Source organism: Electrophorus electricus, chromosome 17 (genome assembly GCF_013358815.1).
Source record: "Electrophorus electricus isolate fEleEle1 chromosome 17, fEleEle1.pri, whole genome shotgun sequence".
In the NCBI taxonomy this organism is placed as follows: Eukaryota; Metazoa; Chordata; class Actinopteri; order Gymnotiformes; family Gymnotidae; genus Electrophorus; species Electrophorus electricus.
This window is the reverse complement of record NC_049551.1, coordinates 13,524,080-13,594,006: the sequence shown is the minus strand read 5'-3', so window position 1 is coordinate 13,594,006 and position 69,927 is coordinate 13,524,080. Positions and strand designations below refer to the sequence as shown.

Below are 69,927 nucleotides of genomic sequence, written 5' to 3'. Positions count from 1 at the left end.
CACAAACACACTCACATGCACATCCACACACAAACACACATTCACAAACACACACCCACAAGCACATACACACAAGCACGTATGCCCGAGCAAACACACACGCACACATGCACACACACACACACACACACACACACACACACACACACTCACACATACACACACACACACACTGATGCTATGGTTATCTTACTGCACAGCTCTCCCTGCAGTGGAGAACCTTGTAACTGTTCTTGTGTGATTATTACATTGGTTACCATGGCGACCATTCTGCAAAACTATTGAATGCCAATGGAAGACCTTTGAAGAAAAAGCAAGCCTGCATCCCTCCTTGCATGCCAATAGACACCATTTAAATCATAATCATCTATTCTTTATCCTTTCAGACGCAGAAAAAAAAACTCCTCTTTGAACAAGGAAGTAATTGGTTTCCCATAATCCGCTTTCTTTTGACATTGCCTACATTTAATTACAGAGTTTGTAGGAGTAAGGGATCCCTTTGTGTGCCGTATTCACAAGCTTTAGTGGACTTCAGGATTCAGTTGAAAGTGGGAAAAATAGTTTCGATTGAAAGTGCCAATTTATGTCGCAGAAAGTGCGTTACCGACCATTAAGCATGAGTTTTAATAGAGCACTATTTGTTCACACTGATTAAATGAAAAACTTTGTGGATGTGTGTGTGTGTGTGTGTGTGTGTGTGTGTGTGTGTGTGTTTGTGTGTGTGTGCGCGCATGTGTGCGCATGTGTGTGTGTGTGCATGCGTGTTTCCAGTTTTAACTCTGAAGATGTTTCTGCACAGTGATACTGAAATAGGTGTGATGGATAAACGAACAAAAGACCATATTTTACTCAACCTATCTGACAGAGACTAGAGCCTGTTGAGTGGAGTCCTGCCACAATACCTGGCTCCCAGCCTAATTATGGAACCTGCAATGTTGAATCAGGTGTGTTTGAGCAGCCCAGTAAACTTCCCAGTCAGTAGTGCTGTCCAGTGTCAGATTGGGTAATTCAGATGCAGATTGGATTGTCCACAGGCAGACTGGGTCATATGGGGCAGATTAGATCATCCAGGGGCAGACTGGGTCATCCCAGGGTAGACCTCTCCTTCCAGCTCCAGCTGTTTTGTAGCGCACACACCGCAGCAGAGGCTCAAACTCCTTGGCCAGCCCAGGCAAGCTGCAGAAACTCTCCCCCCTAAAGATGTAAACCCACAATTCCCCACCTCCAGCCCCACTGCAGCAAGGCAGGCCTACAAGCAGCGAGCGTCTCGTTCTGCGCCCGGTGAAAAACAAGCTGTGTACAAAAAAAAACCAAACAAACAAACAAACAAAAAAAAACAAGGCCAGAACAATCTGTCTGTCAATCACCCAACATGGGGCCGTGTTTGAGGAGGCTTGAGCACAGACAATCGACTGTGGTCCCCAGTGGGTGCAAGAGCCAGCAGAGCATCTAATATGGATTATTGTGCTTTGTCAGTTAGAGAGGGCATGGTGCGGGCAGTGGTCAGTGAGAGCGGTCTTGCTCTGTGTCTGAACTCGAAAGAGGCCCTTGACCCAGGCCTGCTGAGCAATAAAAGGGCCCGGGCCCAGAGCTTGTGTGATGGCATGGAGGTCAGGGCAGCTAGCCTGAGGGAGTCGACCACGTGCCGACGATCTGGCTTTTCCTCTAGGCAAGCGGCATTTACAGCGTTTGACTCATGGTCTGCCTGATTCCCCCAAAGCCTGCACGCACACACACACACACACACACACACATCTAACTCCATCCAGACCATCACCTATTCTCCCTTATGTAAATGAATGGCAGGTTACATGGATTCCAGTATGTGTGTGCGTGTGTGTCTGAGTGTGCATGACACTTGTGTGCTTGCCTGTGTAAGTGTGTGCGTGTGTGTGTGTGTGTGTGTGTGTGTCCTCCATCTGCTGAGGAAGCGTGGGATCTCACAGTAATGAGATGCGTCTCGGCTCTGTGCGTTGGCTTTACCCATCTGCCCACTCACGGCATGGGTCACTTTGGAGCTCGGCACAGGTACAAACACCTACATTCAGGTCTCCTCACACAACTGCTCCATCTGCTCACAGCACTTCTCCAAACCAGCCACTCTGAAGGCCTTCCCTTCACATTCAACAAAAACATTCTATTTAACATAATTTCTCAAACATATAAATTATGTTATTTACAACAAGGTTCTTATCACCAATAATGATTTCAATAAAACATAATATGTCTAGGTTCCTTAGTAATTTAATTTCACTCTAGTTTGGGTTAGTGTTCATAGACTTATATCAAAATCGTCTAATTGCTAGGGCTTTTGCCAAGGTACTATTCTTCATTCATGTCTGCATTACAACTATAAACTATAGTGCATTGTATCTTAATTGCTGCATGTACTTACGTATAATTTATCCAATTCATTTGCCAGCTATTTTTGAACCATAAAATCCATATGTTTTCTAGAGTTAAACACTAGTGCATGGTAAACAAAAGCATGGTGAATAGTAAAATACAAGGAAGGCATCCAGTGTCTAACTTAAATTTAACCTCTTGAACCACTGCAAAAACTCTGCACAGAATCCTTCCAGGGACTTTATTAAATCTGACTTATTGTTGAATCCACCACACTAATCCGTGTGAATAATATGAGGGCAAATCTACTTATAACAGTATTTAATTAAGTTATATTCACAGTCTTTGTAATCATCAATTCATATTATTTACATTTTAAAAAATGGTACTTTACTGCTTCGCTTTGAAAAACATCAATTGTATTGTTCTGAGTATTCACTATCTATTGTGACAGAAAACATATAGATCTCATTATATCGCCTTCAGATGTATGGTCCTCATTATATCACATTCAGATGTATGGTTCTCATTATATCACATCTGGATATATGGTTCTCATTATATCACATCTGGATGTATGGTTCTCGTTATATCACATCCAGGAAGGCAAGTCTCATTAGCAACATTACAAGGTAATGATGAATTACACTCCAGGCACTTTCATTATATTTTCATTTCTGCTCCATCCTAACATATGATTATGATTTAGCAACTGCATTAAATGTATATTTTCCATTGCTTAGGACTGTGGAAGCACTTCTGTGTTTTGTATAAGCATCCTTTGTTCTTATCTGTCAGCAAATAAAGCACAAAGCAAGATGATCCACTGTTCAACTGCAAACGGTTTCCACTAAACATGCTTAGAAAGGCAGTGGGAGAGTACCGCTGCTCCGGAATTTTTTACCCGTGCATTTTCAAACGCGCACCATTGCAATGAGCACCCCAGGATGGGGCTTCGCATATCTGTGAGGTGGAACTGAGCAGGTGCGAGAGACAGCTCTGTGCGTTGTGCGGGTGAGGTTGCTTAATTGGCATGATGCACCGCCGAAATGTGTACGGTTGTCTAGGAGGACCAGCATGTGTGAGGTAGTGCGCAGTGTGGCGGGGGACCTCGTAGCCTGCTGCAGACTTCACCCCAAGCTCATATCAAACAACAAATATTTCCGTGTACCCTGTTTCATTTTTTCCCCCACCTCAAGTGCATGTAGTCTTTAAAAAATAATTTCTTTTAGTCTTTCTTCTTCTTCATCCTTGGAGGCAAGGAAAAGGCAAACCGGTGTAAGCGGAAGAGGAGAAAGGTTTGTCAGAAACAAAGGCAGGTAAAACCGGGTGCCGTGGAGAAGAGGAGACTCAAAGACCCTCTGTTTCACTGTTTATAGTGGATACTGCTAATACCCAAGGATATTGAATCTGACCATTTGAATCTTAAGAGACTGTATGCCTGAAAACCACATGAACAGGTGCAGTACAGCGTGGTTGCAGTACTACTAAAAACACATTTCTGTGGAAGTCTGGCGAGGTTTCTTCACTGACTCAAAGAGGTCAGCCCTGTATTGTGTTCAGAAACACAATGGGAGCATCAAAAATAGTCTTCGTTGTGTTTTCTGAGACTCTTCCTATTCAGGTGGAAAAAAAACAAAACAAAAAAACAAACAAAAAAAAACATATATATTCCATTATTAGTTCTTTGTAGAGGTATAAAACCTCTAGCTTTCACAAGGAAAAGAATGAAAACATTATCTGTCTATAACACTGAATATGCTTTAGCTGGTAACCAACAGCCTTCTCAACATTTACCAGAAGGCATTAGGCATTTCTTTGTTGGAATGAACAGGCATATTTGCACTTGCACTTGTACACTGGCAGTGTATTATTCTCTTTAAGGATACTGTAGTTTAATTTAGCCTTAACCTTAACCTTTTCCTCAAAATGCCTTGGAATCTGCATAGGCCTCTTTGTCAGTGCCTGAGTGATGGATACACCTGTAAAACTGTCATGTGAAGACAACTGTCAGATTGAATGTTTATGCTCTCAGCAATCTCTATGTGCTATCACTCAGCAGTAAGCGTTCCTGTTGGCTAGACCTCTACATCCTCTTTCTTACTAATAAAGGCAATTATTCCAAGCACACCACCGAGGTCTGTAGCTCATTGAATGATATACTACATATTGGTTTTCTTCACCCAACCATTAGGTTTCCAGATAGGTTCTCTATTTTTCAACCCATACCTTATTAGATTTGTTGTTTCCCATCATTTACAATAGAGTCAATAAAACCCAGTAGAATGCATGGTTTACAGGTTTTTTTCTCTTGGTAGAACATCTAAAGACTTGTGACTATACTGTGAGTCTTTATTGTGAGTTCCTATGGGAACTCACAATATAGTCACGTATCACAGTGTAGTCCACTGTGATACGTGACTATATTGTGAGTTCCCATAGGTGACTACACTGTGATACGCAACTATACTGCGAGTCTTTATACGTGACCACACTGTGATACCTGACTATACTATTAGGTTTTTAAACTGTCGTGCCACCTCAAGGCAGAGCATGGCGGATAACGTTGACATTTACCAAGCTCGGAAAGCTAAAAGATGGTGACCTTAAGCACAGCACACCTGCACCGATGGTTCTGCGCAACCAGTCCACGAGGAAGTGGTGGGGGCATGTGCCCATTTGCATGACATTTGCAAAGGAGCTGCGCTCATCGCTTATTATGTTGCAGTGAATCATTTTTTTCAACCAATGAGGTAATTTTCCTTATTTGGAGAGTGAATCAGCTAGAAAGCGATACTGGAGCGGAAAAGATGAGAAACCGCTCCTCTAGTCAGTTGAAAAGAGAGTGAAGTCGCTGAATTTAATTAGCGTGAAGCAGCCGGAACACTTCCAAACCTAGCCGTGCCGGCTGCTACATTTAAATAGGTCCTGCTGCAGAAACTAATGCAGTCTGCTGCAGCAATGGTGACAGCTCTCTCAATCAGACTGGCTCTTCACTGGGAATGCAGTAGAGCACCAGCAAGGCACAGCACACAAATGTGGAAATGCATGTCGTACTGCAGGATTAGGAAATCACTTAGGAAATACGTTTTTCCAAGCGGGCGTTTTTGACGGCGCCTCAGAAGCTGCCAGTTTCGGCTGCAGACGACCCAACGAGGCGTTCGGAGTTGGGATTTAAACCCACATGACAGCGTCGAGAGGAGCGCACAGCCATCCCAGTAGAAACATGGCGACCTCTCCAGCACTGTGGCGGAAGTGGCAAATCCACACCCCAGCCACCAGAATGCTGGAGGAGATTCGGTCACGTCTGAAAACGGATTATTAAGGGAAGCTTGAACAAGGTCAAAGACTTAGGGAAGAACACAGAGCGAGTTTAAGTTTAACTTCCACTTCATCCGCGAGCCCCAGAAAGACCTGTGAAATAGGCGAGGCTGAAGCTGGTAAAAGCCTCCCCGCCGGCAAACCAGACTCTCCTTTTGATGTTAGTTCCTTTAAAGCTGTTTCTTTAGCTGGGGATTAACGCATGGAGAGCTGAGCTTAGCATGCTCGGGCTAATAAAGATGACAGATCGAATGCAGGTGCTCTCTCTCACGCAGCCGCTCAGGAGCCGAGACTGCGACGCCCCCCTCATTGTGCCAGCCCGCTTTTCCTTTAACGTGCTAAAGAAAAACGCAGCGTGGCGCTCTGAAAGGGAACGAGATGTTTGGGATCTGGGGCGTTATCACCATGGAGAACATTCTCAGAAACAGCTGCTTCACGCTGTCTCCCACGAAGAGCTTTATTCGGAATCTGGCCAATGAGACTCCATACATTGGACCCAGATTTTGACAGTTATGAAGTGTGTCCATTACAACCCATAAACGACCATTACGGTTAATGATTAGCTTCTACGGCTGCACTAGCTCCAGGGAACGTTACGGCTAATGATTGCATGGCACCTTGCATGCAAAACTGATGCCACGATTCATCTGCACAGTGAACACCTCCAAGATTGATTGGTAATTCCCAAGAACAATCACCCTTCTGAATGCTTAAAATAATTCCACCCTGCTTTTATGGAGAGTCTGTACTGGAAGCAGACAAACAAATCAAAGCATTCCCTCCCTCTGTGATCAATTATCATTTATCTTTAATGGGTTGATCTGACAGACACCAGCGAAGCTCTAATGAACACCCTAATTACCAGTGGTCCTTGTTTTCGTATTGAGGCTACTCCTGTATTGCAACTCTATTCAGAAGTGTTATATAATAATAATTCCTTGCCCGGAGGAATGTTACAATGGCCAAAAGAAACCATATCCTTGAAAACAGCAAGGCCCTTAAAACTATATATTCCCATTAATACCCACTGGTAATTTCCACACACAGCGCCATTGACCATTCAACAAAATTTCAGAGTATAAGGAAAATAGCGCATGCTGTGTATTGTAGGTTTGCCCTACACACATTCTTGACATTTAAACCGCAAGCTTCTTTTGCTTTTTGTTCCAGACTCGGATGCTACATTTTTTGGGACAAGACTGTGAGCCAGTAGAAACAAAAATGCTGAGGTCACAACTCTCGGTACAGCCCCGCACATTCACACAGCATTAGGGTGGAGCAAAGCAGCTACCTCTCTCCCAGAAACAGCACCTGCCCTGGCCAAAATTCCTCAGGGAGCGGTAGCGAAACAAACACTGAGGCAGGCACTTTCTGGGTGGAAATCTCCTGAATGGCATGGACGGCTTACAGCAAAGGCCATGAGGAAGGCTGTTTGTGCATGTGGCCTGTGGATGGGCTTGACTTTCGGAGATCCTCTGCACTCTTCTCACTTAGACATAAGAGAAGGGTTCAAAGGTACTGTAGACCCAAGGTAAGCAGCACACAAATTGATAACAACCAAAAAGTGTCAGTTTAAAGGGAGAGACTAAATCAACTAAAGACCCCGGGGCCCTAGTCATTAAAATCTGACTGAAGAGAGAACCCAGCAGTTGCACTAAAAAGCCCTAATCTTAACATTGCATTTTAGGTATTCGCTAAGAATTTTATTTTATTTTATTTTATTTATTTTTTTATTTTTTTGCAAGGGAATTATATTATTTTAAAGACTATAGTGCCATTGCTGTCCGTTGCATCATGAGCTGCTAATTTCCGAAAAACAAAAACAAGAGCGGGAACCGGGTTACCCGCCGATGTCATCAGTCGGAGGCGGAGTGAAGGCCGTCAGCGAGAAAGTCGCAGGGCCAGATGTGGAGCCCTCTGTTACTGAGATGTGTCATCAGATGCGTTCTTTCATTCGCCGAGCCTGCCTGCAATACCGGGTTCATCCTGCAGGTGTCGACATATTGGAGTGTTCAAGATGAAAACCACCATCACTGTTACAAAGCAGCGTAATGCAGCTTCATTCATTTGTTGCTATGTCTCTCAGGCGCTGGCCAGGCACGCATGGACACCTGACTGATAAAACATAGTGTGCGCAGTTGACTAGACTGATGGTTTGCGATATTAACATTACAAATATATTTCGACATTTTACGCAAGGAGAGACTTCTAATACATCTTACTTACCTGACAAATCAATACTCCACATGTGGTGGAGCCCAATGCACAGAGTTATCATTCAAAGCTCAGTTATATGGGCTTGGCTGTGCATCAGGTCTGTGGCTGCCACATCATTTGCTGTGAAGCTCTGCATACAGCGCACCTGTGTGTATCCGGTTAGCGTGAAGGACGCGCAACCGCAGCCTGTGGGTGAAAGCGGCATTCAACACTCGCCGACCCCCTCCTCCCTTGTGCTAAGGGCAGGACAGCAAAAGCAAATGAGAATTTCAACAAACACAGAAGCTAATAACACACCCAGCCCATTGACTGCGATGTTGAAACAGTGCAGCAGGCGCACACCAGATTTTGTCTTGCTGTCAGATCAGTGCCACGACCATCATTGCTGACAGTGCTTATAAACAATGAACTCAGTCAACAAGTGACACATTTTTGTTGTCGAATTGAATATTTATTGACAATTTCTATACTTTATACTGAGTTATCATTTTATTAGGCCCACCCACTCCAGAGCTGCACTTAATAGGCCACTACGCAGGTTATAGTCAGCTGGTAGTTGTAATCCAGAGCTCTTGGCACCACGCTGCCACTCTGGTGTTAGTTGAGTGGTTGCACTGGATCCCTGTACCCTGTACCGTGCATTCATGAATGCTCAGGTGTTAGCTGGATTCTTTTAATGTACATTTATTTTGTAAATGAGCTCTTAAATACTACACACGCAATGCTTTTGAATCGATTATAACTGCTAAATATATGTTATATACACATTCACAAAATCACCAGACCTCACCTGCCTTCTTTCAGGAAAATCAGACATGAAAGGGGACATGGACATATGGTACAAAGAATGTGTGGAGAACAAAAAAAAGTTAGCAGCAATTAGCTTATGAGTACTATAGAACTGACTGAAAATGCCTGGAAACCAGTAGGTGCAGACATAGTGTGTCATAGCTGTGCTGAATAAAATGTATTATAAAAGTCAGGCTATATGTTCACCAGCCTGTTTATTTATTTAGAAACACCAACCTTGTGGATATATGCGGTTAGAAACTATAGCCCATCTGATGCCATTCACAGTTTGTGTTGCACCATCCTCTAACTATCATTGGTCGATTTCTCATCACTGGGCTGTTATTGGCTGGAAATTTCCAGGCGGTGGACTGCATCTCAGCAGTAACGTGTGTCCCTAAACTCCAGTAACACCACTGTGCCTGATAAATTTACACCACTTCAACACTTGCAACCTTGTCTTGTCTACCAGGCATCATGCTAAATATGTTCTGCCACTTGGGCTAATTCTCAAATATCCATTCAACAAGTTGCCTGTGTTCAAAAACTGACCGGTAATGAAAAGGATAGGGGCAAATGACAAACCGGGCAGGCCGACAAACCTATGTGAAAAATGAAACTCTAAAACAGGTGTGCCTAATAAAGTAACCAGTGAGAGTAGGTGTAAGTCAGTTGTTTCTAATAAAGTGGCCAACAAGAGGACATACTGATGTAATGACAGGTAACTTTGGGAGGCTAAAGTCAGTAGCTGAATGCTGTGAACCTTGCAGCCCTTGATTCTTCTCTGCATACAATCATCATATAGAAGAGGCGTGCTGGTCTTGGGCATTTGGCAGTCTGTCAGTCATGGTTGTATAATAATGTGGGTATCTGAAGTGGGTTCAGTTGATGTCAGAAGTTTCGATTCTATTTTATACGCATCACTAATGACCCTCCCACTTCAATTACGCTCAGCCTTATACAGAATCTCACCCATTACCCCCACCCTATCGTCCCTGTATGACAAGGGAACAGTGCCACAGTGCCCCCATATGGTCACACATGTACTGCACACACGTACACATGCACACGCACGCACACACACACGTTCACATGTTCTCTTGTTTGCATGCCAAAACAGTTCCTCTCAAGCCCAGTGTCGGCGCGTACTGTTTACCCTGAGCGACTCATTCCTTACTCTGACGCAATACAACAAGAAGTGGTGCCACCAATGAAGTTTTAACTCAGTGTAATTCTTAGTATATTATAATTAGCTCCATCAATTGTGGTACTATATATTTGTCATCAATCATGCCAATGAATTCAGAGTACTTGTTATTAATTCCACATGCTTTAATCACCAAATCAGATTTTTTTAAAAGCAATATTAGCTCACAACTCAAAATAAAAGGTTCCGTATGGAATCATTTTTCTCAGCCTGTACATCCAGCATGGCTTGAGAAGACCACTCATGCACGGCCTCTCATTATTCTGCTGTGTTATGGAGGTAAATGAGCTACATCTGAAAATGTCAAATGCAAAGGAAATTATATGATGCTACAGTTTCTCCTAATAATCTGTTGTGTAAGGTTCTTTCATTCGTGGTTGATTGCGTATTACTGCATATTTTAGCCACGGTTTGATGCCAATTGTTCCACAAATTTTGATATAAAAAACAAACAAAAACAAAAAACACATTAAGTGTTCTGGCTGTGTTCCATGAAGTGAAATACATGTGAAAGCGTGCAGAGGAAAAAAATGATAAAGAAAAAAAACATAAAAGCAATTATGAGGGTGATCAATTAAATTGAACCATCAGGAAGTGAGCTTTCTCTTGAGGAAATGTTTGTTCTGGATCAAACAAATCAGGAGAATGTAGACACAAAAAAAGCTTGTGAAAAGTGATGGCATTTACTCAGATAAAGCAGTGCAAAGGTATGAGCTTATGGAGGTAAGGATGCTCATTCCTGGAGGAGTAGGGCTCTGTGTGTGTGTGTGTGTGTGTGTGTGTGTGTGTGCGCGCGTGCATGTGTGTGTGTGTGTGCGCGTGCATGTGTGTGTGTGTGTGTGCATGCATGCGTGTGCGTGTGCGTGTGTGTGTGTGTGTGTGTGCATGTGTGTGTGTGCGTGTGTGTATGCTTGTTCACTCACTGCTGTATTTGACGGGGATGATAGACAGGAAAAATCTGTGACAGCATTTGGAACTGTATACATGGAAAGAATAACTGGTGGTTAGTCACTTTGCTCATGTGGCAAAAGTGACTGTGTGCAAGAGAGACGCAGAGAGCCAGTATGCAGTGAAACTGGGTGGCAAAGCACAGTTCCCACTCCCAGCTCCACAATGGAACAGCACCACGTGCTACCACAACATGTAGTGCTAAGAGGGCTCAGAGTGGTAACAAAGCATGACACAGGGGCAAGAGACACACAGCAGCATGTGATGGAAACTCAGCAAGACACACAAACAATATTTCATCTGAGAAGAACAGATGCTTCTAGATGCCATTTAACTCTTTATATACAGCTTTCAACACAAGCCTGGCACATTTGTAGAATACATTAAAACGGAGAGTTAAACTACAGTTGAACATAAAATGGACAGTTAAACTATTAATTAGTGGATGGTTGGATGGACGGATGGACGGATGGAAATTAAAATTAATTTAAATTATACCAAATTAAATCTGTCTAACAATAATTTATTTCTAAATGAATATGGCTCTATCATAACCACTTACTAAATTATGTTTCAGGTTCAGATGGAGCTAAGTGCATGAGTAGGCAGAATCTGCATCCACTGCTGCATGAGGCATCGTGTCCACTTTCTGAGTAAAACTGAGGTCTTCTTCAAAACTGTCTCAGTTATCTCAAACAGTGGGAGAGCCAAGATGGCAAACCACAAAGCAATTTCACGTTCTATCTTTCTTTCTCCTTCCCTCTCTATCTCTCTCTCCATCTTTTGCTATCTGTCTCTCCCGCTTTTATAGACAGCGAATCGCACAAACTCAGTGAGCTCCTTTGTGTTTTAAATTGCCAGTTTAATATTAAACTATTAATTTGCCATAATAATGTACTCCTCAGAAAAGACAGTCTCATCAAGAAATGTGGTGCTTATGATGAAATACTAATACATTAATGATATCAAAGCATGAATAATTGATTCACATCTGACCTGCCATGAAAGAGCTGTAGAAGTGCCAGTGGAGAAGAGTGTGATTAGTACAGATCCCTCTGGCCTTGAATGTGTGCCTGTATGTATGTGGGGAGAAAGGGGGGGGGGGAGAGGGGGAGGGATAGAAAGACAGAGGGAGAGTGAGCGTGAGAGAGAGGGAGGGACAGACAGAAGGAGCAGGACTGAGCAGGTGTGTAGGTGAGTGTATGTATGCAGAATGTGTGTGTGTGTGTGTTTGTGTGTGTGTGTGTGTGTGCGTGTATGTGTGTGCGTGGGTGTGTGTGTTTGTGTGTGCGTGCGTGTGTGCGTGTGCGTGTGTGTGTGCGTGTGCGCGTGTGTTTGCGTGTGTTTGTGCGTGTGTGTGTGCGTGTGTGTGCTTGTGCGTGTGTGTGTGTGTGTGTGTGCACATGTCTGCTCACTTCAGACATGCAGTGGGGCTGAATGCATTGATTCAGCTGTCCTCTTCCAGTGAGTCTAGTTCGGAGTAGGATGACAGAGGAAAGTCTGGGCAGAACTGAACAGGCTGTGCTGCAAATGTTCACACTGTCACCTTTACAATTACACCCAATCATCATAAGTGTGCAACATTGATCTGGAATGCACACCCCTCTTCCTCGCCCCGCCCCCCAAAAGTCACAGCTCATTTGCTTCTTTAGGTCAGCGACAGAAAGGGGCCTATTATCACCGCTTGCTCTCACAATGCCAACCATACTGCTCGTGTTCTGCTTTGGTGTAAACCACTCTTATTTCAGGCTTTTAATTTACACATGCATGAGTGAGTGAGGGTGTGTGTGGGTTTTTGTTTTTTTGTTTTTGTGTGTGTGTGTGTGTGAGTGTGGGCTCGTCTATGCGTATGCATATGTGTGAGTGCTTATATTACACACAGGTACAGCAAATGGTTTGATATAATGACATTTTTTGTTTATGAACTAAAAGTAACAAGGTTCATTTCGACTATGTGCAGTTCGAGAGCTATTCAAGGCCCTGTCTGTACTCACAGTGTACTGGAGCTAAACACTGTCTGTGTTGAACACTAATGACCCATGTTTTAACCATAAGTATTACACTAAATGTTACACTAACATTTTCATTCCATGACCAACATATCTTCAATTACACCGAAAAACCCTGAGGTACTTAAACTCCTAACTACTTGAACTGGCACAGCCTAATGAGAATAGAACGTAAAATGATCGTAAAGGGTGTTATGGAGGGCTCTGCGGCGTTAGACACATCAAAACCGCCATCTCTCGTGAATCCATTCGGGATTCAGCAGATGTTTTAGATGGCACCAGTCACATGAGGAGAGATGTTTCCCGGAGAACCATTTGGGTATGAGCAATTATTCCTCAATATGTGCGTCAAGTACAACCTGATTTCGCTCACACAGATGTTCCTAGTGCAGGCTGCCGTGTAATAACAGCATCTGGAAAATTCCAACTCGCTGGGCACCATAATGGCTTATTCATTGGAAAAGGCTTCGTGTCAACCCGCCTAGCCACTCCTGAATCTATCCATTCTTTAGTGAATGATATGACGTACAAAGGTCGATGCTATAAGCGCGGTCTACGGTGTTTTTCATCATGCGCTGTTTGCTGCACAGAAGCAGGGCCGAGAGCAAAGTGCCTGTCTCTCCCAGTATCGGATGAACCTCGCAACTCCGCGCTCGGCTCTGTGCGTGAGACACAGTCCCGGCTCTCCGTTATGTTCGCGGTTCGCGAGCGCTTTTCATGTAACCAGAACGGCTGCAGCTTCACTGGAAACTTGAGAGCACTTCCCCAGAGTACTTCTCAGCATAGCTTAAGTATTGAAGGGATGGTACGCACATGGTGCTGGAGTTTTGCCAGCACATCAGCTCTTCATGCACACACAAACCTGTTGTTTATTTCGGAGCTTTTAAGCGAAGCAACCGCCAGCATAGTTACTGAAAAACAAACTTTTCATCCTCTCGGTTCTAGAATTTTTTTTCGCTCAGTCTCTCTTCTCATCCCCTCTCCTCTCCCCTCCCTTACCCCTTCTCTTAAACACGATGCATTGTGACATTTGGCTTCTAAAGGAGATTTATGAAGTTATCCAAACGCTTCTAGTGTTTAAAAGTTTGGATCCTACAAGCAAAATACTTAGTGTAGCTTTCCATAATGGGCTATGAAGGCTGGAGTCGGTACAGGGAGTCTGAACTCTAATCGCCTTTATGTGTCATCAGCGCTTGTCGACAGCTCCCCATCTGTCACAAAAAGATACATCAGTGAAAGTGGGTTTGAGGGAGAGAGAGAGAGAGAGAGAGAGAGAGAGAGAGAGAGAGAGAGAGAGAGAGAGAGAGAGAGAGAGAGAGAGACTAAGCCCTTAAATAAATTTTGCTTAGTCTGTGATATTCTCATTCTTGCTTCAACATGTCGCTGTGGGAGCTGATTTTTGAGCATTTCAAAAAACATGTGTATTTTTATCCTTGCTGGTCCCATTTCATAAACCACTGTGTTTGCTTGATTCCTGGGATACATTATACACGAGATGTCCTCAAATCTACATTATTTGAAATTACCTCTGTTTTTCCCCCCACCTTGGCAATTTATTGTCATTAGACATGTTATACATGGAGGCCAATGCAATTCGTATCATCTGCTCAGTTTTCCATTATGTTTTCTCAGCGGGTATTTACAAAGCATGTAATTGTAGCCCCTAGAGATGCAGCTATAATGCACAGTTTATGCAATCCCCATGTCACAGACAGAGCAAACCAGTGGTATAAAAATCTTTATGCATTGTCACCTGCAGACGCAAGGGGATGTTGTACCGAATAGATCTGAAGAGGTTCATTCAGGATGTTATCTCGATCCAATTCAGTTCAAATCAGCTCACTTATAGCTGTGTGGTGTCTTTACAACAGACATTGTGACAGCTCAGCTTTATGGAAATGTGGGTCTAGGCCTACACATGCACTGTATTTACACACTCAAATAGAGCATTTTCTTCTTCTGCATAGATGTGAAAAAGTTCACTGGTTAAGCAAACCGTGTGGATTTTTATATGGGGACCTAATGATCTGAATGGGTTTAGCTGCGCTGTTTGGAGTATGTAGGGCTCAGCCCGGGAGAATAAGGTCCAAAGCTGTCCCATGGCAAAGCCCCTAGAGTCCAACACAGATATGTGGGCAGTGATTAGAGAGTTACAATCCACAGTCCAGCATCTGGTAGCCATGAGATCAGATGAATCAGCAAACAAGAGCCAAGTGAACTACTAGAACCTGAGCCTAATCATGGACCAGGCCCTGGAGTACAAATGAATCAGGCCTTGGAGGATCAATGGATCAGGATTTGGAGTATCAGTGAAGGCACATGTTCTGACACCCACATGGTGGAATGAACTTCCACTGGGCGTCCGAACAGTTGAGTCACTGGCTGTCTTCAGACCGAAAACTCATCCCTTCACTGAGTCACTAAGCACTTAAACGGGCTTTTAAATGTCTTTTTAAAAAGTATTCTTCCCATTCTAGCCAGTGCTTTAGCTTGATAATATTCTTAATGATGACCTATCTATTGTCACATGAGGATATGTATTGATAGAGACTACAAAGAAACTCTGCACGTTGCTGTGAACAAGGGCATCTGCCAAATGCTGTAAATGTAAATGTAAATGGCCCCTGCTCTGGAGCATCAGTGGATTATGGTGTGAAGTATCGGTGAATAAGGCTCTGGAGTGTCAGTGGACCAGGCCATAGAGTATAAGTGGACCAGGCCCTGGTGCTTTAAATATAGCACTCTGTACATTGCCAGGGTTTATTTAAAAATACCTAGATCAATTGTGAAACAAATACATATATTCAAACAAATATTCAACAAGGATCAGAAAGATTATCCTACAGGTCATATAAATATCAGGAACTGAAATGAATAGCATGAAAACAAAATGAAGTAATCTTGTAACATAAGATGGTAGCAGTAATAAATAATAGGCATCTAAATGTTTCATCATTTAAGACAGATACACACTATCTACATTTAATGTTATCAGTGATGCATACACATACACAGTATATATAACTCTTTTACCACATGTAAATCCATTTTCAAACCAATACTACATTTATACTTGGGAGCCCTGGTATTCATTGTACATGAGATATCCTGAAATCTATATTGCAGTACAAAATAGCTTGTTTTTCTGTTTTTCCACCATGGCTATTTACTGTCATTAGCCATGTTATGCATGCAGGCCAAGGCAATTCAGATCATTTGTTCACAGTTTCAGTTTTTTATGAAGGTATTTACAACACATGTAATTGTAGCCCCTAGAAAATTAGCCACCATGCACTGTTTATGTAATCCTTATGTCACAGACAGGGCAAACCAGTGGCGTATAAATAGCATGCATCTTTATGCACTACCAACTGTAAATGCAAGGGAATTATTATACTGAATAGATCTGAAGAGGCTCATACAGGATATTGTTATCGCAATCCAATTCAGTTCAAGTCAATGTAGTTTTATCTGTATGGTGTTTTTACAACAGACATTGTGATAGCTCAGCTTTATGGAAATGTTGGTTTAGACCTACACATGCACTGTTTTTAAACACTCAAAGGGATTATTTTCTTTTCCTGCACAGATGTGAAAAACGTCACTAGTTAACCAAACAGTGTGAATTTTAATATGAGGACCTAATTACGTTCTTAGCCTTGACTTCTCAATGAAGTTCTAAATGGGATTAGCTGTGCTGTTTGGAGCATGTAGGGCTCAGCCCTGGAGAATAAGGCCCAAAGATGCCCCACAGCAAAGGCCATAGAGCCCAACACAGACGTCAGGGCAGCAATCAGAGTTGAGATCCATGGTCCAGCAGCTGGTGGCCATGAGAAGAAGTAGCAAGTGAGAGCCAAGTGGAAAACTACTAGAACCTGAACTTCTGTCATCATGGACCAGGCCCTGGAGTATCAGTGGACCACACTCTGGATAATCATTGCAGCAGACCCTGGAGTATCAGTGGAGCAGGCTTTAGAGTACCAGTGGACCAGGCTTTGGATACTAGTATACCAGGAAGTGACATATCAGAGGACTATGTTCCAAACTATTAGTAGAGCAAGCCATGGAGTATCATTATAGTAGGCCATAGAGTATCTGTTGAGCAGGCTTTGGAGTATCAGTAGACCAGACCCTAGGGAATCAGTGGACCAGGCTATGGAGTATCAGTGGGGCAGATGTTGGAGTATTAGAGTACCAGGGCCTGGATTTTTAAATATAGATATCTGTAAATCGCCAGTGTTTGTTTAAAAATACCTACATTCATTGAGAAAAGAATACATATATTCAAACATATGTTCAATAAGCATCAGGAGGATTAGTCTATAGGTCAAATAAATATCAGGTCCTGAAATAAATGAAATGGAAAATAGTATAAAATCTTGTGTGTAAGACTAAGATGCTAGGAGAGAAATATAACAGGTATCTAGAGGTTTAATCATTTAGGATATATATTACCTACCATTAATGTTATTAGTGACTTACACATATACACAGCACATGGATTTACTTATACCATTTACACAAAAGCACTGCCTTTACACTTAGGAGCCCTGAGATACTCTGTACATGAGATATCCTGAATTCCACATTAAAATACAAAATATCTTGTTTTTTTCTATTTTCCAACCCTGGCTATTTACTGTCAGTAGCCATTTTATACATGCAGGCCAAGGCAATTCAGATCATTTGCTCAGTGTTTCATTTTTTTTCTGAGGTATTTACAAATGTAATTGTTGCCCCTAGAGAAGCAGCCATCATCTACTCCTTATGTAATCCCCATGTCACAGAGCAGGCCACTGAAAATAGTAGGCATCTTTATGCTTTACCACCTGCAGATGCAAGCCATATTGTACCTAACAGAGCTAAAGAGGCTCAGACAGGATGGTGTGATCTTGATCTAATTTAGTTCAAGTCAATTCAGTTTTATCTGTATGGTGTTATTACAACAGACATCGTGACAGCTCAGCTTTATGGAAATGTGGGCTTAGGCCTATACATGCACTGTTTTTAAACACTCAAATAGATAATTTTCCTATGCTGCACAGATGTGAAAAAGTTCACAGGTTAACCAAACAGTATGGATTTTAAAATGGGGACCTAATTGCACACCTAGCCTTCACTTCTTAATGATGGTCTGAGTGGGATTAGATGTGCTGTTTGGAGTATATAGGGCTGGCTCAGCCTTGAAGAATAAGGCCCAAAGCTGCCCCATGGCAAAGGCCATAGAGCCCAACATAGAAGTCTGGGCAACAATCAGATTTGAGATCCATGGTCCAGCATGGTGGCCATGAGAAGAGATGAATTAGCAAACAAGAGCCAAGTGGAGAACTACTAGAACCTGATCCCAATCATGGACCAGGTCCTGCAGTATAAATGGAGCAGGCCTTGGAGGATCTATGGATCAGGATGTGGAGTATCCATAAAGGCACATGTCCCAACACCCACATGGTGGAATAAACGTCCATTGGTTGTCTGTACAACTGAGTCACTGCCTGTCTTCACACAAAGACTGAAGACTGATCCCTTCACTGAGTCACTAAGCACTTAAATGTGCTCTTGAAATGAATGATTCATGAAATAAATGATCCAGCCAAGGGGAGAACTACTAGAGCCTGATCCTCGGTCATCATGGACAAGGCTCTGGAGTATCAGCGAACCACACCCCAGGGTATCATTGGAGCAGAACCTGGTATATCAGTGGACCAGGCCATGGTGTATTAGTATTAGTTGATCAGACTGTAGTGGGTTTGATACATTGGATAGATAGATATATATATCTATATGTGTGCACTGTTTTTAAACACTCAAATAGATAATTTTCTGCCACATCTATTACCTCTGCTGTTTTCTTAACCTTGTCCACTATCACAGTGTCTGGTTGGTTCACCACTTCTTTTTTATCTGTTTATCTGTGCATTTTGGGTCTTCTTTTATGTGGTACACCCTTGCTTCAGTTGACCTATTGCATGATTATTCAATTACAATTCTAAGAAGTCCAGGTCAGCAAGCCTGATTACATATCTTGCAAGTAACACAGTAATATATATATACACACACACACACACACACACACACACACACACACACACACACACACACACACACACACACACACACAGTGGTGTGAAAAAGTGTTTGCCCCCTTCCCGATATCTTTTTTTTTTTTGCATGTTTGTCACACTTAAATGTTTCAGATCATCAAACAAATTTAAATATTAGAATAAATATTAGAAAAAAATACAAACCTACATGGCCCTGTGTGAAAAAGTGATTTCCGCCCCGTTAAAACAAATGTACTGTGGTTTATCACATCTTTGGAAAGCTGAGTTCAATTTCTCTAGCCACACCCAGGCCTGATTACTGCTACACCTGTTCTCATCAAAAAATCACTTAAATAGGACCTGCCTGACAAAGTGAAGTAGACCAAAATTTCCTCAAAAGCTAGTTGGCATACTGTGATCCAAAGAAATTCAGGAACAACTGAGATACAAAGTAATTGAGATCTATCAGTCTGGAAAAGGTCATAAAGCCATTTTAAAGCTTTGGGACTCCAGTGAACCACAGTGAGAGCCATTATCCGTAAATGGAGAAAACATGGAACTGGAGTGTCCAGCCAACCAAAATTACCCCAAGAGCGCAGCGACGACTCATCCAAGAGGTCACAAAAGACCCCACAACAACATCCAAAGAACTGCAGGCCTCAGCTGTCTAAGTTAAGGTCAGTGTTCATGACTCCACCATAAGAAAGAGACTGGGCAAAAATGGCCTGCATGGCAGAGTTCCAAGACGAAAACCATTGCTGAGCAAAAAGAACATCTCAGTTTTGCCAGAAAACATCTTGAGGATCCCCAAGACTTTTTGGGAAATACTCTGTGGACTGATGAGACAAAAGCATAACTTTTTGGAAGGTGTATGTCCCATTACATCTGGCATAAAAGTAACGCAGCTCTTTAGAAAAGGAACATCATACCAACAGCAAAATATGGTGGTGGTAGTGTGATGGTCTGGGGCTGTTTTGCTGCTTCAGGACCTGGAAGACTTGCTGTGGTAAATGGAGCCATGAATTCTGCTGTCTACCAAAAATTCCTGAAGGAGAATGTCTGGCTATCTGTTTTGTGACCTCAAGCTGAGGCGCACTTGGGTTTTGCAGCAGGACAATTGTCCAAAACACACCAGCAAGTTCACCTCTGAATAGCTTAAGAAAAACAAAATGAAGACTTTGGAGTGGCCTAGTCAAAGTCCTGACCTAAATCCGATTGAGCTGCTGTGGCATGACCTTAAAAAGGTGATTCATGCTCAAAAACCCTCCAATGTGGCCAAATTACAACAATTCTGCACAGATGAGTGGGCCAAAATTCCTCCACAGTGCTGTAAAAGACTCATAGCCAGTTAACACAAATGCTTGATTGCAGTTGTTTCTGCTAAGGGTTGCCCAGCCCATGTTATTAGGTTTAGGGGGCAATCACTGGACTATGTAGCTTTGGGGTTTTTTTTTTCCCTTAATAATAAAAACTTTCATTTAAAAACTGCATTTTGTGTTTACTTGTTATCTTTCTTTGTCTAATATTTAAATTTGTGTGATGATCTGAAACATTTGTGTGACAAACATGCAAAAAAAATATCAGGAACGGGGCAAACACTTTCACACCACTGTGTGTATTTTATATATATATATATATATATATATGTGTGTGTGTGTAAATGCAAGATTGATCAAGTGCTTTTGAAATGCCTCTATTTGCAAAGAAATAAAACGGATGGTAGCAGAGATTACAATCATGGCGGATTGGTCCTATAGTTCAGTGTCACCGATGTCCTCATCACCCAGCCGGACCTACGGCTGGATGCAGCAGAGTAAGAGACCCAGAGCCTGCAAGCCACCATAACAGAGAAAGGTGTGGAGCTTAGTGAGATGCCCACCCAGGTAGAGGCATCAGACAGCCAGGTGGAGCAGCTCAGGAAGGTGAAGCAAGGTGTTACTGACATCATATGTGGATGGAATGGATCCGAATTAACAGACAGATTCTGAATTGATCTGATTTTTTTTGTTGTTTTTTTTACTTTTACAGTAGGCATGAAGTGAAAGAGTTTAGCTAGCTCTGTATCTGCTTTTCTTCCAATTTAATTCTAGGCTTCAGTACCCATGTAAAGTTTTTTTGTGTGAATTTAATTATATTGGTAGTTTCTTACCTTTGTGTCCTTCAGCATTCAGACTGTATTCTGTCTATGCGAGAGAAGTCAGGTACATGCATGTCAATGACAACTCAGGCATGAAGGCCAAGCCAAACACAGCGAGGGTGAATCTGGCTAAACAGGAAGAGCAAAGCCCTGCGCTCAATTAGCAGGTCCCCACTGAGCAGGTGAGAGTGGCATGGATGAGCTCACTGAATAGCAGTATTGGTTTCAAGGCATAAGAGGGAAACAAACAGAGTTCTCACCTTATTTTGAATCAGTCATGCTTTAGCTTTTTTTTCACTCAATCTCTTTTCAAAGCCAAGTCATGCAGCTTCAGTAGCTCAGTGGTAAACCTAATTCTGCAGAGACCATGGGTAAGGAACAGGGTACCAAGCAGCTACTCCTAGAGGCTGAGAAAATCTGCAGGTAGAATACTACTATGGATTTAAAACAACAATAACACTACTACTACTACTACTACCAATAATAATAATAATAATAATAATAATAATAATAATAATAATAATAATGATGATGATGAACCTGCATGATGAACCTATTGGAATTGCACCTGTAGTGTAAGAAATGTAAATAATACAATATAGTACTGCATAATCATTTTGTATTAGTCAAAAATACCCAAAACAGCAATTCAAATAATAACAAATAAATAAATAAAGACATGAAGATTAATGAAAGAATAGTATGCTTATTGTTGATCGTTCTGTGGTATGATTGATGTTGACCACTTGTTTTGGTGAGACACATCTGCCAGCAGAAGTGAGAGCTGCACTATCCATGCTGTAGAGGGAGAATGCTGGCAAGAAATTGTTAGTTGTTTTTGATGAATAATGTTGTTTTTATTACAATAAACCGTTGTTAATTGTGAACCAAGTCTTTCACCTCCATCCCAGTTTGACACATGAGTCGGCCGTTTTAATAATAAATTACACAAAAATGATGACTATAACTCAGGATGTGGGACTGGAGGAACTGGAGAATTCCTGCTATGGAAATGACAAGATCCGTTCTTGGTTTTTATCTACTGCTATGACGGTGTTTGCAATCGGCTCATTGAATTTGTACCGATCAATAAAGGCGACACGACTACAGGATCGGTTCCCAGGGACTGTGTACAACAGACCGTAGTAGGTGTATGCGTGTTTCTTAAAGAGGGGGCAGGGAGAGGTAAGCGCACTAAAAGCCTCCGTGGAGGAGATGAGAGGGAAATGTAGGGAAGTCACGGGGAGCACGATACACACCTCCCGCTTCAATTACGTCTCTCGGCAAAAAACAATGCAACCCGTACCGTTTCCTTATTTCTCTGGCTTTGTTGCTGGAGAGACTGTGCCCAGCAAGATTTGTCGCATGCATCTCCACTGCCCTCTAGTGAACGAATGACTCTATAAACAGCACGAAAGGGTGATTTAAGCACTGAGAAAAACGTGTTGTCAGTGCAATGGGAAATAGATGTCGAGGTTTTCGAAGATAATAGAAATGGCCCACCGGAGCCGTTGGCCGTCCACGTCTACACAGAAGCCGGCCGAGCTTTAGGCTCAATTTGTTTGTGTTGCTAATACAGCGGATTAGGTTAGGTAATAGGGACCAAATTATTTTTTGGGGGGACTGCTCCCAGCACAAATGACAACATATTATGGCCACCCAAAGTTCAAACTACCGGTTCATCTATTTTTAAGGAATGCAGTAGACGTAGCATTCCGTTAGCTTTACATGTATTTATCCAAGCTAAATCACAGAAAATTAACGTTTAGCTGTTGCCAGTGCTACCTTTGAAGCGCATTGCTTATGCAGTTAGCAGCCATTTGAAACAACCCCTGAATTAAGACAACAGCTGCGACTGTGTGATAACAACGCTCCAGCGACGGTGCTTTGTTCGTTAACCCAGAGCTCATCTTGGTGCAACAAAGATGCCGTTTCAGCTACTTCTGATTGGCGTTTTGATTCTCTCTGCTTTTAATGTGTGTTCTCTTAAGGCCTGGCTCATGAATCCCCCTCGGCAGAGCACTGGAGCTTTCAGGACGCGGCGGAGAAACGGTTTAATTGGCGCAGGAAGTAAGTTGAATGTGAATTTGTAATAATGTATATGATCGATCGTTTAAGCAAATAAAGTGGTGTGCAGTTTGCGTACTGACTTGTTCTTAAATGCGTCTACACTGAATGTCCACTTTATCAGAGACACTTGCCCTTTCATGATTAGAGCATAAGGTCAGGTGATCAAATTTTGTGTGGCTCAGTATCGATGTGAATCCCATATTAGAATGGCAAAGTTGAGCAAGTGTACTAACTTTGAACTAGACATGATCAGACTGGACCAACATTTCAAAAACTGTGGGGTTTTCTCACTAGTATACTGGTGTTGAGAGCATACTGGTGTTAAGAAGTATACTGAGAATGGTGACTGAGTAAAAACATCCTGCAAAAGGGGATCCTGTGGACATGAACAACTCCTTGATAAAGGGGTCAGAGGAGCATGTCAAGAATCGTTCTGACAAACAGGCGGTGCAAACTGCAGCCAAATTGAATGCTGGTGCTCCATCTAACATTTCTGAACACATAACCCGTTGATCCTTAACATGGATGAGCTATAACAGCAGATGACTAGTTTGAGTGCCCGTGCTGTCTAAGGGAAACATAAAAGTAAAACTCTGGGGGGGGGGCATCATGGTCAGATGAATCCAGGTTTCTGTTGCACCATGCTGATGGGAGGGTCAGAATTTGGAGCAAGCAACATGCGTCAATGAGCCCTTCCTGTCAGTTGTCAACAGTTCAGGTTGGTGGAGTGATGTGAGGAATGTTTTCTTGGTGCTCCATGGGTCCTCTGATACCTGTGAATGGATATTTGAACATTAGGGCTTAGCTAATCATTGTGGCTGACCAAGTTCCTATCGTTGTGACGGATGTTTACCCTGTGGCAGAAGGACACTTTCAGCAGCACAATGCACCATGCCACAAGTGTATTGGTGGATTGGTACCAGAAACATGATGGTGAGTTTTCCTTGCTTCCCTGGCATTGACAGTCCCCAGATATTAATCCTATAGAACATTTCTGAGGCGAGGTAGAACAGGCTGTTCAGAGAACATCAGTACCTCCATCTAATTTGCAGCAACTGCGAGAAGCTGTTCTGTCTGCATGGGCCAAGATTCCTGCAGAATGTTTTCAACATGTAGTGGAATCTGTGCTGCAATGAACCACTGTGGTTCTAATAAAGTAGCTGTTCAGTGTATAATTTAAAATTTTTAAGTAAAACAGCTACTTACTAAAAATTGTGACAGATTCATCTTCATATTCATCAAGATGTCTTCACTGGTAGGAAGAACAGGTTTTGGTTAAATAATTATTTGACAGTTTCTAATAAAGTTGGAGGTAAGTAATATATAGACAAATGTGTGTGTGTGTGTGTGTGTGTGTGTGTGGTGTGGTGTGCCCTGGTGGTCGAGCTAATGCTGAGGAATAGAAGTCCCATGAGGAGCAGTTCAGCTCTGCTGTGATCATAATGGAGTCAGTGGCAGCCCACGTAGCCTGTAGATGCAGGGGCTGAAGACACACCACGCAGATAAACCCTCTATCCCCTTCACCCATCTGGCTGCCTGAAAGTGATACGCATTTTATGACGCGCCTTCCCACACCATGGTCTCAAAGTCCGGAAGCTCAAGTCTCAAGAGTCGAGGGGCTCCTAGATGAGGAGCTGAGCCTGGCCGGTAGGCTTCCTGGAGCTCGGTGGCGTGCCAGAGCAGGTGCTGAAGGCCGCCACTGAGGAGCCCGAGAGGGAGGAAGCACTCGAAAACCTGCAGGGCTGCATCCGCCGCTGCCCTCCAGAATGCAGCTCCATTAGCTCCGCCTCTTGACTCCTTCACAGGGTTGCATGTTAACCTGTATCACTTGCATCATATTACACAGTGCATTCAAAGATAATCAGTGGCGGCCTGCTGCAAACCCGCATGCTCATAGATCGAAGCCAGCGGTACCACGTGATGTGGTGAGATTCTGTTCTCACCATGTGCCTGTTTCTCTTTGGTGAGGATTAAGTCTGAGATATGAGTGTCCTTGGAGAAAAGATGAGCTCTGTGGAGAGTGTGGCTTTGCGATGGAGACGCCTGACGTTAGACACCAGGGACCTGAAAAACAGCAAGGACTTCGTCATCTGGCACTCCCTGGCCTATTTCTCTTTTTTCCATTTAAAAATCACTGCTGATTTATTCTCTTAAGTCGTGTGTGTGTGTGTGTGTGTGTGTAATATATATATATATATATATACACACACACACACACCCTAGATCACTATGAAATTGGCTCTGTGTCTAGAAGAACTGCATGACTGTGTTTGTGTGCAAGGTGGAGGGGAGGGGAGAGACAGAAGACAGAGAGCAAGAGTGAGGGAGAGAGACAGACACAGAAAGAGTAAATATATTTTTGTCTCTGAGGAGGTGTTCCTGTTCTTATGTGATCCCAGGGCCAAGGTGGTGTCCTCAGCAAGTTTTGGAATAAATGAGAAACTCAGGCCCTGCTGATAGCAGGGTTCAAACAGCTCATGCTCAGTATCGGTAGTGCGTGTGATGCTTTAACAGACGGGTCCACCAATTTTCACATGTCACAGGTTATGGACCTTTTTCCCCAAACAACAGGAACAGTCGAATTATTTTTAACCAGATGTCAAATCAGGTCAATTCAAACTGTTATTTTAGCAGGGAAACTTACTGAGATGAAAGGCTCGTTTGTAGTATGTGCAAGTTGAAAACATAAACATTATATCAAACAGACAGACTGAGAGATTTGAGCGTTTTCTTGTGGAAAAGTATACGTCTCCTCTTGTGTAGATCACCAGGTGTATTTGTCACACATAACAGAATGCATTCTTACTAAATTCTGAAATTCTGTAGGGAAAAAAAAAAAAAAAAAAGAATTTCTAGAACAAGCCAGTTTTGTGTACCAGTGGTGTAATCTATGTGTCTAACTGTCAGGGGAGCTGAGATGTAGCGGCTTATTTCTGCTAATGGGCCTCACTTATGAATAGCAAACCATGTGGCTTTCCTCTTCTGGCCAAGGAGGCCAGCCGGCTGTCATGGATAGCTGGCAGTGATGAGTGAAAGGGTGACTGGTAACAAATCTGAGAGCACTATTGCAAGTATAATCAAGGGTTTTCAAAGCAGAACATTTGTGGAGATTATGTCACCATAATCAGTGCCTGCCTGGACAATTTTCCTGCTATTTCCAGTGTAGAGCATGACTTTTTTCCCCTCCACTATAGAGGCTGGTGTAATTTTACAAGCTCATCAATGCACACTTTAAATGACAGTCTTTCATCTCTCCAAATGCCCATATAGTAATGAGGTCAAATTGTTCATTAAAGTAGTGGATTTAATTTATATTGCAAAACCTAAGTTTGTTTTTGTTTTTTCATTTGTTTCCTGAGGTTATGGATTTAAAAGACAAAACATACTATAAAATCTCCACCAAGATGCATGATATTTACTATGATTGCAATAAAAATGGGATCAATCCCAAATAGCTACAAACTCAAGTGTACAGATATTTTCCCCTGTTTATTAGGCATGTTCACCACACTGGTGATGGGGAAACTATGACTTCACATTCACTCAGCTGTGGCCACTCTCTACATGATCTTGAGGACAGTGGGGGTCGTGACCCTGTCTCCAGGGAAGGGGCTCAGGAATTGAAAGCAGGGACATTCAATGTCAGTTTCAACAATACAAAACAACCACCACCACAAAAAAAAAAAAACCACAATATTTTGGTGGTTTCCTGCCTTCACCCTTGTAGATAGCTAAAATGCTTCAGAAAAGCTCTTCAAAGTTAATTAGATTTTTCCTGATAACTAAAGAAGCAAGTTTGAGTTTATGCTGTTCATATATTGGAGTGGTATTAACACAGTCATGTTTCATTAAATGGCATCAGGTCTGCTCCATCCAAAAGCAAATTAAATAGGAATCATGAACTAACCACCCAAGCTCATTTCCTTTTAAATTGCCTTTTCAAAAGTCAAAATCGACTCATTCCCTCAATATGCCAAACTAAAAGGCCAAATTAGAAAGCATTTTGCTTATTTAATGTGAGAGCAGCTTTAATACGGGTGTTACTAATCATCTCTTACTTTTAGGTAATGAGATTGCGAGGCAGGCCCTTTTCATTTTAGGTCGTTCTCCAGCATTCCACAAGAGGGAGCTGCATTCCCCACCAACCCTCAGCATTCTTTTGGAAACATCTACCCCCCACAGTGAGCGTTTAAGTCACTGTACACCACCACAGTAGTAGGTCCTCTTAGAGGTGTTCTCAAATGCTTCCATTATAACGAACTAGTTTAGTCTTGTGATGTAGCTCTGGATATTCTTTTCCATACTATCCCCCCCCCCCAAAAAAAGCCCTAACTTAATTGCTCCCTGCTGACAGCGTGAAAGCTTTCAACAGCAAAAGCTGTTCAGAGATCATTGTGCCATGTGCCAATTAGCAAGCCATGGTTAGCTGAATGCAGGTGCAGGACAGAAAGGTGGTCAGGTATGTGATTTTCCTTCTCTGTATAGCTCAGCCAAATATAACGTAGTAACTCGAGCACAAGGTGATTGTGGCACAAGAACTGGAGGGCGCAAAAATCAAAATCACAGTGCCCATGTCAGGATTTATTGAATAGAAGTCATTCAGAAAGTGCGACACGAACAAAAATAAAGAAGGGGGGAGGGGGCGCTGGATGCCTCGGTGCCACCTTACAGTCTGGCTCATTACGGACAGGAATGCCGTCAGATCACTGCGTGATGGACCAAGCAACTGAGAACCGATGAGAAGGCAGGCAAAATGGAGTCACGGCCTTAGTGTCCGCTGGCATTCTCCACGTCACCCACAAAAATGAACTGGTCCTCTCCCAACCTTCAGGCCAGACAGAAATCAAATAAATGTCTTATTCAAAGTTGTTGTAATTGCCTTGTATTTAAAGTCTACCTTGTGCTGTCCCAGTTATCTAAAGAAGTCTCAGCAACAGAGCGCAACATCCACAGGGTTTTCAGAACCTGACTGCCACCTGGCAAAACGAAGCACTGGCCCACCCAAGCACTGCACGAACCTGGGACCAAAAAAAATATTCCTGAACATGACGGGGACCCATAGTAGTATATATAAACAATAGTATTGTTTTCCGAGACAAAATGTTACTCTGCATAAGACTGCATCAAGTGTTAATACAGACGCGATCACATCTCCGATCAAAGTAGCCTAACGTAAGAAATAACTGGAAGCAATAAGAAAAGCAACATGGCAGAGTGCCATATATAGTTTACCCTTTATCCACAGCACAGAGAAGGCGATGGTGGGTTGCCGACCTTCTCCAACGACCCCGACAATCTTAGCCTGGTGGTTATGCCCTGCCGCACCGAGTGCACTCTCCACTGCAGTCTGATAAACACCCCGGACTTCCGGACCGACAGTGGTCAACCACAGCAACGAGCCAAGCTCGCTATGCCACTGTCCGGTAACGTTGCAAGACGATGCCTACAAGGACCAAAACGATAATCGCTATAAATAGTTTAGTCAGAAAGACACGTTCGTTTTTTACGTTCGTTTCAGCAAATTTCCTTCACAGGGATAACGTTTCCGTACTTTAGTGTTCCTATTTGGAAGTAGCTGTTGCGCAGCAACTATGAGGAATGCGACCAATACCAGCACAGACACACACACCACGGAATACATGGTGCCTATCTCAAACGCATTAACAGGGCCTCTGCCATAAACCTATTTATCTCTTTACCCAACCCACTTCAATCTGCAGTTAATTAACTTCTGAGAGTTAGGCGCTCATAAGTAGTTTGGATTAGTAGGTAGAACTCAATAGTATACTGTGGTATTGTCTTGGGAATTTACGATATTTAAGATCAAAATTAATCATACCAAATTTTAAGTTACAGTGAATGTTCGTTTTATAAATATGTTTCTTCTGGCTAAAAAATATAAACGTAGAAAAAGACGGTAAGACATTGCGCTAGAAGATGCTAATGATAAATTGAGAACAGCTGAAGGAGTAGAGTTTGAAGACCTTCGTTTGCTCGTTGTGGACGCTCACAAGATGGGGGAAAGGTTATAAAGCCATATCCAAGTGGTTGTGTTTAAGGGCCAAATCCAAAGGTACAAGAGTTCTGCACTGAACACTCTCAAAGCATTTGGTAGGAAGCCAGAAGTGACCCATCTCTGGCAAGAATGGTAGTGCAAGAGGATAAAAATAATCCAAGGATCATTGCCAAGGCTGTCACGGTGAATCTGAGCAGTTCTAATACCAATGTCTCAGTGTTGATGCTCTCAACGAAGGGAGCTAAAGACCAAATTGAAGGCAAGGAAGCCTTCTAACCTCTGATCTGGAGGTTGTCACAAAAGAGAAGTGGTCCAAAAAACCACTGGAGACATGCAACAAGTGTGTTAGCAAATATAAGAACTATTTTTTTTGCTGTGCCTATGATGACAGATAAAGGTTTTGCCTTTGAATATTGAAAGGGTATGAATAATTTTGACATGCAATCCTTTTTTATAGAAAAACAAATGGCTCCTTTTCCATTTATATCTCTAGCACAATGTCTTGCCTTCCTTTGGCACTTGTCATTTCATGGTATTGGAGTGAATGAAATCATCTTTTGAAAAGAATGAGCAGAGGCAGCTGTACTGTTAAAAAAGAAAAAAAGGGGGGATTATTCTGACTCTAGTTTACTTCAGTTTTAGTTAATATAGATAGATAGATAGATAGATAGATAGATAGATAGATAGATAGATATTAATATAGATATATATTTACATGGATTGTCTTCCATGAGACTTGAAGCAGGGTGTTTCAAGCCAAGTCATACTTGAACTTTGAAGTACTTGAGGCACGGATCAGGCTGTGTATTAAAATATACTTTTCCTAAGGGCAGATGACATGGTTTAGTACTTGTGTTTTTTATATATATATATATATATATATATATATATATATATAAACACGAATCTTAAATAAATGTGTAAGGTGGCATATATAGTTCATCACCATGAGCCTGAGATCCTTGTGTGACTTAATAAAAGGAATAAGAATTGAACAGCTCAATGACCTTACAGTTGATTTTATGAGTGACACCAGTCGTTCACCTTTCAATTTCCTTCTCTTGAGGAAATAGTAATAAAAAGGATTTATCTTTAATAAAAAAGGAATTGCCTTCATACAGTTTAATTAGGTTTTATGGCTGCACAGTTACAGTCAAGAAAAGCAATGTTCCAAAATATAATTTTATTGCTGGTCACTTGACTGGGCCTAAGTGTGTGTGTGTGTGTGTTTTAGAGAGAGTGTGAGAGAGTGTGTATGTTAACGTACATGATTGTGAAATACATGGATGTGATGTGATCACACAGATCAGAGCGTCTTTGTAAACGCTGTCTGTGTGGGAGGAGCAGGCAGTTTTAATCACTGACAGGAATACTGCAGTATCCCTTGAGCTTGTCCTGAGTGACTTTACTGCAAACACACACACACACACACACACACACACACGGGCCCTGACTTTCACAAGCTACAATGATTTAAATGTTCGCTGAGTCTTTGCAAAATACCAAAAGGTCTTAAGCCTGCATCCTCCTGCAATTAAAGAGTTTCCAAGCAGAGAAGGGGGATACTATGTTACAAGAGACTTAACTTTAATTAAGCTCTAATAATCAGCTTGAGTGTGCCCTCTGATGGATTTAATGAAGCCAATTATGGTGGTAAAGCCAAAAGAGTAAAGAAGCTTGTTAGTGTTAAAATGCTTCATGTTACTGAATTACTTGTGCATGTTTAAACTGCCTGACCTGAACTTTTGACAGTACACAGACTCTTACAGAACATAATGTCAGGAAACAGTGAAATACAGATGGCACATAATAAACTGCATGTTTTGATGATTCCCACCTACATGGGAATATTTCTGTTCCCATTCCTAATGCTTTAGAGCTTTCTGGACTTGTTCCCCTCTTAACGTTGTTTAATTATGTTAGGGGTGTGGTTTGAGTGGTAGGCCGAAGAGTTGCTCGTGGCCATGAATGTGCCTTTGAAGTGCATCAAAGCCCAAGTCCAGGTGAGCCACTGCTGTTGGTTCAATAGTGTTGCTGCATTTCTGCTGCCGGGCCTGAGAAACCTCACGCTGTGAGGGCACTGATGGAAGCTGACAGAGTAATGCAATCAGCGCTATTTAGCTCAGATAGCCTTTCTAACTTGTCTTTACTCTGATGAACAGGGTGTTTGTGTTCATGCAGACTGTTCAAACAGTTCAATATAGTGAAAAATAAAGTATAAGGTCATGCCTCTTTTTGTACCATTACTACCTGTGGTTGTGCCTGTCTGGGGAAAAAAAAAAAACAACAACTGTAGAATAAATGATATTCTGTAACATATAACTGCAGACAAATTTCTGGCAACTTATCATCTGGTAATTACAGGCACTGTTCTGAATATGATCGATGTACCACTGGATATTTAAAGGGTTGATAAATCTGTTTTTGCAACCAGCTGCGCAGTGCTTTGAAGACTATGAAACAAACTGGGTGATGCATCACAGGATTAATGGAGGCGGATGAGTAAGAGAGGGGGGCGGGGTGGAGTGGGGAGGTGGGAGGGCTATAAGTGCTCGAGAGAGAAGGAGATGAAGCCTGTCACATGGACACAGATGGGCCACACCTGTTGCAGGACAAGGTCACCATGTTCCCCTAATGTTGAGCGACCAAGATGGACAGCCAAATGCTTGCAAACGAACGCTTTGTCATGTCACACGCAGCCCTCTGTAGCATTCCCTTCGCGCTGTCGACCGAGGATGCCCTCACACCGGCGGAGAGTGACGGTGTCACACCTGTGCACGGCGGAGCAGGGGCTCGAGACAGCAATGATCTGTCCACCATCACGATCACGGCCAGCGATGGTACCCCTCGAGCAGAGCCTCCCACGCTAACCAGGTGCATGACACTTCCAGGCGCCCTGTTTCGGACCAGGAAAGACACATCACGCCGTTCTGAGCGGCAAACCGTGCTTTGCAAGCCAGAGTTTCTGGCCCTGCAGGCGGTCACATTAACCAAACAGGTGGAGGAATGCGGCAGCTTTGAGACGAACTCGCAGAGCTTACTGGGCAGCGCTGATAACATAGCCTCTCAGATGCATCATCAATGGCATTTTCAAGAGACACATCACACGTAAGTAAGATAATGAGAAATGTTTATGGTTCTGTGAGATTGTGAGCAGATGGTGTTTCATGGGCTATATAAAAAAAAAAAAACAGATGTTTTGTGCTTTATCATCTAGCCTTTAAACAGGTTACTATGTAGAATGATAAATATATAGAAAGCTGTAGTTTAAATGTTTTTTAACACTTTTTCCATTGATGGTGTTCAAAATCAGCACGTCCTGAGCGATTCTGACTGGGCTTCCCCCTGGCCGTTCCTGTTGTCCTCCATTTTAAAACATTAATGACCTTTAATTAATTATTTTACTTATTTATTTGTTACATTTATATAGCACCTTTCTTGTGCCCAAGGTTACTTTACAGGAGAGGGGGAAAATATATGAGAGAATGTAGAATACTATTGAATAGAAAGTTTTTAATTGAGCTTTGAAAGATTGCCAAATGAGACTTAATTACAGCAATTTAAAGAGAGGATCCTTTCTTGTGACACAACCTCTAATCTCTAACGTTTCAAATTTTGTCACATGGGATTTTTTGTAAAGATGTGTTGTCTATAATTTGTTTAGATATTTTACCTGAATCTGTTTCTTTGTAGTCAGTTATAAATTTGAGAGGAAGTGACACTGTAAAGGCCTGTTTGTTGAGTGGGTAAATCGGTGGAGCCCTGAAGACCAGGTCACAGGGGAACAGACAAGCAGTTGTATAAAACACAACCTTGTCTCCTCACATTCTGATCTAAACAGGAGAACTCTTTTGTTTTCATATTTCCAGTGGAGGCTGCACTGTCCATCTCTGCTAAGCTCATTGTCCTCAAATCTTCCACGAGAACAGATCTGAGAATTGAGAATTACACATTAAGGACACATGGGTCTCTTTGTCTCTCACAGCTGGTAATGTTGTGATGTTGTTCTATATAAATGAGTGCAGTATAAACCAGGCAAGTCCAGTTAACTTCCTCTTAGGCTAGACTGCATTAGGCTGCCTCTGCATGGCCTGTGTGTGTGTGTGTGTAATGTGTGTGTGTGTGTGTGTGTGTGTGTGTGTGTGTGTGTGTGTGTGTGTGTGTGCGCGCGCGCGCGCGCGCACGTGTGCACTCGCAGGTTTGAAAGCATGCAACGCCGACACACCACGCTGAGGGAGAAGGGTCGCCGTGGCCCAGCCTACATGTTCAGCGAGCGGGGAACCAGCCTCACAGCTGAGGAGGAGCGGTTCCTGGACGCTGCTGAGTACGGAAACATCCCGGTGGTGCGCAAGATGCTGGAGGAGTCCAAGACGCTCAACGTGAACTGCATGGACTACATGGGCCAGAATGCTTTGCAGCTGGCCGTGGGCAATGAGCACCTGGAGGTGACGGAACTGCTGCTGAAGAGGGAGGGGCTGGCGCGAGTGGGCGACGCCCTGCTCCTGGCCATCAGCAAGGGCTACGTGCGCATCGTGGAGGCCATCCTGGCCCACCCTGCCTTCGAGGGCGGCCTGCGCTTTGCCCGGAGCACCCTGGAGCAGGAGCAGCGGGACGACGACTTCTACGCGTACGACGAGGACGGCACACGCTTCTCGCAGGACGTGACGCCCGTGATCCTGGCCGCCCACTGCCAGGAGTATGAGATCGTGCACACGCTGCTCGTCAAGGGCGCGCGCATCGAGAAGCCACACGACCACTTCTGTAAGTGCGCGGAGTGCATGGAGAAGCAAAAGCAGGACTCCTTCAGCCACTCGCGATCCCGTATGAATGCCTACAAGGGGCTCGCCAGCGCTGCCTACCTCTCGCTGAGCAGTGAAGACCCTGTGCTCACGGCCTTGGAGCTCAGCAATGAGCTGGCCCTGCTTGCCAACATCGAAACTGAGTTTAAGGTGAGGAATACCTGGTGATTTGTCAAGTCTCTGTCTTTTAAGCAGTGGCACATTTTAATCACTTTATTTAATAATTCAGGGATAATGGTGTCTTCCTGCAGAGGCCTGATGGTGTTCTAAAGAACATCCTGCATTTTTAATCTGTTTTCACACACCAACATCCTTTAGATTCATTTAGAATAGCTTCAGTCGAAAGCATAAGCAATAAGCAGGACTTCAGTTCACCCTTATCCTTAATCCAGTTGAACCTTATCTTATAGCCATAATAACATTGAGTTTTTTGTTTTATTGTAATTTATTTTTAAATTATGCACCACTCCTTTTAAACAATTTTAAATAAGGTTTTGTGGGGGCCGTTTTGTGATTATTGTTTTGGTTTATTTGTGTTTGATATATTTGATATATTATTATGTTTGATATATTTGATATATTATTTAATTTTTATTTTTACTTTTTTTTTTTTTATTTCAACATTAATGAAAATGTTTTACATTAATGTTGGTTTTGGTTTTCCTGGCTGCAGTGGCTTTGTGTCCAGAGCCTCTCTGCATCTCTGCAGCTCTTTGGCACACAGATGGATGGACGAGCTGGTGTAGAGCAGACGTTCTCTTTTCCAAGAGGCGCTCGGGGAACTCATCTAATCAGTGATTCTCACGGCTGGTTTATCAGCTTCCGGGGTTGATTTATCGAGCTGTTAATTGAAGCAGCTCTATCGAGGGTGCCACATAATCACCCTGGTGTTATTCCCTAATCTCTACATTGCAGGTTCACTCTTTGAAGACATTTGTATCACATTTGTATTTCTGAGTTTACTGTGATCTCAGAGTAAAGTTGTACATTTTTATTTATTTATTTATTTTTATGGATGGGGAGGGCAGATATTCTCCTGCTGTTTTTTAATTAATTTTTTTAAATTTCCGTTACAGTACAAAAGATGAGGTAAATTCAGCCCTTTATATAATCAGACACTGGTAGAATCAAACACTGGTAGAATCAGAGCCTTGTACCAAGAGGCTCTTTGATCAACAGTAACCTGTTTTTTTTTATATGCAGGCTTCTGTAACACAACTAAAAACCTTTTTTTTCACACAAAAAGTCTTTTTTTTCCTCTCATAGGACATGCACAGACAGTGATAATGGTAAGAGATTGATGAGTTTCATAAGAATAACCTACGTCTGGTTGTACTGCAGAACGACTACAGAAAGCTGTCTATGCAGTGTAAGGACTTCGTGGTAGGAGTGCTGGACCTGTGCCGGAACACAGAGGAGGTGGAGGCCATCCTGAACGGTGATGTGGGCCAGAACTCACCCAGTGACCACAACCGGCCCTGCCTCAGCCGGGTCAAACTGGCTATTAAATACGAGGTCAAAAAGGTAGAGTATGGTCATGTTCATATCTGCCTCCCCCCCCACACACACACACAATAACCCCAGATGATTCAGTGACATGAATCGATTGTCCTGCTTACATACCGTGTCTGTGTAGCCTGTTATTCCTCCCCATCGTTCTGCAGTTTGTAGCTCATCCGAACTGCCAGCAGCAGCTTCTCACCCTGTGGTACGAGAACCTGTCTGGCTTACGGCAGCAGCCTATCGGAGTGAAATGTCTCACGGTGCTGGGCGTGATGGTGGGTCTCCCTATCTTGGCCATTGCGTACTGGATCGTGCCCTACAGCAAGGTACGGTCCCACACACCCCTAGCGGTCGTTTAGGTGCTCCCTTCTCACCGCGGAGGAGACACATTTTGCCGTCGTCTGTGGCGGTCTAGCGATCTGTTTGCGCACTTGCCTCTGAGTTCTGAAACGTCGGTTATGATTCTCGCAAGCTGGGCCGAGTGCTCCGCAGCCCGTTCATGAAGTTCGTCGCCCACGCCGTCTCCTTCACCACGTTCCTGGGCCTGCTGGTTCTCAACGCCTCGGATCGCTTTGTAGGGGTCAAAAACCTACCCAACGAGACCATCACTGACCACCCCCGGCAGGTCTTCCGAGTGAAGACCACCCAGTTCTCCTGGACAGAGATGCTCATTATGAAATGGGTGCTTGGTTAGTATTACTGCATTCTGTGGCAGAGAATATTTGTAGATATTATGTAATGATGGAAAAATATAATCTGATCCAATATATATATAATTTGATCCAAATATAATATCCAGTATATGAAATTTGATCCAATATATATAATCTGATCCAAAATATACTTTGATCCGATGAGACTAGCATTCAAAAACACACAAAAATATGTAGTTTTTAATGATGTGTCAAATATCTAACTCCTGAAGACAATTATAATATAAGATAATGTAATAAAATTACCACATCTTTTATCATGCCTAGAATCTGATCATTTCTAGCCACTCTGATCCTGTGCACAGGAATGATCTGGTCGGAATGTAAGGAGCTCTGGGAGGACGGCCCGCGCGAGTACATCATGCACCTGTGGAATGTTCTGGACTTTGGAATGCTGTCTGTCTTCGTGGCATCGTTCACGGCGCGTTTCATGGCGTTCCTGCTGGCCTCACGTGCGCAGCTGTATGTGGACCTGCATGTGACCAGCTCAGACCTGACCAATGCCTCGCTGCCTGCAGACGTTGCCTACTTCACCTACGGTGAGCGAGGGGACATCAAAAGTCCCGCGCGCGCTGGCGGAACACTGATTCACGTGATGCAGTAAGCTGCATGGTCAGAGTGCACCACCTGGTGGCGAAACTACAGCTGTGTGTGTCTCTTTCAGCGAGGAACCGATGGCTTCCCTCTGACCCCCAGATCATCTCAGAGGGTCTCTACTCCATTGCTGTGGTCCTGAGTTTCTCACGCATTGCCTATATCCTGCCAGCCAATGAGAGTTTTGGTCCATTACAGATCTCTCTGGGCCGCACTGTGAAGGACATTTTTAAGTTCATGGTCATCTTCATCATGGTTTTCCTTGCTTTCATGATTGGCATGTTCAATTTGTACTCCTACTACCTGGGAGCCAAGTATAATCCTGCTTTTACCACGTAAGTTTAGGGAAATCTGTTCAGAGTGACCAGGCTTTGAAACATTTGAAACCATACTTAACTTTTGCATCACATTCATACACGGTGTGTGTGTGTGTGTGTGTGTGTGTGTGTGTGTGTGTGTGTGTGTGTGTGTGTGTGTACGTACTTATATTCAACAGGGTAGAGGAAAGCTTCAAGACACTGTTCTGGTCTATCTTTGGTTTGAGTGAAGTGATCTCTGTAGTCTTGAAATATGATCACAAGTTCATTGAAAACATTGGCTACGTGCTGTACGGGGTCTACAATGTCACCATGGTGATTGTGCTATTAAACATGTTGATTGCCATGATTAACCACTCTTACCAGGAAATTGAGGTAAAACCTGACATCTAAATGCTTGCTCTGATAATTCATAACTGAGCTACTGAGAAACAAGTCCTTCACATACTTGTTTGCGCTACCAGGAGGACGCGGACGTGGAGTGGAAATTTGCCCGGGCTAAGCTGTGGCTGTCCTACTTTGACGAGGGCAGGACTCTCCCTCCACCCTTCAACTTGGTGCCGAGCCCAAAATCCTTCTACTACACAGGTTTACGAGCTAGAACGTGCCTCGTCAGGCTTTGCAAGGCCAAGCGCCGTCGTCAAGGCAGCCAGCAAGATATGGACATGCCCACTTCTCAGGCAAAGGTCAGAGCCTGTGGCAATTTGGTCCACGCTTTGTCAGTTCTTTGTGTTGCATTTTAAGGAAATCAAACATGCATTTCTTTTCCATGTCAGTTCCGCAGGTATGGACCATACCGTGGCCAGGACCAATACACGGTCAGAAATCCCATCAAACACCCAACCAGATATCAGGTACTGAGGTTATTTATCTGTTTTGCCACTCACTTATAGATGGTATCCTAGACCCTGATTAAGCCTACAGCTAAACTTTCTAGTGGTGATTCACCACTGGCACTATGGTTTAGTTTAAATCTAGTTTTAGTCCAAGACTTGATCTAAGGTTGGTTTAATCTAAGACTAAGGTTATTTTAAGACTAGGTTTAGCCTAAAACTATGGTTAATCCATGTCTGGGAAACTTGCATTTAATATGACATGTATTGCTATGCATTAAACAGTTGTTGCCCTTGACATCTTGTTCATAACTCACTGGCCCCAATACAGAAGCTTATGAAGCGCCTCATCAAGCGTTATGTACTGAAAGCCCAGACTGACAGTGAGAATGACCAGATCAATGAGGGTGAGCCTGATGGAGTGCACACTGTTACAACTGAGGCATAGTTATCAGGGTGCTATCAAAGCACAGTGTATGTGTCCATCATTTATAAGACCACTTGTGCATATGCATGTCTGTGTGCTTGTGTGTGTGTGTGTGTGTGTGTGTGTGTGTGTGTGTGTGTGTGTGTGTGTGTGTGTGTGTGTGGCTCTTCAGGTGAGCTGAAGGAGATAAAGCAGGACATCTCTAGTCTGCGCTATGAGCTTCTGGAGGAGAAATCTCAGGCCACAGGGGAACTTGCTGACCTCATCCAGCAGCTTGGTGATAGGCTCAGTAAATTGGCCAAGAAACCCTGAAGAATATTATCCACTCTGCATTGCTAACACTGGGTATGCTATTCTGTATTCTACAGACTATATGATGTATGTTGTAGCTACTGTTTTTGAAATTTCATTATAAATCCCATCTGAAACTGTATCTGTTCTTTGTTATACATGTGTTCTACATCTTTTTTTTGACATGGCACTTAATCTGAGAGTTGAACACTATTGCACATCTTTAGTAAAAGACCTGTGGTTTGCCACATTAAGTGTGTGGACATTACTGTAGGAATTGAAGTATTAGGTGATCATTTCTGTTTTGGCAGTCTGATGCAAAAAAAAAAAAAAAAAAACAAACAAACAAACAAAAAATGTGATACACAAGTTGGATAAATGTAAAAATAATTATAATATTAGTGTATTATGTAATTGTGTCATGTTAATAAAAAAGAACAAAACCACTTGTATAAGTGGTGTACATGGTAATACAGCACTTACAATACAGAAATAAAATCCATATGAAAATATCTCTGTGCACTTCAGCCATTTAATTCGTTAGCAGTGGTCTTGTATGTCTACACATCTATTGTAGACATACTTCACAGCTTTTTGTGTCTATGTAAACTGTGAATGCTAGGAAGGCCTGTACAGTATAATCACTATTTTTAATTAGGTGATATTAAATTAAAACTGCGCTAATTTAGCACTGACCGTTAGAAATTCGTATGTGCTTATAGCGCCATCTGCTGGCTGTCACGTCTAACGTCACGTGAGTTTTTTTTGTTGTTTGTTTTTTAGCGCTGTGGAACATCTGGGATTGGTAGACAAAGTAGTTGCTTGGTGTTCAGCACTATGGAAATAAGAAAATGTGATTACTTAAACGACTAAAATGTTATATAAATATGTAGGCTACTTTCTTGTTCCGAAATAATAAATATTTATGACATTAATATTTTGCATTATACAATAGTATACATTAATGTTATATTGTATCCATATAACATATATCATTATAATATGTAATGTATAACATGTTTAGCAAAATGTAGAGCTTTGTGTATAAATGGCCTACAATGAATACGCGCCCGTGTGTGTGTGTGTGTGTGTGTGTGTGTGTGTGTGTATGTGTTACATTGATACATCCCTACACCTCTTACAAGCAAAGGCCTGTGTGATAGCATGGGACTGTGAAATCTTTAAACAAGCCCATGAGGTATTTGGCTTGAATGTGATGTTTTAATCACGTTATAATTGTACCCTATGCGCGTAAAAATGGCATTGACTTTGTTTATAATTATCTTCAGTTCTTTGGTCGAATTATTTCATAAAGGCTGCAAACGTAGAAGAACAACATTCGAGGGTTGTTGTTTTATGCTTACATAGTATATAAAATATTTTCGGGTATTGAACAATTAGACTTACACTTATTGAAGTTTCAACCTTGTTTATGTTCTAAATCTTGTTTCTTTGCTCTCAACAATATAATACCACATACACTGGGCACTTCCAGATGGCACATTTCCCTTTTCGTCCTTCCCCCAAATTTTGTGCTGCGCAATAGTAAAATGAGTGAACTCGCTGAGGAAACTGTTTGAACTACTCGAAAGGGCGGGGTATTTTCGCGTTTATCGATTGACAAATACATTGCCCAATCGAAGAGCTGAATTTAGCTCGTATCCACGGCCGTTGCTAGGAAGTGACGTTGGAGGAAATTTCATCCCCACCCCGCATGTGAGAGCCTCCACCGAACCACGCGCAGCAAGAACGAACCGGCTGCTAGTGGTAACAACGTCACCGAGGAGCAACGAACCTCTGACCACGGCGAGGAAATCGGAGCAACCCGTAAGTGACCCCCTTTTGCTATGCTGGTAAAACAAAGTTTTGGGTTTTCTCACCCGTAGATTAAGCGGGAGAAAGTTTAGCTATAGCTAACGGGCTAGCGCTAGACCGCGGAGGATATCGCAGCTTAACGGTCGCTAGCCTGTGTAGCATAGGTAGCTAGCTAAGCTAACTGGGCTCCCTGGCTGTTAGAAAGAGGAGAGGCCGCGGTTCGTGGTGAGATGAGGTGGATAGCAATCGAGCGAGGAAACTTTAGTCCTGGCTCTTGGGTAAGCGTCTTATGCTGATTTCTAGCATTTTCGTGATTTTCTTGGTTCACTCCGAAAAAATAGTCATGCCGAGGTGGCACCCTAACGTTGGGCATGAATCTTAAAATCTGCTTGCGTTCACCATCTCGAAGCAGCTGACTTAAGCTATGGACCTCGCTGGTGTGAGGTGTGATGCGAGCTGACTGCTGTCTGGCTTCTGAGTTCAAACTGCTTCCCACCAGGTCCTGATACGATACAGGAAAGATGGCCGACGACCCCAGCGCAGCCGACAGGAACGTGGAGATTTGGAAGATTAAGAAGTTAATTAAAAGCCTTGAAGCAGCCAGGGGGTGGGTATAATTATAGCTCTCTTAGTCATGACATTTGGATCTCCGTTTTCCATTGACAGTTTCGTACAGATTTCCTCTGTAACCCCTTCCCTGTGCCAGCCACATGCTGATGACTAGGTTAACAGCTAACATGCTAACAGCTGCTGAACATGGATTGCTAGATAATATGACAGAGAGACGGGTTTATTTTTACGATGACATACTTTGGCAAGAAGCAGAGATTTTTCAGCACCGTGCTTCTAAATGATGGTCCAACTTGGCGAAACGTATTCTGCAGGGGCGAATGACTATAAAACGGTCTCTAAATCTGCTAGGGTAGTAAAGCAGTGTAATAGCGTGTCGCCTATAACCCATTTATGACGATTAACAGTTGCTCAGTAATATGTTTGAAATGTGTTTCAGTAGCGTTAATCTGTAGTGTTGACGTTTTTGACAGCTGCTGGCTCAGTGGGCTTCTTGAAAACATTTCAGTGTCGTGTGATGGACATTATAAACACATCATAAACGTTAATGGGTAGCGTCTTCATCTAGACGCTGCTCGGTCCTCTCAAGTATACCTTTATTGTGCAGTTATGAAGGATGCAAAGTTTGTGTGGTCTTTCAGTGCTTTTGTTATTGTTCGGCTGTTTTGCTACTGTTCGGTTTTCTACGCGTTTGGTCAGAAATATAATTACTAGTTTGCTATGTATTGTGAATGTTACCAGTACGTGACCTGGACGGTTGTTGTTTGTTTGTGTAACTTCCAGGAATGGCACCAGTATGATATCGCTAATTATTCCCCCTAAGGACCAAATCTCGCGTGTGGCTAAGATGCTGGCTGATGAGTTCGGCACAGCGTCGAACATAAAGAGCAGAGTGAACAGACTGTCAGTTCTGGGAGCCATCACCTCAGTTCAGCAGAGACTCAAACTCTACAATAAGGGTGTGTGTTCATTCATCAATGTTCTCAGGCTGCCATTGATTAGTAGAGACGGTGTGGGATTATTTGTCCCTTACTGCCATTTTTAAAATGACAGCCTCTTATGGTGCATCTTTCCTTATAGGGTATTATGACCATGATTTGTGTGTCCTTTTTGTTTGCTTTGGTTTAATATTTTTCTCATTGTCTTTATGTAGCACAAATGTATATCATAGAGCTATGTGACTGGTATTTGTCTGCAAGTTTTGTGTATATGTGCAGTGGTTGTTACTACTTACTGTTACTTCTCCACACATTTGGCCAGCTGTGTCCAGTAGTGTCCTTTCTTGATTCATTTGTTGTTATCTTTTTGCAGTGCCTCCTAATGGTCTGGTGGTGTACTGTGGAACCATAGTGACAGAGGAAGGTAAAGAGAAGAAAGTAAACATCGACTTTGAACCCTTTAAGCCAATCAACACGTCCCTGTATTTATGTGACAACAAGTTCCATACAGAGGTGAGAGATTAACTGTATATATTTCCTTTGGAACAGGAAGTTATACTGACGTTTATTTACATTTCAAGCACCAATGAATATACGAGTAATCTAGTGAAAGTATTGTAGTTATTTGTCCACATTCCTTATATTAAATTCATGCTCAGTTGTCCGGGAACTATTGAAGCACTTTAAACATAATGTAGTTGAATATACGCTATCTCAGCCTTAGAAATTAGTGCTGAGCAGAATATTTTATGAAACCAGAACCAGAATCAGCATCGTAGGTCCAAATCAGAATTTGTGTAACTGTTGTCCATCTTCAGGCCCTTACTGCACTGCTTTCGGATGACAGCAAGTTTGGTTTCATCGTGATAGACGGCAGCGGTGCCCTCTTTGGGACACTGCAAGGCAACACGAGGGAGGTGCTACACAAGTTCACCGTGGACCTGCCCAAGAAGCACGGTAAGACCCTGCCATTTGCACCACTCAAAGGTTGCCCGTTGTGCCCCCTGTCGCCTGTGTGTCCTCATGTACTCCATGTCTCCCTCCCAGGGCGAGGAGGACAGTCTGCCTTGCGGTTTGCCCGTTTGCGGATGGAGAAGAGGCACAACTACGTGAGGAAGGTGGCAGAAACAGCCGTGCAGCTGTTTGTGTCCAATGACAAGGTCAACGTTGCCGGGCTGGTCCTCGCTGGATCAGCCGACTTCAAAACCGAGCTTAGCCAGTCAGACATGTTCGACCCGGTATGTTCCTTTGCGTCTGTCGTGTTCTGTCGGTCATTTTGTGAACCTTTTGACTCTTTCTGATGGTTTGCTCTCCTCACACACCTGTTGCAGAGACTACAAGCAAAGGTCCTAAAATTGGTTGACATTTCCTATGGAGGAGAGAATGGATTTAATCAGGCCATTGAGCTGTCTGCAGAGGTGCTGTCAAACGTCAAATTCATTCAGGAGAAGAAACTAATAGGTAACAAACCTGAGAATGGATGCAAATGTTTTGACACCATGAAAGATTAATGCTTCTGTTCTCAAAGAATGTGTGTGTCTTTGTCTCTCTTGAGGGCGCTACTTTGATGAGATCAGTCAGGACACAGGAAAGTACTGTTTCGGGGTGGAGGACACGCTCAAAGCACTGGAGATGGGAGCCGTAGAGATCCTGATCGTTTACGAGAACCTAGACACTATGCGCTATGTCCTCCGCTGCCACGGAGCAGAGAGCAGTGCGCCAGAAAATGGTACGAGCACCAGCGAGCGTGCCCACTCTGTTTCTGCCTCTCTCTCAGTGTCTCTCTGACACCTCTATCTTTTCTCTTTCTCTATCTTCCCCTCTCTCTGACTCCCCCTTTTTTCTCTTTCTCTGATCCCCCCCCACTCTCTAACCTCCCTTCTCTGATGTCATGCTCTTGCTCTTCCTGTCTTAAATGTGAGGATCTAGGAGGTTCGTTGATGTCTTTTTTTTTTTTTTTGTCCTCTAAATTAGATGAGAAGACACTATATCTGACACCAGAGCAGGAGAAAGACAAGTCCCACTTCACAGACAAAGAGGTGCGTCTCCTTTCCGTTCGACTTGCATTATGAGGATGTTGCACACTAATAAGGTGAAGTTGTGTAATTTAAAAAAGAGGAGAATCTCGTATCTTAAGCATCTGCTAGAAACTGTTTCTTTTGGTTCATTGTTCATTAGGAGATTACTTGCTTCCTTTATCTACTAAATTTCAACAGAATGAGTATAAAGTAGTTTTATAGTTATGGCAAAAACATATGCCAGAGTGTTCAGTCCTTGTGGGTACCTTTTTAAATAAAATCAAAGGGTCATGGATAGTATTTAAGAATTTACCTTGAATACTTCAGTAGAGAAAAATAGATTACTATTACTTAATAGATTTCCTATTACTTAACCCTCCCTAATAAATAAATAACCTACTTATTATTAATTACTCATGCATGCACATCTGTTGAGTAGTTGGTTGTATCTTGGCATGCCTCAGACAGGACAGGAGCACGAACTCATAGAGAGTATGCCACTGCTCGAGTGGTTTGCCAACAACTACAAGAAATTTGGAGCCACCCTGGAGATTGTGACGGACAAGAGCCAGGAGGGTTCTCAGTTTGTGAAAGGCTTCGGCGGTATTGGTGGTAAGGGCTAACAGCAACATGGTTTTAATTAGTTTCTTTTCATTCTAGAAACCCTTGAATGGCTGCAGAGTGTCCATGGATCATTCTTTTTTTTATTTCTTTGTTTGTTCTAGGCATTTTGCGATACAGGGTGGATTTCCAGGGCATGGAGTATCAGGGTGATGACGATGAGTTCTTTGACTTGGATGACTACTAGGTAGTCTGGACTGATTAATGAAGGTGAATTTTCCAAGTAAAGGATCTTCCCTCTACCACTCAGTGGATGACAAGGGGGTGAGGGCCAAAGGGGGCGAATCGGCGAAAAAGGAGCTTGTGATGGGAGCGGAAGAGTAGTAGTATCTACATGTATGTATCCCTGACCTTACAACACAGTGACTTCATCTCCTGACCAGCTGAAGCTGCAGCAGACTTCCCCGCCAAGTTTGCTCCCCACCGCCACACCATTAACACCTCACAGCGACAGTACAGACATGACACCCGTGTTTGGCCCCGCCTCTGCTCCCAGTACGCATGCCACCAGGACCTGCCCCCTCTCCAGTCCTGCCTTCTTGACAACCCTGGCCCCACCACCGCTGTATTTTGCAGAGGTTTATGGCATTTATTGATTTTTCTTTTTCTTTTTTTTTTTATATCCTCGGTGTATGTGGTAAGCAGGAAAGATTAAATTGCTGCTGCTTACACAGCCACCTGAAGCGCAATACCCAGAGCCTGTGTTTCTTACTGTCAAGTTTAAACCACCCCTTGTTTCTGCTGTAAGACAGTGTGGCGGGGAGGATGCTGTAAATCTGTATGGTGGTGAAGATGCACTCTGAGCCAGCTCAATCTTCTGCCGCCTGTCTTAGTGGACCTGACGGGGCTCTAAGATGCCTTTGAACAGAAGTACCATCACATCGCTGGATCTCTCATTTCTGCTGACTGTCTATGTAAAGACGGATGTTTTATTTTGGCCTAATCGGGCTTCAGTAATGTGCACCTCTTTCTTGCTTTAGCCCCTGGAATACCCCCATCCTTATATATACCTATTTGAGTGCCTGAACTGTGGTGTGTGTGTGTGTGTGTGTGTGTGTGTGTGTGTGTGTGTGTGTGTGTGTGTGTGTGTGTGTGTGTGTGTGTGTGTGTGTGTGTGTGTGTGTGTGTGTGTGTGACATGATGGCACAATTCACCAGATTCTGGACCTGCTGCCTTCTGATATTTTACTGATCTGGACATGGAGTTTGGAGCTTGTAAACAGAAGCTGGTTTACGGACTGAAGTTTTACACAGGAAGCCTGGTGGAGTACTGACCACGGTGGGGGTGCGCCAAGTTCTCTTGTACTATGACCGTATGGATGTGGACTTCGTCTCCAGGTTCATCCCTGTGCCTGTATCTTTCCATTTTAATTCCTCTGACACCAAGCCCTCCAGTTTGCCCATATGTACAGTGACAGAGGAGGGATGTGACACAAAGAGAGGCAAGCAGTGCGTGTAGGACCTCATCAGTGACCATGGCATGGTCTTACTTGGATATCAGATTTACTACGAAGCAGGCCAACTCAGCGATGTAGTATAAAAGGAGACAACATATCACAACAAAGATGCTCCCTATTTTAACAAATATTTTCTGTATTTTCCCATCTCCTTCCTCAGTCCATCAATATTTTGTATAAATCATTTGTTACATGAGGTCATGGATATTAAACATTCTCATTGTTTGCAAGTGTGTTTCTGTGTGTTGTCTGTTTTTTATGTATGAAGAAAATTGAGCATTACATTAGCATTTGTGGCTACATGGGGTTGCTTTAAATTGATTACAACAGAGTGGTGTGTTTTGCTGAAAATCGTTGGTGAAGTTGATAAAATTTATGACCCTAGTTACTTGTACGAATTTTACATAACATCCCAGTAATTACCAAGTATGTGTGTGAAGCTTTTCAGTTTTAGATTGCAGTTTATAGTATGATGGAATGACTGGCGTGGAAGCTGACTGCTTGGCAAGCGTTTAATGGCATTTAACAGTTTCGTCACTTAGTGGAAGCGTCGATCATTGGTGCTAACCTTAGTCTCTACGTTGGCAGCAGAAGACAAGAGCCAATCGTACAGCAGCTCGCAAAGTGAGCAGCGATGTCTTTGTACGTTCACAGCCAATCAGTAACTTCGGTTAAAATATTCTCCCGCCCCTTTCACCCCTTATCCTATGACGTCGTCTCAGCTGCGGGCCGCCGACGCAGGGCTGGGTTTCCATTTTTGATGCGAGTTTCGGGAAACAACAATATGGAGCCGGACATGGAGGACAAAACGTTAGAGCTCATGGTAAGTCTTCGTTACTGTTTAAAACCAGTTATAAATCCGTCCACATTACTCAAGTAGTTGTGGACCGAGTCCGTCCAATTCTCCGCGGTATCCAAACCAAGTAGAACTAGCTAACTGGCTAAGCGTGGAAACATCGACAGAAGGAGAGGAGACAAATAGCCAGCCAGGGAGGGCCTTGTGTTTTAATCGCTAGATAGATGCAGAGATCTTGGTAGCTTTCGAGTTTTCACTGGAGCCATGTCTTCTGGAATAGGTAGCCACGACCATTCACAGCATATGAGGCTGTTGATCCAGTTTGTATATTTGTTGATCTGTGTGCGAAACGGTTCGAGGAGGAGAGGGTACTGCGGCGTCGTTGTCGTGAGGGAGAGCCCGGCTGTTCACGCCGAGTTAGCCGGCTGGCTGACGGTGTTTCACTGCGGCGTCGCTGCGCCACAATTGACGGTCTCGCCTTGATTTTTTTTATACGCCGAAAGATGTGGCTCATGTACAGTAATGATGTCCTGATTGACGTTGTCATTATGCACTGGCTCTTACTTTAGAGTTGATTTGGAATAGTCTGTTGGAATTGTGTCTTCTTCGTGATCGATGTGGCTACAGCAGCTTTGAAAATTGGCGTTTAAGATGCGTAGAAGGAAGTAAAGTAGCTAACGCTATCTAGTTAGCTTGCTACCTAGCAGCTAACCGGTCACTGTGCAATGCATGCTGGCTAACCTGGCTAGCTGAATTGCTAAATGACGTTGTCTGGATGACCTGAAAATAAATATGTAGATAGCTCTGCAAGTATGGTAAATTTATTGTTGACCTGTCAGTAAATAAATGCATTGGCTCATTGAAGGTTGTCCATTGTAAATAACTATAATTTCTTTAGCTAGGGTAGCTAGCTAGCTAGCTAGCTAGCTGATGCACCGTAGGAAATGGGCAAGGATGCTACCCAACTAGCTAGCTGATTAGCTGGCCTAAGTGGTTTCGTCAAATCGCCGCTATAGTAAGGCAGCCAATAGGTCATGCATCTAGCTACATAAATGGTCATTTATCTGATGATGTTCACAAAGCTAACATTTTATTCTTTGAGTATTTGAAAAAATGCAAATTTGTAGTTTTGCCTGTTGATAACGGTGGTTTTAAGCAAGAGCATATTTAAATGTAACTGTGGTGGTTTTAGCTCTCTAACATTTAGCTATTTAATGATACATTAATACTGAAATTGGTGTTTAAGAGGAAACGTGATATCAATTGCTGAATGGTATAGCTAAGTTACGCAGAGGTTGGATATAAAAACATTTGAAATGTTTGGCGAAAAAAAATATCTCCTAATCAGTATGGATCCGTTAAACGCAGCATCACTTATGGTCGATATCTATATGTTATCCGCTCTGTCAAGGGTTTTGCTTCCTGTTGCCATGGATACAGTAAAACGTAGGAGTACCCGCTATTGAGTTTGTTCAATCAAGCTTAACATTAGTAAAGACTGAGGATTTGTTTGTGTGGTTGATGGCCTCTTTTGAATTACAGTATGTGAAGGCTACAGTGTCACGTATTTCCCCAGTTAGGCTCAGGCATACGCAAGTGTTCTGCACCTGCTAAGGTACTATAAGCTTTTTGTCAGCTGATGCTGGTAGCCTGATATTTAGTACCTTTTATTGTTTTGTTTTGTTTTTTTTTATTGTCTTGGAGAGAGAGAGACAGACAGACAGACAGACAAGGGTGTCATGATTCTCATAAATTACTAATCCATTGTTCAAGGACCACCCCAAGCAGTTGAGATCTCTCCCATATCATAACATGTGTTTACTGTGTGATAAAACTGTAGAGAACGTGTTACCAGGTTGATGTGTGTCAGCAACATAGTAGAGTAGAAATGTGGTACTGAAGAACTGTACTGGGGAAAACTTAGGTGTGGGCTGACCTCTGTTTACACTGAATGAATCACTGAGTCCCCTAAAGGAGGAATTTGTCACTGTAACCAAAATCTTTATTTCCTACATATCCTGGGATGACATAAAAACACATTAGGTGTTACCTGCCACTACTTGACATGCATATATCCAAAAGAATTAGTGGTGCAAGGCCATAAGGAGGAAAAAGCAAGTGCTACAGAACATGGTGGTTGCTGCAAACGGGGTTTAAGAAAACAAACACTCAAAGAGGTGTTTTAGTCAGCTGTGTGCTTTTCCAGCTGCTGCCACTGTTGGTTTTCAGCAGGCCGTCCAGTGGGAGCCACTGAAAGCCGCAAACTAAAGTCATGTGTCGTTTCTGGCTCCCTGTGTGTCGGGACACAGGCGCAACCTCTCAGCCGCCACTGTTCCGCGCAACGAACCGTGGCATGTGGAGAGTGGCTGATGGTGAGCACGCGCCCTTTTGCTCCTCCTGCTCTGGCCTCAAGTAGCTGTTGTGCTGTTTACTGCGCACAAACAGCTGCACAAGAACAACATGCTCAGCCTCCTTATATTTACAGTAGCAATAAGAAATGTAACATGACCAGCGGGCTACACAGTAGTATAATAGATGTCTGCCTGGGGGCTGTGAGGTCCTGGTGCCATTTGTTCAGTGTGCCTCGGTTCGTACGAGCCATGGGCTTTGCTGCATTGTCTTAGTTTATCCCAGTGTTTATTACGAAAGAAATGTGCTTTGCTTCTCCTTCAGAACACTTCAGTCATGGAGTCCCATACTGGAGATCTCTCCCCAAAGACCACCACAGTATTTAAGGTGAGAAGTGTGCCCTATCTGTTTAGCAAATCTACTGCAGATACGTACTTAGTTAAGTAGATAAATATACTTAGTAAAGTAAATATATTATGGGTTATCTGTAGACCCTGTGTGCATTTAGATGGTTTAATTTCTTCTTTATTTGCTTTATTCTTAAATCAGCTTTGTTAATGGCATATTGCACAACTACATAAGAAGATTGTGGATTTTTCTTTAAACCAGTAGCTTGGGGTAGTTCTCCTTTTGGATTTTTCCCAGTACCAGTGCTAAAACGATACTTCAGATGCTTCATTAAATTTGGCGACACAATGGATTTAAATAATTAGTTGCATGTCCCAGTGTATTAATCTTATTTGGTGGAAAAACAACTATACTTTAGACTCTTTAGGTATTTTAACCATGTTTAAGGTACTAGCTGGAGATGATGGCAGCGTGACTGCTTCTGTTGCCTGTAGTATCCCTTTCAGAGCACCAGAAGGCAAATGTTTCAGTTAACAGCTCAGGCATTCAAAGGAATATTTTGGCCAAAAAAAAAATAATTCAAATTTACATTTTCGACTTGCTCAATCCACCAAGACATGTTTTGTGGTCCAAATTGTTTGTTTAGAATGAAAGTTGCTAATTATAACACACTGGAAAGTCAGTTGCAACCCAAATAACCTTCGTGAATACATAAACAAAAACTGCATCCATGTCTTAATTAAGGTCTCACAGACTAGTGGATGTTTTTAGGATGCAGTATGACTCGCTGTGGACTAAAAACATTACTGCTACAGGCAGTGACCTGGATGTGGTAAATGGAGTCGATGTTAGCCACTAGACTTTGAAAACCAACTGGACTTCTTTTATTTCAGTCACTAATGTAATGTGATGACACAACACTCCCTTTTTATGCCATTGTGAAACATTTGCTTTCCTGAATCCTTTGTAAATATACTGACTCTTAGATTAATTCTCAACTAGAGAATGATATCTGTTCTCTGTTCAAGGGTTATAATAGTGCTGCATTTTGGGTTTTTATTTTCATTGTTTAAGTAACTGTCTCCGTGTTTGCTGTTAGATCACCAATGGTCCTCTGACGGGGTCGCGGAAGAGGCCGTCGGAAGGGAACTATGAGAAGGAGAAGGATGTTTGTATCCAACTGTTTGACCAGTGGTCAGAGGCTGACCAGGTGGAGTTTGTGGAGCATCTGATTTCACGCATGTGCCACTACCAGCACGGCCACATCAACTCCTACCTCAAGCCTATGCTCCAAAGGGACTTTATCACAGCGCTGCCAGGTATATAGCTCTCGCTCTCTCTCTCTCTCTCTCTCTCTCTCTCTCTCTCTCTCTCACACACAAAAATGCATATAAGGATTAGCATGTTCTGAAGAGAAGGTTTGGCATGGGGCTGGGCAATATGATTAAGAAAACAAATTTCTGTGTTTAAGAGAAATGGCGATATATGATATGATGAAAACCTTAAGAAAGTATAGTTTAAGTATCAGTATTTATTTGTAAGACCAAAGAGTATGCTGTATTTGCCTGTTCTTCATGGTGTTTCACTGACTTGGCAAACTGCAGTGATGTAGTTTGAGGTGGTGAAATCATTTTTGTATGCTGCTGCCTTTATTTGCAATGTTATCATCACATGCTTAGCACAACACACTACTCTATTAAGCCTCATCCCTCCAGAAACCAAACCATTTCCACAAAACCGACCCACAGATTCTTTTTATATATACAATTAAATCTACGCCACTGGTCTCGTTTTCCTCTATTGTTGACTTCAGTTCTCATTGAATTAGACATGAGTAAGCATGATGAATGTGGTGAAAATTGCAACAGCAGCATACCCTGCATACAATGGTGGCCAGTGAGGTGTGTTTTTGCCCGAGAGAGAGACATGGTGTGTGTAGTGTGAATTATATTTTTGCTCAATTCTCTTCTCTTTATATATGCATCAGGCAGCTGCTTAGTTTCTAACAAAAAAATTGTTTTTATTACAATGTCTTATAATATGTGTATAAATATATTTTAAAGGGTTAAAATCATTTGTGTTAAGACAGAGCACTGCTCTTTAAGAGACATAATTCATTGGTTCGTGCATTCTTTATCAGTCTGCTTTACGTGCTAAAGAGAAAAGTCCATATATGATCTGCTCCAAGTAAAAGGCCTAAAGCAGTGAATATTGTAAAATGACATTCATACACGACATTGTATGATCGGTAGAGACACACTTCATGTTTTGGAAGTGTTTTTTGCTCTACCCCTGATAGCCTCCGTGCCTTCAGCGAGGACAAGCCTGATTTTCGGACAGTCGCTCCTTGTGTGGCGGTCACTGTGATGCCTCTGTCCCTTTTTGTCCCTCCGACATGTGCGCACAACAGCCCAGGGCCTGGACCACATAGCAGAGAACATCCTGTCGTTTCTGGACGCACGCTCGCTCTGCTCAGCCGAGCTGGTGTGCAAGGAGTGGCAGCGCGTCATCTCCGAGGGCATGCTGTGGAAGAAGCTGATCGAGCGCATGGTGCGCACAGACCCGCTCTGGAAGGGCCTCTCTGAAAGACACCAGTGGTGAGCAGCTCAACGCCTCTGAACGGTTCCGATTATGAGCTTGCTTTGATATGTGCACATCAGATCTGTGAAACATCTTTCCCTTCATGCATACTGGCCTGTCTCGTATAGCTTTCAGATTCTCCGTTTCAGGCCCACAATCTCAACACAGACCCCTGTCTTTTATTGCTGTTGTGCCTTCTTTCCACAGGGAAAAATACTTGTTCAAGAACCGCACCACAGAAGTCCCTCCAAACTCCTACTACCGCTCTCTTTACCCCAAAATCATTCAGGACATCGAGGTGAGCATGGCGGTCATCAGTTACTCACGTTTCACATGCTTGGTGAGGGTTTATGGGATGAAACCCTGATGCTATAAAGGATGCCTTTGAACAAAGTAAAAAAATCACAATTCAGTCACAATTCAGAATTTGTCATTGTTGCAATGCACTTTTCAACATGTAGTACGTAGACAGTAGGATAACTACAGACTTAACTTTGTACTGTATACTTTTAAAGAAATGTTGCGTGTTTTTGCCACTGTTCCCAGACCATTGAGGCCAACTGGCGGTGTGGAAGGCACAACCTCCAGAGGATCCAGTGCAGGTCTGAGAACAGTAAAGGAGTCTACTGCCTCCAGTACGATGACGACAAGATCATCAGCGGCCTCCGAGATAACTCCATCAAGGTGAGAGCGAGAGAGGGCACACACACGGCACCCTTTTAGCAGTTCAGATGGGTTAACTGGCTCATATGTAATGGCAGCAGAGTAGAGCAGATATGTTGATGATCTGATCGAAATAAGTGTATTGTGGGAATCTCTGGTGTGGGCTGAGTTCAGTTTACATGGACTGAATCACTGAGGCAGCTAAATGAGGAATTTGTCACTGTAATTAAAGTCTTTACTTCCTGTATAGCTCAGTATGATGACATAAAAACACACTGGAGGTTACGTGACACTGTGTGTCCAAACGTATTAGTGGTGGAACGGGGCTAAACAAAAACCTGAACACACTGTTCTAGTCAGCCATGCCAACACAGCCCTCTAGCGGCTGAGACCACGATGTAGTGAAGGCCATCTCAATCACTATAGCTGGTTGTGACTGTGTAATGTTGGTTTAGGGGTCATGCCCTAAGCGTCCGGCTTGGCTGCATTGCCTTGACAGGAGTTGGATGTAGATGCTGTCAGTCAATCAGGGTTCAGACCTCTTTATCATAACATTATCATCATGTACTAGCCATGGAGCCATGGGTTTGTGTGTGTCTTATGCGATGGCGTAGCTAGTTGCTACTCCATTTTTAGTTAAGCAGTGTGAGCTGAGCTTCCAGTTGTGTTGAAGGTGATTAGTTTCACGTTCAAAAGGCCCCTGTTTCAACTCTTTGATTTCATGTAAATGAAACATAAGTACGGATTTGACCACTTTACTGTAAACAAAAGCAAGTTGCAAGTAAAGAAAGGCTTCAGTACACTCAGGGCTATCTGAGGCATAACAGCAGTGTACACACAGTCAGAAGCATGTTGGCCTGTGTTCATTAGTGCATATCTGCACCTAAACAGCTGTCAAACACTAGGACTCATCAAATACCAATAAGGATATTTTTAAGCTCATCTGGCATTGCCAATATCCGATCAGTTTTGGCATCTTTGCTTTAACGTCAAGAATGCAAGCGTATATTTTATGGAAATCCAACCCTGGTCTACTTCTATAGCTCTCTTCTCCTGCAGAGTTTAGTTCCTGCCCTAATCTTCCACATCTGGCTCCGATATTCACATCGGAGATCATAGGCAATGGAACCCCCTCGGCAGGAGCTTGATCCCAAGGATATTTCCTTACACAAATGTTTCATGCTATTCGCTGTGGGGTTTCTTACTTTCTCTTTTTGTCACTGAGCAATAATCGTCTATTATTTTGCCATTATGTAAGATGAAAATGGTGCTGTAGGTATGGTGTTTTGAATTAATTAGATACCTGAATAAAGAGATTTTTATGTTTGTGTGTAGATCTGGGATAAGCAGTCGCTGGAGTGTTTGAAGATTCTGACGGGGCACACGGGCTCTGTGCTGTGTCTGCAGTATGACGAGAGAGTTATTGTTACCGGCTCATCTGACTCCACTGTCAGGTTAACTCAGCCTTTCTCCATCTGCCTTTCTTCCCACCACTTGAAATATCCTCCACCTAGCACTACCCTTTGCCCTCTGCCCCATCCCCTTTGCCCTTCCTTTTCCTCCCTCCCTCCCTCCCTCCCTCCTTCCTTCCCTCCCTCTGCACCTTTTTAACCCTACTCATCTTTCCTCATTTCTGGCTTTTGTCTGTATCTCTATCCTTCGCATTCCTTCCTTTTTTACTCTTTGCCCGACCTGCCAGCCTTTGGTCTCGTTGGATTGCCTTGCCTTGGCTCTGCTGTAATAAGCCCCCCCCCCCCCCCGCCCACTCTAGGGTGTGGGACGTGAGCTCGGGGGAGGTGCTGAACACGCTCATCCACCACAACGAGGCCGTGCTGCACCTGCGCTTCTGTAACGGCCTGATGGTGACTTGCTCGAAGGACCGCTCCATCGCCGTGTGGGACATGGCCTCTCCCACCGACATCAGCCTGCGCCGCGTGCTCGTGGGCCACCGCGCCGCCGTCAACGTTGTCGACTTCGACGACAAGTACATCGTGTCTGCCTCGGGGGATCGCACCATTAAGGTCAGCCAGCCCTCGTGCCTGTGTCGCCCAATCCGATTCCGCCGGCTGCCTGACGTATACAGCAGGGGGCGCTGTAGGGCAGTGGTGTGCTTTTGCCCTGGCCAAGATGCTCCCCAGACGGCAGCTCTGACAGTCTGCGGCTGGCCAGCTTACCCCGGCTGGACTGCTCCCTCCCCGTCTCCTGCCCCTTCTGCCTCCCAGACGCTGGAGTTATGGGCAGCTGGGATTCCAGGAACAGCCCTGCGCGAGCCCACCCATCACTCCGGGACACGTGCCAAGTTATCCTGCTTGGGGAGGGGGTGAAAATAGTCCGCCACTCTGTGCTCCCACCCTCTGAAAACATTCCCCAAACTAATGAAACAAAGCAGTCAGGATGGGTGCGTGCATGCCTGTAGGTGTGTGTGCGCATGCATGCATGCATGCGTTCATGTTATCCCACCCTGCCATCCACCCTGAGTATCATAAACGGGTTTTCTGTAACTGAGGAATTGGAGTTGACAATTCGGGCGCCTTCGTGTAGCCAGCCTGTGGTTGCCGGGCGCACTGAACGCATGCTTGTGTGTCTGCAGGTGTGGAGTACAAGCACCTGTGAGTTTGTGCGCACCCTAAATGGCCACAAACGCGGAATTGCCTGCCTGCAGTACAGAGACCGGCTCGTGGTTAGTGGCTCCTCAGACAACACCATCAGGTACGTGCGTGTGTAAGTGAGTGCGAGATGGAAAACTGGCTATTATAAATAAATGTCTTGTTCTATGAGATCTGACTATTCATCTCATTACATGTTTTTGTGACCGTGTCATTTTGAGTGTAATGAAATCACTCTGGCTTACAAAAGCCCCGCTCTGCTTGATCACTAACGTGATTTATAGTCTCTGGCCCTGCACTAAATTTAATATCTGTCTCTCTTTACCCCCCTCCCCCTCCCCCGTGTGTGTGTGGGTGTGGGTGTGGGTGTCTACAGGCTATGGGATATTGAGTGTGGCGCCTGTTTGCGGGTTTTGGAAGGCCATGAGGAACTTGTCCGCTGCATTCGATTTGATAATAAAAGGATCGTGAGTGGGGCGTATGACGGGTACGAACCCCAGCCTCTCAGCTGCACCCTGTGCTGCTCAACTCCGTCTGCCTTGTGAAGCACAAAAAAATACCCTCGAAGATTTGTAAACCATCTGCCATAAATGAATCTCAGTTTAGTTGAGTAGGTGTTGGGTTTTGTCATGTGTAACATTGGTTGGGGGGGGGGGGGGGGGATGTAAAGCACCCGTACTCTAGATTTTTAACAGAAGCTCCTTAATGAGACGTAGGTTTTAAAGTGCTCTCTGTCCTCTGAGGTTTACATGTGGGGAAGGGTAATTGTGTCTAGTTGTGGTTTTTACTCTGCCCGTGCACTTCAGTTCCACTACTGGAGCTGCTCCACACTTAATTAGCTAGTGAGGTGAGTGAAGTGTCGGAGGGAGGGAGGCCGGCCAAACCCTACTGGGGAAGAACATATTTGCTTATTTTTGCATATCTTTTTTGGTAGCAGATAATTTAAGATTTTCTTTTACTGGTAATCTAGTAGTAATACACAAGAACCTGAGTATAAATAAGACAAACAAGGTCTATGATTGCTAGTCACTCATTGTCCATTAGGTTACATGAGATTAGCTGTATTATGTAAAGGTTAGAAATTGCTACTGCCTGCCGTTTTAATGAGGATGTGATGTAGGTTTAGGAATTGAATGTGGGCTAATGGCATTTTAATGGTTCAGTAGTGCTTGATTGCACACATAATGACTGCTGTTGTATGTGTGTGTTTGGGCAGTAAAATTAAAGTGTGGGACCTGCAGGCAGCGCTGGACCCAAGAGCCCCGGCCAGCACTCTGTGTCTGCGAACACTGGTGGTGAGTGGTCAGGAGAATGAACACGCACACAAACCCGTAACAGCCTTAGTCTTCCTGTTGTACTGCATTATTACATGTGATGACACTGCCCTCACACTGACACAGGTTAGTTTGTGTGTGTGTGTGTGTGTAGGAGCACTCGGGACGTGTGTTTCGGCTTCAGTTTGATGAGTTCCAGATCATCAGCAGTTCCCATGACGACACCATCCTCATCTGGGATTTCCTGAATGTGTCAACTAATGGACAAATGGAAGGGCGATCGCCATCCCGCACGTATACCTACATATCCAGATAGCAGGTAATGCATAATTACACACACATACAGATGATCACATGACAGGAATAATGTATGATGAGCACAAGTGCATTCCTGCATCCTTTGATGCAGTATTACTGAAATACCTTACACACTATATGATGAGAATTGATAGTAATTTACAAACGTGTGTGTGTGTGTGTGTGTGTGTGTGTGTGTGTGTGTGTGTGTGTGTGTGTGTGTGTGTGTGTGTGTCATACACAGGGTGGCCTTGGAGGCGTGTGGAGAGCATGAGTGTGTGTGTGTGTGTGTGTGTGTGTCTGTGGGGACAGTCCTGATGACTGAGTCTCTGTGGTAGTGTGCCAGGATCAGAGGTCAAGGAACGCCACCCCTCTAATCCCCTGACCCTCCTCTCTCTCTCTCTCTCTCTCTCTCTCTCTCTCCTCTGATTTTCTCCCCCCCCCCCCCCTTACATCTTGAGCACGCACAGACACACACACGTACGGCCCTGCTCCTCTCGTTTTCTCTTTGCTGAGGAGATGGACAGAGGGATGCCATCGAAAAAGAGCATGGAGCTCCACCCCCATACCCAGAGTGATGATTTCCTTAACCACGCCCCTGGGCCCACGGACTATATATTTGTTTTTCTGTGATCAGAAGGAAAAAAGAATACAGTGGAAGTTATTCTCTTCCCTGAAGACTGTATGTGCATGAATGAACGATGGGACAGCAGAGCCGGTCACTCCCTGTTTGTCTGTCTTAATATTTTTTTTTTTTATTTTATTTTATTTTTTTTTTTTGGAAATTCTTTTCTTTTTTTTAATTTGGGAAGTCTTTTCTTTGTGGTATTGTACTAATAACTGTAGTTCTCTCCCTTTTCAAATTCTTCCCCAACATGTCACTCTGTCCCTCCATGTTCCTACTAGCTCTAGCTTTCTCTGTCTCTTCTTCTCTCCCAATATTTCTCCATCTTGGTCCCTTTTGCTGTTTGCTTGTCTAGGTTCCAAATGACCCATAACTGATCTGAATCTAGTTGTAAACAAAACTGTCTTGTCTGAAACTGTGTTGTATATTAAAGATTTTTTTAAAGAAAAATTATTAAGGAGAATAAAGTAAATTGACTGTGAAGTAGTATTAAGCTTGGTTACTGGTGTGTGTGTGTGGGTGTGTGTGTGGGTGTGTGTGTGGGTGTGTGTGTGTGGGTGTGTGTGTGTGTGGGTGTGTGTGTGTGGGTGTGTGTGGGTGTGGGTGTGTGGGTGGGGGTGGGGGTGTGGGGGTGTGGAGAATGAGGGAGTGTCTAGTGCTGCTTCTGTACCAGCACAGGGGGCTAGTCTGCTAATGTGAAAAAGTCTATATTAAAGTTTTAAAATAAATGGCTGGGGGTGTTAAGTTTACTTTTGAATAAACTTTTTAAAATTATTATTTTTTTTTTTTGCAATGGCAAATGCTTTTAGTTAAGGCTAAAGTGGGTAATAAATGCCTGCTGAGTGAGTAAAGGTAACCTGGATATAAAGGATACTTTAAAGGCTGTGTCGTGTTAGTCTGTGAGTGGTAGATGTTACAGGAACTGACTAGCACTTATTGTGAAGACTGTATAGTATGGCTTATCAGTAGTGCAGTGGAACACTAGAGCTCTACAGGTTCATGTCTTATCTCTTCCTTTCTCCTTTAGCCACTATGACTATTTTGGGTACAGGTTAACACTAGGCCTACAATAAATAAGATTTTCAATCAGAAATCCCTACTGACCATTTTTAATTTTAATACTAATTTGTCAGTCGCCCCCCCCACCCTAAGACCCCAATCATTTTCACATATTTTAGAAGCTGCAAGTTTTAATGCCCTTAATGATCAATAGCATTACTGACCTCATTTATAAAAAAAAATACAACCCCAAATGATTTATGTCTGTTGTAAATGTTGTCAGACTGAGAGACTTTGGTCGTTGTTGTCTCATAAGGCAAATTACTGGTTTTCCCACTATAAACTTTTACAAAAAAGCTGTTTTGCCAGGTGGAGATGAACCAGTTTTGATTGACACAATCTAAGGAATGTGTAAGTAATACAATGCTGAAATCATAAAAACAAACAAATAATGCCACATTTCAACAAAATAAATATATATTTTTATAACCTGTATCAATATATTTAGTCTTTTAGGTTTAACTTCATGCCCACTAACAGTGGGAGTGGTGTAACTGGTTTTAACTGCATGTTGGCCTTTATACAAGGTCAAAGATGGAGAAGCAGAGATACCTGTCAGGTTCAGTAAGTAACGTACATTCATCTGGACCTCAGGGGTTATTTCACAACCTGCTAGTACTCAGATGGATGAAGATACAGGAGTGTCTTTGACCTCTGCTACTGGACTGACTTACATTATTCAGCAAAAACTGGGAAATGTAGTTGTTCTCTTAAATACCCTCCATTGCTGGACATTCTTTTCTGAGCCATCTGTGTCTGATGGGTACCATGCAATGGTACTGGCTGCAAGCTCATACATTCCACTCAACAAAATATGTGTACAACAGTAGCCATGCCAAACATTATTTGGTGCTATACCGCTGTGCTAAAAGCAAAAAAAAAAAAAGACCAAAATTCAGACTCTGCAAGCGTTGTTATTCCATCCTGTGAGTTATAGTATCTGTAGAGTGTTCCATTTAGAGAACTAACTGTATGTCGTACAGTGCTCTGGGCCGCGCTTTATGAAACAAAATGTCTAAATATCGCATAGCAAATACCACAAATGGGTCACCTAAATGTAGAAGTTGTATATTAAAAAAAAAAGTGGAATTAATCCTCGAGAGATCTCTGAGGCATGATTAATGTAAATACTGTACTTTTTAGTCACTGGGGCTCTTCTTGTTCCTCTAAAGCCCTTTAGTTGTTGAAGCCCCAAAAACTGGGCCCAGCACATGCACTGATTCCTGATGGTAGGTTTCACTCGTGAGCCTCCTAATCAGGTACACAGCATATCGGCATGACCTGTTGCTCACCGCCGAACTTAAACAGCATTTAGTCTTGTCTCACATCAAGTGCTTAGTGTTTTGTGTTGAATACTGTACTGACTTTTTGCAGTGTGGTGTTTTCAGTTATTGTCATTATTCGCAGCGCTGGCATTGGCTACATTCGGCTGGTCTTTTTTTTCATGTCAGAGGAATGCCAACATGCCAGTGCAGTTGTCCTATTGATTATTATTTAAAGCGGGAATATTACTCATAAAATTATGCAATGCTTTGGGGCAAAGATGCAACAGATTTTAGGTTAAAGCTGACTAAGCTGACATGTTAAATTATGCACACACATCCGCCACAGTACTTTTCACCGGTGAAATGGTCATAAAGTGTGCTCATATCAACTCATATCAAATGTCTTTCACTATTATTTTTTTACTAGCCTCTACAGCAGTGGACACCGAAAAAATACTCTTATTCTCGAAGTGCTGTGTGCCCTTGTCAGAATTCATGAGTCTCAGAGTTTAGCTCCTGGACACATGCCCAGCTGTCATTGGCTGAAATAGTTTCGATAACAGAGAGTTTAGTCTTGCTCCTCCTACGGCCTCGACCTCTACCTGGAGGTGTGCTTGTGGTCCGGATGAAACTCTCTCAAACATGGGCATCAACTGGAGAAGAGCATCAGCTGGCTAGATTGAGTTCTCTTCCACGCCGGGGGTGATTCGTGCCTCGCCGTACGTTACGGCTGCGTGTGGGGAGGGCCGCGGTTACCCCGCGTCCGCCGACCCCTCTTGCCAATGGTGGTGAAGCCACAGTTCTGAGGGCCGGGCTGCTCTCCGGGGGGGAAGCGCTTCATGAAGTGCACGTCTCGCTGGTTGGCCCGTGTCTGTGGCCCCCGCCGTGGCCGGCCCTTCTTAGTGAAGCCCATGTACCAGCCTGAATAGTGCGCAGACATCCAGGCAGTGTAGTTGTTCTCCAACACCATCTCCACAAAGACACACTCATCCATCCTGCCACTGGCCTTCTGTGGGTGCAACATGGATAAAAGAGGACATCCAGAATTACTTTGGTCAGGAGTGTGACAGTGGCTCAGGGCTCAGTGACATGCATCAGCATCGTATATTTCACCATGGCAACAGAGTAAAAAGTCGGAGAATAATTAATGCGATGGAATTAAAGGAATACTTCACACAAAACCATTAGAGAGACTGGCACTGAAGTAAAACCACTGGGGATCATTTGGTACGTTCTCACTTATGCAACACTAACTAGGCTAGGGAAGGCAGTTCCTTTTATTAGCACTCTCTGATAGTGAAGTATTCCCTTAATGTTTACTGTAATGTTAAAGTCACTCACCCTCCCCACCAGTTTACCCTTGCGGTTCATGCACAGGTAGAAGTTGGTTTCTTTGCCTCGAATTCTCACCTGACTCCCAAAGGTATCTGCCTCCACAACAACCTGGGCTGGTGAAGAGACACACACAGACAAGGATACAGACGGGCCAAGGATCTGCTCGAGTTGCCTTTTTCAAAATCTCTGCCAGAGAAAATATTGCCAGAGAATTTTTTGTTTTTCCAGGCCAAGACACAGGCAACTCCCTATCTGCAACTATTCATTTCAATCGGTATTAGTCATCTAGGCTAATCGACATTAAGAAAAAAAAGTTTCACCGGGTGATGCCATCTTGACAACTTCAGTCTTCACTGGCCAATACTGCATACACTGCTCCCTTTCTTTCTGTCTTTCTACTTTCTCAGCTGTCTGATCAGGATGACTGATAACACTTTAATCCTCAGCAAACTTTTCTCTGGCATTTAATTTGTATTGTAGGAAATACTTCAGCCAGTTCTTTGTTGGAGAGAGGGACTGATTGCCATGTGATTGTTCGTTTAGCCCTTGAATTACAACGAGGTCATTTACAATCGATACCTACTCTCTCCCCAACATTTATCCCTCTCTGTTCTCTATTGTGGTTGGTCTCTGCCCTTCAAAGGAGACAAACAGGCAAATGCAGAATCCATCTGCTGATCAATAAAGGGGACTTTCAGAATCACTGCCCTTGGCTGTATCCCTTTCTCCTTCTTACCCTTACACTGTGTATTGATAAAAACCACTTTGGATTAAACCAAGTACATTTCATTACAGTGAAATAAACATTTGCGGGTTTATGCCCAAATTCTTCAGGTAAATCTGTGCACTGCAGATGTTCTTACCAAATTTGTCCCCATCCTCTCCCCTAGCCAAGATTTTCCGGCCGAGGACCTGCACGTGTTTGCCACTGGTCCGGCTGTACAGCTGGTATACTCTGTGATGTTTTCGGCTCAGACTGTCCCTTGCCCCTGTCTGATTCTCCACATGTGCCCCGAAATCAACATTATCCACTGCTAGCACCTACACATAGCATAAGGAAAGCAAATTGCAATTAATTCATTTATTGTCATTGCCATTGTATATTTATATGGGTATGTCACAGTTTATTAAAACCCACCTGCAGTAGGCCACACAACAGCAGTAAAATCTGGACACATCTAACAGGACAGAAAGAGAGAATGTAATTGTGATTGGTGAGAAAATATGCTCGTCAGCTGGTAAATGTTAGCGATGAATTAATATGTATCACTTAATGTGAAAATAAATCAATTTCTTTGCATTAACTGTCTGATATGCACTGTGGAGAAGCAGCCACATTTAGGTACAGGTGTATGAGAGTTTGGCCCTTGCTCCGTGATCTGAGCTGATATGTGAAGAAAGGCTTGCATGAAATTAAAAAAATAAATAAATAAATCACAGAATAAGCTGAATTCAGATACAAGGAGCTCTGGCATTAATGTTTGGTGAAACACAGATACACCTGACAAATGGCATACTGCATTCGTCCTAATTTCGCAGGACTACATTTTGCGCTGGTCATAACTTCAAAGTCGTTCTACAAGACTAAATTATCTCAGGATGATACGAGTTGCGAGTGCACTGTAACTTACATGGCAAAAACTGAAGGAAGGTTGCACTGCATTGCTCGAGCGCCACAATCGCTCCAAAAAGTGAAATTTCTGCGCCGGTTTGACATCGAACTGGAACTGGAGCCAACGCTCGACATATACCCAAGCGAGCATCTGAGCGCTCGTCAAAGGATTGCTGCTGAGTGTTCTCAGAGACGAAACGCTATTCGGTTGAATGAGACCAACTCCTGCGTAGGCATAACAGGTGAAACCCACACGTTGCTTTTATAAATAATCCGATTTGTAACTTCACTGTCTTCAGGTCACTGACAATAAAAGGCATTTTTTAAGGTTTTAAATATCTGTTGAGAAAAAAGACAAAAATACCAAGACACCCCGCAGTTATACCATAAGAGCACCACACAGAATTCAGAAATAAAACGATATGGTGTACTCCCAAGAATTCCCACAACTTAGGTCTTTTTTACTGTCGTTGCTAAATGCTTTATAGTTTCTCCCTTTTCACCATTCTTTTGTTTTCGGTGAAGCTGGCTCCGCGGCAGGGAAGCTCCCCTCGCTCGCCACAGGACAGTGCATTTGCTGAATGAAGAGGAAGCGCCGCCGAAGTGGAACGGTGAGGGGCGGGTGCGCGCAGGGGCTGGTGTGCTGTGCGAGATCAGTTATCCCAAAGGCGGGGCAGTGGTGGAGAAGCGGTGTCAGTAGTCCCCGCGGCATGGCAAGAAAATTAAAAGTGTTTTGCCTTTTATATAGGCCTATGGAAATTAGTAAGGGTGAAATAAGACAATCAAGCTGCGATCTACTCTAAATTTAGTGCCAGGCGGTTTTCCTGACAAATCAAGAGTTATAATCTGCAAACCATACAAAGTTCGGAGAAACCCTGTTAAGAGTATTTTCCCACAGAGATTAACTTTGAGAGAGATAGAGATTAAGCATGATTAATCAGTCATGATTATCTCTTTTTTTCCACCTCAAACGTCTCCAACCCTTTAAAGGCAACTTTGTATAACGGGAGTAAGTAAAATGAAACTGTATTAGGATACATCAAAATAGGATAAAAAGATGTTGAGGGAGGTATGTAAGCAAAGAGCTATTCCAAAATGAACATTTCTCTGGGATTTCGGCAGCACTGTTCGTTCCCTCGTCTCTGACCACAACAAAACCGCAGACGCCCGGTCAGCCAAGCGCTAGTACCGCGTGTAAGCCCCCCGCCCCTACGCTCCAGTACCCTCGGAGCAGGCGAAGGAACGAGATGTCTGAATTAATGGACGGAGAGTTTTAGGCTGTTTGGCAGCACTGAACGGTCTCAATGTGCCACGTTACATTTCTCGAGTTTGCTCACCTGTCATAATGGTCATAACATAACTTACACAGAATCATTTCTCATATCTCACTACATCTTAAACATTCGGTAGGCTCTAGAGAGGACGCATTCTCTGATCTGTGCGATATTCCAACGAACATGCAGAGACGGCTGTGCAGTTAACGGGTTATAACATTCCTGTGGTAATCAAATGTAATGCTCTATAGACAAGGCATTGTAAAAAGATATGCTGGACCAGAAGGGCCTGGTGAGATAGGGTGGAGTGAGCTGAGGCAATGCTTGTATCAGGCTTTGTGTAGGTGCTGTCCTTAGGTAAGTGGCCTTAGACCTCTGTTCTCTTTCTCGCACTGTATTTTTACGCACCTGATCTTCCCCGCAATTCTCTGCCATTTCTTTTCTTTGATTCTCTCTCCATTTCAACGGACCAGGCCCTCCACCCAGTGATTTTCGAGATGAAATGCAGAAATGTTGAAATAAGATCTGAGAGAGAGCGAGCGAGAGAGAGAGAGAGAGAGAGAGAGAGAGAGAAATATTTTAGACACTCTGTCTCACAGTCCTCTTAGTGCCTCATGAGATGTTTTCACCATCTCTAAGCTCCACTTGTTTTATTTTCGATAGAGCTATGCCTTGAGCTACATTTTCACCATATATGTAATTCAGTTGCTGTACTGAGGCCTGCAGTGAACATGGCTGAATGGCGTGTATGTGGAATGTGCTCTGTTTGGTGCATACTTTACCTATTCTCTCAATGGACTGGTTCTTGCCTTTCACGTCTAAAGTATTCCAAGCTCATTTTTCTCCAACCGTTTCTCACCAGGACCCGTCCAACTTTAACGGTTTCAGACAAAATAGGAGTGTCTCCCCCTTCTGTTTGTCTCTCTCTGTCTCGCTTGCTCTCTTCCTCTTGGCTCATCTCCCCTCTTTCCAGACTTTGAAGGGAGCTCAGGCTTCTAATATAAGGCAGGTCCCTACCACAACAAAGGAGGCAACTCTGACTTTGAATAAACACTTTCTCTGTCTCTTTTTTCCCCTCCTGTCTGCACCCCCCCCCACCCCCACCAACTTCCATATTTTCCCTCTCTGTGTTACTTCGCTTTTGGCCTTGCTGAGATGCATGTCCACTTGTTTTGTCTTTTCCATGGTAGCCAGTCTTCTGGAATAGATTAGGAAGAGTGGGTGGGGCGGCAGTGGGGGTGGAGTGTATGTAGCAAAAGATCTGAACTTGGTAGAGGAGGAGAAAAAAAGGTGTAAAAGGGGGCTGAAGTGTGAAAAAAAAAGACCCAAGTAAGGAAGAGGGATGGAGAAGGGGAGTGAGTCACTGAATAATGGGAAGGGGAGCTGGGAGGGGACGGAGACGGACAGGATGCAGGTCACTGTCAGTAAGTGGAGCAGCTCTGTATTAGGTTTATTTAAGCTGGTAAGAAGAATCAGTATGCAGGAAAAAAATGTCTTCACTATTAATGTGTGGACAAAAAAAAAACACTTTAAACAAGCAGAGCTTTGATATGAGGGAAAACGAGGAACTGAAAGCTGATTTTTTTTATATGACTTAGTGTAGTAATGCATGTCTTATTAACAGTCCTGTAGCATAACATTTGCTTTCATGCCATGTAGGGTCCCCTGTGGTGTTTCAGACTTCACCATTCTGGTTTTCACAGTTCCACCTCTGTGCATACTTTACCCATAATCTCCCAAATCCTGCCTCATTCTATGGCTTGTAAGCTTGTATTTGTTAACTTCCCCACACTGCATTTGCAATGTAGAACATTATGAGCTGTCATCACCCCCACCTCCACACTGTCCCCCCAACTCACACCCTTCTGCTCTGTGCTGGCTGGGTTATAACCACAGGCCTCCTCTCTGTGCTCTGAGCATATGTTACCACAGCCAGCTAGCTCAAAGTTACATAAATGGATATTCTCTGTCTCTTTTTTTTTTGGCCGTTGTCATTACAGAGTGGTATTGTATGTTTTAGGCATTGTGTAGTTGCAGCCAGTCTCTCGAGTGTGTGTGCTTTGTGGTAGGGAGGCGCTCTTTGAGTGTGGGTCTCGGTGGATGGGCTACACTCCTGCCAGGGCTTTGGGCTTGCCAGAGAATCCATTTACGCTTCACAGGTTTTCAGCATTATAGTGGTTCTTCTGGAGCATCTTCCATGTTAGGAAGATGTCCTGCAAGTGTGTGTGTGTGTGTGTGTGTGTGTGTGTGTGTGTGTGTGTGTGTGTTTGTGTGTGTGCTCCTATGTGTGCATATGTAAATGTGTTTGGCATATAGTAGTGCAAAACTATGCATTAGCAAGGAAACTAAGTGCTAAGTTTTGTTTTTAATAGCAAATGTGGAAAAGAATGGTTCTACTTAAGAATGGCTAATAGTCAGTACAGTTCCTTTGTGGAAAAAGTGTTTTACATTCAGACAGACTCGTCCACAAACCACCCCAGTCCCACAGCTGCCTGCCCTGCCGACAAGCTGTCAGTCATCTTCAATTTGTTACTTACTACAATTGGCCTGAGGACTACTGGCACATATGTATGTATACACACACACACATACACACACACACACACACACACACACACACACACACACACACGCACACACACACACACACACACACACACACACACACACACGCACACACGCACACACGCACACACACACATGCACACACACACATACACACACACACACACACACACACACACACACCACACACACACACGCACACACACACACACACACACACAATTCATAAGGAGAATCACTGTACAGTTCTGTTTTAGCATGATTAATCAATTGTTCAGCAGTCTCATAATTTAATGAGTCTCTGCAATGTGTCAGAAAACTTGATCTCTTGCACAGCATACTGGCAGACAGGAGTATTAATAAAAATATTATCTACTGTATTTTGAACCAGGAAACAAGCCAAAAGAATATTTTACTAAGGAATGAAAACTGAAGCATAAAGTCTAAAACCTTTGAGTTTACATGGAATGCAAAGAACAAGCCAGTTTTGAGAGTTATTTGCTGTAAGGCACATCTGGGTTTCCATAAAACATGGAAAAACAAGAGAAGAACCCCCCCCCCCCCCCCCCCCCCAAAAAAAAGAACAGAGAAATGGAAACTAACCACACTCCTGTACTATACATGACATGGCCTGTTTAAATGATCAAAGAAGAATGTGCTGATGTTTTCTGACAACTGATTACAAAACAACACACAATGCAGACACCTGGGATGGAGAAAGCAACTTGTGTTCACTGAGTTAGTGCAAAAGGTATCTTAAATAAGTATGCCACTATAGAAAGGTTCAGTTAAATAAAGATTTATATTATAGAGAAGATAAAAACAGCATTGCCCAAAACAATGAAAAAAAGTGCATTTGTTTAAAGTAGATTCCCCTTAACACTCCGCACACTTATGCACAAACACAAGCACATGCACACACAAACACACACAAACACACACACAGACACTACACACACACACACACACACACACACACACGCACACACAGAACCCTGTCAAGGTCAGACGCGACGCACCAGCATGCATTAGCCTGCTGTTGTATTCTGGACTTTATTGTCATGGTCTGCTTTGCTTGCAGTGAACCTTGCTGTGGAAAATCAACATAAAAATAGAGTCTGAATTCAGTAATCCAGTGTTTACTTCTATTTTAGTTCACGTGTGGTTCTGTGGTCTCATAATCTTCTAAACTGAAATTATGTAGAAAGAAGAGGGACACTACCATATTTGGATACATGTTTGGTCACATCACATTTCACAGACCATGGCTGCTTCTGGCAATTGTCGGTTTACTGTCATCAAAAGTATCATAATCACAAATGAGGGGCATCTGCATAAACCACACTATGCCTCTCACATAATTGATCTGTATCTGTGATAGAGACGCAATTAATTTACTCATTACTCCCTTAATTTGTGCGTTTGTCTGGAATTTGCAGGGTATCTCAGCTGCTTTTAGTTCATATGAAACTAAAACTTTAACAGTAACAGCATTGTCCTCATTTGGCTGCTTTCAGAAATCTGTGACAAAACAGGAATTAAAATATGTCATTGATATAGCAGTCTCACCATGAAATCCATTGACCTTTTTTATTTCTCAGACAATTTTGGCTGGTAATTGGATAAACGTGGAATCTCTGAAAAGGATAATGAGCATCCATGGTACTTTGAAACATCCTGATTTCTGCGTCTGCAGGAAGGACAAAGCTCTGGTGGGCAGTACCAGCCTTCTCTACCTCTCCCTAAATATCTGTCTCACTTCTGTGGGAATCCTTGAGTTGATACAGCTGACGAGCAGGTGTTGCAGATTTGACTTACATTGTCTTCTTCCCTTTCCCTTCTGCCCTAACTACATTTTCTTATCTGTTACACATTACGCTGGACCCCCTGTTATTATTCCACCACTCTGGAAGTGGTGTGTTTACATAACCTTACAGAAGTGTATGACTGAGGAGATACATGCCATATATTCTGCTGCTTGATATACAGTAAAAATACAAAAATAAATTATAAATAACTAAAAAAACAACAACAAAAAAAAAATATTCCAGTGCTGGGTATTGTTGATTTTATGAGATATCTGTCACAGATAAGGCTATATTATGGCACAGTGTGTGTGTGTGTGTGTGTGTGTGTGTGTGTGTGAGGGAGGGAGAGTTCATGGTCTCTATGTTCATGCATCAGTGCGCGTGTGCATGCGTGCATGTGTGAGGCGAGGGCAGTGCCCACATTCCTCCGGCATTCTTAACATTCTCCGCCTGTGGCACCCTGGCCAATCTCTGCAGTCTGAGAGAGACAGAGAAAGAGAGAGAGAGAGTTAGATGTGTGAATGTGGTAGACTCTGTTCTTTTGATTTGCGACGACAGCGAAGGGAGGCATAATTAACTAGTAGAGCCGAAGTCTTTGCCTCCACCACGTGGCGGAAGAGGAAGGTACAATTAGCGGAGACCTATACACAGACTTCTCCCACCAAATATGCCGCTGTATACCACATCCGCTTGTAGCCCGTGCCATGGAAAACGATTTTCATTATCACCAGTATGCATATTTGATTTCAGGAATTACTGTGCATAACTATTAGTTCCCGTTGCTGTTTATAAACATCACTGCATGACATGTAGATTATACGCAACGTGGCTTGTTCACTAATTTAGAGTTCGATTTAAACATTGATGCCATGTTGTTCATGCTAATATAAGGCTACCAAGAGACCTACTAAAATTATCATTTCAATGCACCAATATACCTGGCGAATCACAGTGAAGCTCAGTTGTGCAGGAATAATCCAAAAAATATGGTCTGATTTATTTTAACAGGTTTCGTAAATTTGATGATTTTAGTTTTGAAGCAGTCCTGAAAATATAGGGGCTTATGAGTGTCACAGTGCAGTACGATAGGAATAAGATATGTGATTTATCTACATGTGTATAAGTTCTCGAGAGATGTTTTAGAACTTCTGCATATTCTCATATTTCTGCTGCATCGTTTGGTGTTTTAAGCAATAAATAGGATTTTTAAAAACTAAATAAGATCATAATTTATACAAGATTAGGCTACCTTCTAGCTTTAGAGCTATAAATATCTAAAACTATATAGTCTAAAACATCAGAAAAAGAGGGCAGAAAGTAAAGAGGTCATTGCGTGTATAGGCACGCTTTTGTTTTACCAGTTGTTTGTCTCCGTCATCAGATTTAAGGTGGGTCATTTTCGATTTGGCATAATGCTACGAATGCACTTAAAGTGATAGAAAATCGGCTAAATGTTCTCAGACACAGTATTTTGC

General features: G+C 43.1%; 5 protein-coding genes across 8 annotated transcripts; 3 read left to right on the top strand and 2 right to left on the bottom strand.

Moving 5' to 3' along the window:
- Positions 1–27,639: 27,639 nt before the first annotated feature.
- Positions 27,640–28,726, bottom strand: avd (avidin). The gene is made up of 4 exons (XM_027030684.2): positions 28,637–28,726; positions 28,318–28,528; positions 27,983–28,103; positions 27,640–27,910 (listed from the first exon to the last, which is right to left on the bottom strand). Exons 1-4 carry the CDS (start codon positions 28,724–28,726, stop codon positions 27,853–27,855), a joined length of 480 nt encoding a protein of 159 aa, XP_026886485.2. The 3' UTR covers positions 27,640–27,852.
- Positions 28,727–33,306: 4,580 nt separating this feature from the next.
- Positions 33,307–38,616, top strand: LOC113590528 (short transient receptor potential channel 7-like). Its single transcript, XM_027030694.2, has 11 exons — positions 33,307–34,050; positions 35,242–35,424; positions 35,565–35,729; positions 35,876–36,092; positions 36,422–36,655; positions 36,781–37,045; positions 37,207–37,402; positions 37,492–37,713; positions 37,804–37,881; positions 38,192–38,267; positions 38,460–38,616. Exons 1-11 carry the CDS (start codon positions 33,310–33,312, stop codon positions 38,597–38,599), a joined length of 2,517 nt encoding a protein of 838 aa, XP_026886495.2. The 5' UTR covers positions 33,307–33,309; the 3' UTR covers positions 38,600–38,616.
- Positions 38,617–40,298: 1,682 nt separating this feature from the next.
- etf1b (eukaryotic translation termination factor 1b) lies at positions 40,299–46,226 on the top strand. 2 transcript variants are annotated; one of them, XM_027030681.2, is made up of 11 exons: positions 40,299–40,405; positions 40,893–41,000; positions 41,747–41,922; positions 42,275–42,414; positions 42,720–42,858; positions 42,949–43,139; positions 43,233–43,362; positions 43,457–43,630; positions 43,876–43,940; positions 44,384–44,531; positions 44,645–46,226. In XM_027030681.2, the coding sequence occupies exons 2-11, from the start codon at positions 40,915–40,917 to the stop codon at positions 44,725–44,727; spliced, it is 1,332 nt and encodes a 443-aa protein (XP_026886482.1). In that variant the 5' UTR covers positions 40,299–40,405; positions 40,893–40,914; the 3' UTR covers positions 44,728–46,226. The 2 variants fall into 2 exon arrangements, with proteins under 2 accessions (XP_026886482.1, XP_026886483.1); XM_027030682.2 differs by lacking the exon at positions 40,893–41,000.
- Positions 46,227–46,669: 443 nt separating this feature from the next.
- Positions 46,670–58,017, top strand: fbxw11b (F-box and WD repeat domain containing 11b). Of its 3 annotated transcripts, none has more exons than XM_027030678.2 (13): positions 46,670–46,819; positions 49,466–49,528; positions 50,589–50,808; positions 51,900–52,086; positions 52,277–52,367; positions 52,616–52,753; positions 54,068–54,186; positions 54,504–54,753; positions 55,323–55,441; positions 55,715–55,825; positions 56,555–56,633; positions 56,767–56,931; positions 57,371–58,017. In XM_027030678.2, the coding sequence occupies exons 1-12, from the start codon at positions 46,757–46,759 to the stop codon at positions 56,926–56,928; spliced, it is 1,602 nt and encodes a 533-aa protein (XP_026886479.1). In that variant the 5' UTR covers positions 46,670–46,756; the 3' UTR covers positions 56,929–56,931; positions 57,371–58,017. The 3 variants fall into 3 exon arrangements, with proteins under 3 accessions (XP_026886479.1, XP_035391269.1, XP_026886478.1); XM_035535376.1 differs by having other exon boundaries at positions 46,671–46,819; positions 57,380–58,017; XM_027030677.2 differs by lacking the exon at positions 57,371–58,017 and adding an exon at positions 57,154–57,361 and having other exon boundaries at positions 46,671–46,819.
- A 2,557-nt stretch (positions 58,018–60,574) lies between these two features.
- Positions 60,575–62,896, bottom strand: fgf18b (fibroblast growth factor 18b). Its single transcript, XM_027030683.2, has 5 exons — positions 62,825–62,896; positions 62,332–62,371; positions 62,057–62,234; positions 61,200–61,306; positions 60,575–60,867 (listed from the first exon to the last, which is right to left on the bottom strand). The coding sequence occupies exons 1-5, from the start codon at positions 62,854–62,856 to the stop codon at positions 60,583–60,585; spliced, it is 642 nt and encodes a 213-aa protein (XP_026886484.2). The 5' UTR covers positions 62,857–62,896; the 3' UTR covers positions 60,575–60,582.
- Between the last annotated feature and the right edge of the window lie 7,031 nt (positions 62,897–69,927).

What these genes read in the sequence shown, in the direction of transcription:
- avd (XM_027030684.2), bottom strand. Translation starts at nt 28,726, where the DNA reads ATGTATTCCGTGGTGTGTGTGTCTGTGCTGGTATTGGTCGCATTCCTC. An exon ending in TTCCAAATAGGAACACTAAA is followed by an intron (nt 28,529 to 28,636) that starts GTACGGAAACGT and finishes TGGTCCTTGTAG; the next exon opens with GCATCGTCTTGCAACGTTAC. An exon ending in GATAACTGGGACAGCACAAG is followed by an intron (nt 27,911 to 27,982) that starts GTAGACTTTAAA and finishes TCTGGCCTGAAG; the next exon opens with GTTGGGAGAGGACCAGTTCA.
- etf1b (XM_027030681.2), top strand. Translation starts at nt 40,915, where the DNA reads ATGGCCGACGACCCCAGCGCAGCCGACAGGAACGTGGAGATTTGGAAG. An exon ending in AGCCTTGAAGCAGCCAGGGG is followed by an intron (nt 41,001 to 41,746) that starts GTGGGTATAATT and finishes TGTAACTTCCAG; the next exon opens with GAATGGCACCAGTATGATAT. An exon ending in ACAACAAGTTCCATACAGAG is followed by an intron (nt 42,415 to 42,719) that starts GTGAGAGATTAA and finishes GTCCATCTTCAG; the next exon opens with GCCCTTACTGCACTGCTTTC.
- fbxw11b (XM_027030678.2), top strand. Translation starts at nt 46,757, where the DNA reads ATGCGAGTTTCGGGAAACAACAATATGGAGCCGGACATGGAGGACAAA. An exon ending in ACAAAACGTTAGAGCTCATG is followed by an intron (nt 46,820 to 49,465) that starts GTAAGTCTTCGT and finishes CTTCTCCTTCAG; the next exon opens with AACACTTCAGTCATGGAGTC. An exon ending in TCCTCAGACAACACCATCAG is followed by an intron (nt 55,442 to 55,714) that starts GTACGTGCGTGT and finishes GGGTGTCTACAG; the next exon opens with GCTATGGGATATTGAGTGTG.
- fgf18b (XM_027030683.2), bottom strand. Translation starts at nt 62,856, where the DNA reads ATGCAGTGCAACCTTCCTTCAGTTTTTGCCAT. An exon ending in CTTCCTTCAGTTTTTGCCAT is followed by an intron (nt 62,372 to 62,824) that starts GTAAGTTACAGT and finishes CTGTCCTGTTAG; the next exon opens with ATGTGTCCAGATTTTACTGC. An exon ending in AGAGGATGGGGACAAATTTG is followed by an intron (nt 61,307 to 62,056) that starts GTAAGAACATCT and finishes TCTCTTCACCAG; the next exon opens with CCCAGGTTGTTGTGGAGGCA.
- LOC113590528 (XM_027030694.2), top strand. Translation starts at nt 33,310, where the DNA reads ATGCAACGCCGACACACCACGCTGAGGGAGAAGGGTCGCCGTGGCCCA. An exon ending in CATTATGAAATGGGTGCTTG is followed by an intron (nt 36,093 to 36,421) that starts GTTAGTATTACT and finishes TCCTGTGCACAG; the next exon opens with GAATGATCTGGTCGGAATGT. An exon ending in GAATGACCAGATCAATGAGG is followed by an intron (nt 38,268 to 38,459) that starts GTGAGCCTGATG and finishes GTGGCTCTTCAG; the next exon opens with GTGAGCTGAAGGAGATAAAG.